The 72089-nt window shown below is 37.7% G+C and overlaps 1 protein-coding gene and 1 long non-coding RNA gene across 3 annotated transcripts; one reads left to right on the top strand and one right to left on the bottom strand.

Moving 5' to 3' along the window:
- Window positions 1-25207: 25207 nt before the first annotated feature.
- Window positions 25208-46515, bottom strand: LOC104214654 (alpha-mannosidase I MNS4). The gene is made up of 17 exons (XM_070147584.1): window positions 46313-46515; window positions 45447-45566; window positions 45266-45358; window positions 44156-44242; window positions 43909-43999; window positions 43121-43176; window positions 42365-42437; window positions 41436-41545; window positions 40375-40425; window positions 31891-31979; window positions 31383-31464; window positions 31172-31285; window positions 30480-30559; window positions 29040-29175; window positions 27870-27940; window positions 27410-27644; window positions 25208-26061 (listed from the first exon to the last, which is right to left on the bottom strand). Exons 1-17 carry the CDS (start codon window positions 46415-46417, stop codon window positions 25819-25821), a joined length of 1836 nt encoding a protein of 611 aa, XP_070003685.1. The 5' UTR covers window positions 46418-46515; the 3' UTR covers window positions 25208-25818.
- Window positions 46516-48798: 2283 nt separating this feature from the next.
- LOC104224674 (uncharacterized) lies at window positions 48799-58914 on the top strand. 2 transcript variants are annotated; one of them, XR_710408.2, is made up of 4 exons: window positions 48799-48947; window positions 54487-55092; window positions 55177-58460; window positions 58606-58914. It is a non-coding gene; the product is annotated as an uncharacterized lncRNA (long non-coding RNA). The 2 variants fall into 2 exon arrangements; XR_710407.2 differs by lacking the exon at window positions 48799-48947 and having other exon boundaries at window positions 54420-55092.
- Window positions 58915-72089: the final 13175 nt, after the last annotated feature.

The following is a 72089-nucleotide window of genomic DNA, read 5'->3' as shown; positions in this document are numbered from 1 at the left end:
TCCTTATCCGGATTTCTGGTACGCAGACTGTAATATAGAGTCATTCTTTTCCTTGATTCGGGATTAAAATTGGTGACTTGGGACACCCTAAATCTCCCAAGTGGCGACTCTGAAATAATTAAACCAATCCCGTTTCGATTGTCCTTTAATTGGAAAAAACTCCCATGCGCCCCCCGGGTGCGGAAAAAGGAGGTGTGACAGCTCTGGCGACTCTGCTGGGGATTAAAAACCCAGAACCACTGGTTCAGGGTTAAGAATTCGAGCTTAGAGTAATTATTATTATTTGGCTTTATTTATTATCTGATTATTACATGTTTTGAGCCTAATGTGCTAAATGCTGCTTTTACCGCTTTGATATTATTTGAACTGTATATAAACTGTGCCTAAACCTTTCTCTTCTTACCTCCGGGGATGTGCTTACTGGTTGAGACTCCCTATTCTGTTAGTGTCATACCCTAAATAAAAGAGGCTCGGAAAGTTTCTAAGCCGGCTGGCCTTTTGGTTCCCGGAAAGGAGCTCCTTCCTCAGCTCGAGTTGTCCGCTCGGGTACACTGTCTAGAACACTGACCCAGGTTTTTGAACCTAGTATAACAAAGCCTCATGCCGGATCCCTAGTAGGAACGTTTATTTGCATCATGTGCATTTGACTTAGGGGACTCAACATAGGGGTTGGGTCCGTCTAGGACAAGCAACCTGAAAATAATAGACAATCTTTCGGCATCCTATGTGCTACATGTTGTATTTAGTCAAGGGCGTATGGGTCATTTGGTCATTTCCAGCATGATGTTATTTTAATCAAAGCATGGGGAACATTTGTGGAATCCAAGAAGCCTTGGAATTCCCTATGTCCCCCACGCTTGCTTTTTGGGAAAGCACATGGGGAACATTTGTGGAATCCAAGAAGTCTTGGAATTCTCATATGTCCCCCACGCTTCATATGTTGGGAAAAGCGCATGGGGAGCATTTGCGGAGTCCAAGAAGTCTTGGAAATCATTATGTCTCCCATGCCACATTTTTGAAAGAAATAATAAATATAAAAAATAAAAATACAAATAAAAAACAAAGCATGAAAATTCAAAAAGATTTTGTATGTTGTCATCATTTTCCGCATATAAGAAAATCGTGAAAAAAGGAGAAAATAACAGCATAGAAGTCCGAGTAGAGTCGAAACTCTGCCGAAATTTTGAAAATGAAAAAATGTCTTGTTAGTTTGTTATATTTAAAGAAAAGGAAAAAAAATCATCATTGTTCTGTCTTGTTTTTAAAAAAAATATAGAAAAGAAAATATTTGTTTTGCCATAAAAATGAAAAAAAAGGTTTTGTTTTAAAATGGGTTTTTATTTGTTTATCTGTTTATGAAAATGTCAAAATAAAAATGAAAATAGTAAAATAAAAAAGAGTCCGGCGTTGAATGTGATTTTATTATTTGTTCCAAAAATAAGTATATATATAATCCAAAAAAAAAATTCAAAAGAAAGTTCAAAATTCAAAAAAATAAAATAGAAAAACAAATCCGAAAATATTTTGATTCTTTTTTCGAAATTGAAAAGAAAATTCAAAATTCAAAAAAAAACATTTTGAGAAGCATTTCTTTTATTAAAAGCAAAATTCCGAAAAATATTTTCCTCTTCTTCTCTAGAATAAAGAAAAAAGAGCAAATGAAAATTCAAAAATATTAGTCTTTCTTTTAAAAAGAAAATCAATCAAAAAATAATATTTCCTTGCTTCTTTTAAAGTAGTTCTTTTAAACGAAAATTCAAAAAAAAAGTTAGTTCATCTACTTATCCTTGATTGCCCGAACTACGCGGGTTTGATTCTCACCGGATGTGAGATACGTAGGCAACCCTCATCGGGTCCAACCCCCATTTTGCAAAAAATGTCCTAAATAAATCGGGTGATGTCCAACCCCACCTTTTTCTAAAATAACAAATAATAAAAACATGTCAAAATTTTAATTTTGTCATAAGTAAGTCGGGTGGTGCTATTTTGTCAAAAATAGCCGAATGTTCCCGAAAGGGACGCCGGAAGGCTGACTTTGCATAAAACGACCACTTTTGGGTCATGTTTAAGATTTGGTCCAGTTGACCCACACAGCCTTCAAAATCTTCGTCCCCGAGGCGCTGAAGGGCCGTGTTTACAACGCCAAGTCTTTTATTAATTTGAAAAGAAAAAAAATCAAAGAGTCAGCGGTCAGGGGAATGCCGTCTTTTGTCATAATAAGCCGAGCCAGCTTCGGCCGCGTCTTAAACCGTTCTTGCCGAGATAGCCTTAGAGTATCTTTCAGTTGTCGAAAGGTTATTTTCGTAAAAGAATGGACAAATTTGTAAAGTGTCATAAAATAATCCTCCCCGGCCTCAAAATTTATATGAAATTTGGAAGGGGCCACATTTGCAAAAAATAACCGTCTGGTTGCATTAGCAAATGGAAGAAGGAAGTTGGCCATTTGTTTTGAAGTTTATAAATCTTTTGATTAGAACATGCGGGTTGTTTGATTTTCAAGTTTGCGGGTCATCTTTAAATCCTTGAAACCCAGTTTGTTTCAATATGAAAATTGGAAAAAAAATGTTCATTATTGTTTATCTTTTATTGGTCCGAACTACGCAAGGTCTGATTCATGCGGGGTCATGATACGTATGCAATCTCCATAAGATTCGACCACAACAAAAAAAAGAATGAAAAAAAACGAAATGAAAAAATGGAAAAAATGAAAAGAAAAAAAGAATGAAAAAAAGAGAATGAAAAAAAAAGAATGAAAAAAACGAAATGAAAAAAATGAAAAAATGAAAAGAAAAAAGAATGAAAAAAAAGAAAGAAAAAAAAAGGAAAAGATGTTGTCAATAATAAGGACCGACTGAGTCCATTCTAACCTGTTTGTTTTGCAAATAAGTTAAGGTGGTTGGTTTGTGGTAAGCCGGACAATGACACCCAGAATCCTTTACTTGCACCTCCTGATGCACACTCTGCGGGGATCAGACCTGATAACGGAAGCATTCGAGTCCTATTGGGAACTTGTTGACTAAGGGTAATGATATGGAAGTTGGCAATGGTCATTGCAATACTAATGCAAAGCCCAGTGGCTACGATGCCAAGTTTGATAAAATGGGAGGACGCTCCGTTCCTTGGTTAACAAGAAAGAAGAAGTTGGTGGCTTATTTTGTTGTCATTCCTGTTTGTTCGGATTATTAGGATTGTAATTCGGATTTTGTTTTGTGTCAATATCTTTCCGCTTATCTTTCCATTTTGTCATAGCAGTTTGTTTAAATTTTGTCCAGTTTGTGTTAGGATTTTATTCTGGTTGTTTTGTTTGTTTTTTTTATTCAAACCATTTCGCCGGTAGTCTAATGCAAAATATTCAGGCTTTTTATTATTGCCATTCATCTTTTTGTTTAGTCCTTTTATCATTTTGTTCAGCGCCGATTCTAGTGACATGACATGCGCACACACTTTGGGCCTAGTCTTTAAAGTTAAACCTAAAACCCTGGAAAGGCGATCAGACCATTTAAAGAAAATAAGGACGGTTTGAGATTATTCAGAGCTCGAGTCATGTGGAACTGGGGCAAGTTAAGCACAAAGAAAATCGTTAAAAGCAAGATTCGCCAAATTGGCATGAGAGTCGGTCATGATAATGAGAGTGTCGCCCAACGGTGCTTAGAAATGACAAAGGAAAATAAAATGTTTAACATAATTGTCAAGTCTAGCACCATCAGAAGAGACTACAAATTTAAAGTGTGTTGTTTGCACTTGGCATGTTTTGAAGACCGAAATGACGAAGGCATTTTGTTCTGCTACCTAAACACTTTATCCTTCGTTAACCCCTTTTGAGCCTTATTTATTTTCCTTTCATACCCCTCGTTCGCAATTAGTAGCAACGAATAGAATACGCAAGCGCGACAGGTAAACAAAAGAAAAAAAGAGAATAGCAAAACAACAAAAAACAAGCAAGAAAAAAAAGCAAAAGAAAAAAGAAAAGAAAGATAAGAAATGAGTGAAAAGAAAGTCACAAGAAAAAAAGAGGAATTGGGAACTACGTTTGACCTGATTCCTCAAAGAGGATACGTAGGCGCTTCACGGCTCGGTCATAGTTTTGAAAAATGAAAAAAAATCAATTAAAATATCCCCAAGCAAGAAACTGGGGCAAAAGTTGCGTTTGTTGTAAATAAATCTAATTCCGAAGGTTGTAATTAATAACCCAAAATTAATGCATTTTTGAGCCTTTAATATCTTTTTTCTAGCCCTATCCAAAACCCACATTACGGTCCAAAGAAAGACCTTCTGACCAGTCTTCAAAAGATGCCAAGTCAGACAAATAAGATTCTTACCGGCGAACATAACATTCTGTTTCCACAACAGAAAGGACTCTAATCTCCAACAAAAAGAGTCATGCCGGCAACACTCCAAATTCCCAGCTGGAAAGTGATACAAATGAGAGAGTCTTATTGGTGAAAACCTTCACAGGCACCATAAGGCGATAAAAGCTGAGAGAAAACCAAAATGAGAGAGGCTTGATAGTGAAAACCCTTCGGGCACTACAAGTCGAATAAGAGTGAGAATCGGATGGGGAATCGCCAATTGAAGATCTTGAAAGAGGATTGACGGTAAAGGATAGGCCCCATATGCATGTCATGGCCATTAGAGTCGGCATATGCATTTGATAGGGTTTTTATTTATAGTTTCTTTTGTTAAAGAGTCATGTTTTTTTTCCCTTTGTCTTTTTATTCTGTTCCCTTTTATCTTTCTCCTTTCATAGAAAAATCCCCAATAGAGTCTGTCCGGTCAGAACAAGTATGAAATGACTTCAAATAGGCCATCAGCTTTCCAAAATGAGATCTGACTAGTACATCCAAGTGGTATAGTCAGCAGGGAACAAACGCGAGGCCAGTGTCAAAAAAGATATCCCCAGCAAAGGGAATTGACAAAAGGATTGACAAGCGTCAAGAGGGATATCCTTGCCAAAACCAAGGTTATAAACCTCAAAGACAAGGCCCGTGAACAAAGCAAGGAGAGCAGTGAGCACGATTCGGCGAAATCAATGCTAGACTAAAAGGGCGGGGAAATGCCAGTTTCCAAGCTATGCCACAAAAGAAGAGGGATATCCCCAGCAGGAAGGGATTATCCCCAGCACATAATATCATCCCCAACAAGTTGTGGAACACAAAGCAAGGAGGGAGAAAGGGAAAACCATCCCAGCAGGAGTATCACAACCAACCACCATGTTTTAAACTAACAATTTTGTTTGATTTGAAACAGGTAAGGGAAATGGCATTGAGGCAGAAACGCATGCCGCAAGGGATATTATCAAACTGGGGCAGAAAATTTTCCTTCCATTTAGAAAATTTTCTGGAAGTCAGGTACCCCCAGCTGATAACATTTTACCGCCAATAGGTAAGTAAATAATTCCTCAACAGTGTTATCCCTAGCAGTTGCGAGGGGTTCAACACAAGGTTGGAAAGTCGGTAGCCTCAGCTTAGACTTCAAAGGAGGAAGCTAATAATAATAATAATAATAAATAAATAAATAAACAAATAAATAAAAGAATAATAAAAATAAAATGGGGAAGGTAGAAAGGGAAATCCATCCCAATCCCCAGCAAGTATTCGGGTCTTAAGGATATTTTTGGGTTCATCCGCCCTCGAATAGGATATTTTGGGTTCATCCGCCCTCAAATAGGATATGTTGGGTTCATCCGCCCTCAAATAGGATCTGTTGGGTTCATCCGCCCTCAAATAGGATATGTTGGGTTCATCCGCCCTCAAATAGGATCTGTGGGGTTCATCCGCCCTCAAATAGGATATGTTGGGTTCATCCGCCCTCGAATAGGATATTTTGGGTTATCCGCCCTCGAATAGGATATTTTGGGTTCATCCGCCCTCAAATAGGATATGTTGGGTTCATCCGCCCTCAAATAGGATATGTTTGGGTTAATCCGCCCTCAAATAGGATCTGTTGGGTTCATCCGCCCTCGAATAGGATATTTTGGGTTCATCCGCCCTCGAATAGGATATTTTGGGTTCATCCGCCCTCAAATAGGATATGTTGGGTTCATCCGCCCTCAAATAGGATATGTTTGGGTTAATCCGCCCTCAAATAGGATCTGTCGGGTTCATCCGCCCTCAAATAGGATCTGTCGAGTTCATCCGCCCTCAAATAGGATCTGTTGGGTTCATCCACCCTCAAATAGGATCTTATTTTCAAAGTTATTGTTGAAACCAGGCGCCCACCTGAATAACGAGAGGAATACTTTTATGTTCTAGTTTGACAGGCGCCCACCTGAATAACGAGAGGAATACATTGTCTTTTCATTTCTGTTCTAGGTCACCCACCAGTATAATGCGGGAATACATTTTTTGTCTTTTCATTGTTGTTCTGGGTCACCCACCAGTATAATGCGGGAATACATTTCTGTCTTTTCATTTCTATTCTAGGTCACCCACCAGTATAATGCGGGCATATCATTTTTCATATCTTTACCACCAGGCGCCCACCTGTATAACGAGAGGAATACTTTTATGTCTTAGTTTAGACAGGCGCCCACCTGAATAACGAGAGGAATAGTTTTGTTTGTGTCTTTACCATTAGGCGCCCACCTGTATAACAAGGGAATACATTCCACGTCTTTACCCATAGGAGATGCATTTCCTCCTAAGTTTGTTTTAGTTTCATCCATAGGAGATGCATTTCCTCCTAAGTTGGTTTTAGTTTCACCCATAGGAGATGCATTTCCTCCTAAGTTGGTGTTAGTTTTACCCATAGGAGATGCATTTCCTCCTAGGTTTGTTTAGTTTCATCCATAGGAGACGCATTTCCTCCTAAGTTTGTTTCAGTTCTACCCATGGGAGACGCACTTCCTAAGTTTATTTTACCCATAGGAGATGCATTTCCTCCTAAGTTTATTTTACCCATAGGAGACGCATTTCCTCCTAAGTTTAAGTTTTACCCATAGGAGACGCAGTTCCTCCTAAGTTCACTTTTACCCATAGGAGACGCATTTCCTCCTAAGTTTAAGTTTTACCCATGGGAGACGCAGTTCCTCCTAAGTTTAAGTTTTACCCCTAGGAGACGCATTTCCTCCTAAGTTCATTTTAGTTTCACCCGTAGGAGATGCATTTCCTCCTAAGTGGTTGTTAAAAAAAAAAAAAACCTAGTCTGATGAACCTTCTCCTAGGATCAAAATCTTAGTCTGACGAATTTTTCTCCTAAGATAGAGACCTAGTCTGACGAACCTTCTCCTAGGATCAAAATCTCAGTCTGATGAATCTTTCTCCTGAGATACCAAAAACAAAAAATGACCTAGTCTGACGAACTTTCTCCTAGGATCAAAATCTTAGTTCTGACGAATTTTTCTCCTAAGATAGAGACCTAGTCTGACGAACCTTCTCCTAGGATCAAAATCTTAGTCTGATGAATCTTTCTCCTAAGATAACCAAAAAATAAAAGACCTAGTCTGATGAACCTTCTCCTAGGATCAAAATCTCAGTCTGATGAATCTTTCTCCTGAGATACCAAAAACAAAAAATGACCTAGTCTGACGAACTTTCTCCTAGGATCAAAATCTTAGTCTGACGAATTTTTCTCCTAAGATAGAGACCTAGTCTGACGAACCTTCTCCTAGGATCAAAATCTCAGTCTGATGAATCTTTCTCCTGAGATACCAAAAATAAAAGACCTAGTCTGACGAACCTTCTCCTAGGATCAAAATCTCAGTCTGATGAATCTTTCTCCTGAGATACCAAAAACAAAAAATGACCTAGTCTGACGAACTTTCTCCTAGGATCAAAATCTTAGTCTGACGAATTTTTCTCCTAAGATAGAGACCTAGTCTGACGAACCTTCTCCTAGGATCAAAATCTCAGTCTGATGAATCTTTCTCCTGAGATACCAAAAACAAAAAATGACCTAGTCTGACGAACCTTCTCCTAGGATCAAAATCTTAGTCTGACGAATTTTTCTCCTAAGATAGAGACCTAGTCTGACGAACCTTCTCCTAGGATCAAAATCTCAGTCTGATGAATCTTTCTCCTGAGATACCAAAAATTAAAAGACCTAGTCTGATGAACCTTCTCCTAGGATCAAAATCTTAGTCTGACGAATATTTCTCCTAAGATAGAGACCTAGTCTGACGAACCTTCTCCTAGGATCAAAATCTTAGTCCGATGAATCTTTCTCCTAAGATGCTAGGAGATTAAACATTTTTGAAAAAAAAAAAGAAAAAAAAAGAAAGAAAAAAAGAGTCATTTTCCTAAACCCAGGCGCCCACCTGTATAACGAGAGGAATACATTCCAGTTTTTATTTCAAGTGTTGAAATTGGGAGCCCGCCCAGATAACAGAGGAATACATTTCAGTCCTTACATTTCAAGCATTGAAATTAGGCGCCCACCTGTATAACAAGGGAATACATCCTAGTCTAGTGTTTAGTTCACTCTCAGCACTGCATCAGTAGTATCAATGAGTTACAATTTTGCTAATGACTCACAAACTTTCCCAGTGCAAACTGGGTTAGGAAATTTCATTTGTGTTGTTTGTTTTGGTTGTCAGGAGCCTGCCTATAGAGCGGAGGTTGTTGTACGCCGAAGATTGAAGAAGTTAGGGGTCCGCCTGTAGAACAGCGGAACATCGTTCAAAGTCAAGCCGCAACCCATTGGAAGGCAGAAGGCTACGATAGAAGTCCCCAGCACTCAATCCAAGATAGAAGCAACAAGAATCTCGCCCCAAGAATGCGAGTCAACAGTCTGAGAGGGTCAACAAAAGCTAGTCACAAAAACAAAACAAAAAAAGGAAGAAAAAGAAAAAGAGAAAAATGAATGAATCCGAAGCACGGATGTGGAGAACAAATGTGGTCTGCTCAAGAACTAGCGCCTACATCTAGCAAGTATCAAGGTTCAGATCCAAAGTCTGTATGAAGCACCATTCAAGACTCAAGACCAAGTTTCAGAAGACTTAAGAGATAGGAATCCTTGTAACTAGTAGCTGATAGGCTTAGCTAGTCTTTTTCAGTTTTCATTTTTTGTTGTAATGACAGGACCGCGGACCGGAACCTCAACGGAACGGCACCTCGATCGGCTCTTCACCTCGGTACACTTCACTATCTCTCTCATTCCCGAACTACACGTGGCCTGATTCCTGTATAACCAAGGATATGTAGGCAGCTCAGATACCAGGGCTCGGTCACATTCCCTCCCTTTCCTTAAGTGTAGTCCGTCCAAGTAATGGTCGGGTCAAAAACACGTCTAGTCGTTCTTTGTCGGAAAACTCTTCGTGTTTCCAGTCAAAGAGGGGCAGCTGTAAGCACGTGATTTTTGACCCTCCCCGAGAATTTTCACATTTTTAGCGTGAATATGTGAAATTGGGTCCAATATAGTCATTTTAACTATTTTTACTTTATTTCGGCGCAAAAAGAAAATTTCAAAAAAAATATACATAAGTTTTAGTTTATGTATCTCTCATAAACTTGAAAAATACAAAAATTATATTTTATTTTGGTACTTTATATAAATTCGAAAATAACAAAAAAATATATATATAATTCTATTAATGTTTTGAAGTCATTTTAATACAAAAAAATATTATTTCATATTTTTTGTCTTTATTAAAAACGAAAATTACAAAAAAATAGTTTTATTAATATTTTATAGTTATTTTAACTTTGAAAAAAATACAAAAATAGTACTTCATATTTTTATCTTAATATTTACGAAAATTACAAAAATAGTTTTATTAATATTTTGTAGCTATTTTAAAACCTTAAAAATGTTTTTTAAAAAATATAGTTTGTTAAATACTAGTCTTATTTTCGGTAGTTATTTTGCTTACATAGGACTAGTTAAGCAACGTGTTCTTATTTCTCGGGTCCGGGCAAAAGAATAATATTCGGGTTTAAACTACCCGGTTTTAGGCCTAATTTTCGGACCTAGCCCTTAATAAACAGTGTCCAGGACACATGGGGAACCCCACCACGCGTGTGGGACATATGCCTCGAACCCCACCACGCGTGGGGCTCATTTTCATGGGCATGTTACAAAACACGGGGGACCAACAAAAGGACTTTTGGAAAAAAAGTTGAAAAAGGGGGAGGTTTTGAAATTTTGAAAGGAACATACTACTGTTCCTCTTTCTTCTTAAAAGAAAGAAGTGAGAAAACCTAAAAAAAGAGAAAGGAACGACTGTTCCTCTTTCTTCTTAAAAAGAAAAAAGAAGAAGACAGAAGGGAAGACGGACAAAAAGAACCAGGGGGAAAAAATTGAAAAGAAAAAAAAAACGAACGGGAGGACGTTGAATTTTTTTTTGCAGGATACTGTTTATCTTTCTTCTTCTTTGAGAAGAAGAAGGAGAAAGCCCAAAAGCAGGTCTGAAAAAACTCACGACGACCGGACCCCCCCAGCACCGGCAACCTCCTCCTCCTGTCCAAACAACCACCCTCCGACACCGTCCAAACAGCCCCCTCCGTCACCTTCACCAACGCCGAGAATACCACCACTAACGAACCCTACTGAAAAACCCACGAAACCAAACCAAGCCCGACCCCAAAACCTGCAGGCACACCACCGCGACCGGCCTTCGACCACCGTGAAGCCACCCTTTAACCCAACTCCTCCAACGCCACCTCCATCAGCTTCGCAAACCCTACAAAAAAAAACCACCGGAAACCCTCACTGTCCAAACCAACCAGTCCTACACCCTAAAACCAGCGTCCTCGTCGACCACCTGCCCCGACGCCATAACCACCAACCTTCGACGTAAAACCAGTCGAAACCATCGTCGTCAACCTCCAGAGCCAGTCCGCCATTTTAGTCCAACGCCGTCAACCTCCAAGCAGTCATAGCTGCGTTTCCGAGCAACGGTGGGTTGCTTCGATCCTGTTTGGCCGAGTTTTCTGTTTTCCGTAGAGGTTGACTTTGGTTCGTCGAGGTCCGGTACGTCGAGGTACTGTCCGAGGTTCCGTCGTTGTTCTTCGGTCAGAGAGGTCCGCTTGAGTTCCGTCGGAATCGTGTTTGTCGTTCTGAGTTTGTCGAGGTGCAAAGGTTAGTAAACCTCGATGTATTAGATAAATAAACTTTACGTTGAATGTTTGAAGTTGCAATATATCAATTGATATGATAATTTTCTGCTTATGTTTCACCGTATGCATTTTAGTTCATTTTTGTGTTATGTTATTAGTGTTTACTTGATGTCATTTGATTTAGTTGTATTAGTAGTCCCAAGATTAGTATTGTTATTATTTACGTTCAATGTGTTATGTTATTATTGTCTTAGTTTATTTGGACAAAATTAGTATTAGTACCCGTTGTTGCTACGCCCGAAACACTCATTCGCTTAACTTCTTTTATCAAATCTTGACAAGTTATGAGATTGTAGTTGTGAAAAAGCCGTAAGGTTTAGCATTGTTAAAGGCGTAAAAAATGGCATCCTTTTAAAAATATATATAAAAAATAAAAATAATAATAAAAAATAAAAAGAAATAAAAAGAAAAAATGCACAAGCCGCGGGGCCCTCTAAACGTATATATTAAATACTTAGATTCCGGGACGGGCCGTTTAGCAAGTTTCACGGCCCTACCCCAAAAATAATAATGCGCTAGTTGCTTTAGGCGCGCCTTTAATAATGTTATCTCCCTAAACTCGGGTGCACATTTATGTGACCCAAATCCAAATCTCAACGGAGTCGAAATATGTCTTTAGTCACGGGCGCATTGATTGTGGCGTGGCCCGAGATGCATTTCCATGACGTTGTAAATTCCTTTTAATAATAAATGAGACGAGCCTCGACAAACAAAAATGTAGAAGCTGCGGGGCCCTCTAAATGCATATATATTAAAAATACTTAGAATTCGGGACATGCCGTTTAGCAAATTTTACGGCCTTCCCCAAAACAACCATACGTTAGTTGCTTTAGGCGCGTCTTAAATAATTTATTTTTCTTAATTCGGGTGCACATTTATGTGACCCAATCCAAATCTCAACCGAGTCGAGATATGTCAATAACCACGGGTGCATTGATGTAACGTGGTTCGAGACATGTTTTCACGACGTTGCAAGTCCTATAAAAATAACAGTGAATGATAAAAGCGGTTAAAAGATAAAATTGGCACATAAGTTCACGTTTGTATAAAATCAGATAATCAAGCCAAATATAACAGTTGAGCGACCGTGCTAGAACCACGGAACTCGGGAATGCCTAACACCTTCTCCCGGGTTAACAGAATTCCTTATCCGGATTTCTGGTACGCAGACTGTAATATAGAGTCATTCTTTTCCTTGATTCGGGATTAAAATTGGTGACTTGGGACACCCTAAATCTCCCAAGTGGCGACTCTGAAATAATTAAACCAATCCCGTTTCGATTGTCCTTTAATTGGAAAAAACTCCCCTGCGCCCCCCGGGTGCGGAAAAAGGAGGTGTGACAGTTATGAGTTTAATCTTGAGACAATTTCACTTTTAGCCGTTCAGTTTAAACTTTTGACAAACACTAGCCCAAAAATCTATTATGCCGTTTGAAGCCAAAAATTAATTATCATAGCTAGCCAAAAACTTAAAGATCGGCACACCCTTTCCCCTTTTCAACTTTTTTTCATGCAAGTGAGTACACTACTAAAATTTCGACGGAAGAATTTATTGAAAAGAGATTAAAAAAAATCGACAACAAACATTATATATCAGAGTTCAGCTCTTTTCATGAAGAAAAAGATCGCCACTAGAAAATTTTAACGACTTTTTCATTTACTTTTGGTTGATAAACTGGTTGGAGACTTTTGAATTTAATTCTGACAAGATGTTGTCAGGAATTTTTTTCTCAATTTGATAGTTACAATAGTAAGATTGATATTACATGCACTTAATAGAATTTTATTTTTATTCAAGATATGGTTATACAGGAAAAAAAATTCGCTATACATGTCGGGTCGTTTTACTATACATTACTCCATTGATAATGAAAATTTTTTAGTTGCCAAAAAAGAGTAATCAATTTTCAGTTTTTGCTTGTTTTGCATCTTTCCTTTTAAGAATTGTGGAGTATATTTTATTTTTTTTGAGAAACTGAAATTTTTATTTATATAATACTATGTAAGTTCAAACATAGCATCCGTAGAGTATACTCCATTTGTTACAATTCCTAGACTAACAAATAATAAATAATTAAAAATCACAGTAAGATGCATCTCATCAATTACAAACGTGTAGTCATTCAATATACAAAAATAACTGTCACTATATACAAGATATACAAATAGACTGTCACTATACAAAAAAATATACAAAATAGACTATCATTATACAATTTATATAATAAATACACTATCATTATACAAAATAGATGTCACTATACAAAATATATACAAAATAGATGTCACAATACAAAATATATACAAGAAAGACTATCACTACATAAAAAATGGTAGGGTACAACCGTACAAGGGAGAAAGGTAGTGGAAGGTACATAAAAAATAGGTTGTCACTATTCGTAAAATATACAAAATAGACTCTTATTGTACAATTTATATACAATAGATTGTCACTATACAAAAAATATACAAAATAGACTGTCACTATACAAAACATATACAAATAGATTGTCACTATACAAAAAATATATAAAATAAACTGTCACTATACAAAATAGATGAAACTATACAAAATATATACAAAAAACTGTCACTATACAAAAATACATGATACACTCCAAATACACAGTGTGCACACATTACACATACAAAATTGTATATAATTTATATACACTATGTTTACATATTAGAAAATACACATTATATACAATTTTGATACATTGTTCAGACAGATTATACATTCACGATACAAAATACATTTGGGGTACACAAATATATACACTTTAGATACACAAGCACACTCGAGATAGGCTCAATATACACCAAGGATACACTGTCGTACTTAGGATACAATATTTATACATTGCAAAATAAATATTTATATATTGCGCCAGGCAGGGGTCGAACCTACGACCTTCATCTTAGGAGACAGACGCTCTATCCACTAAGCTACAGGTGCTTATGTTGTCATACTCATTCCTTTCGGCTACTATATGCAATACTTTTGGGCCGAAGGGCCATTTTTTGTAAGTAGGACAAAACATGGGCTATTAAAATTTTGAGGGGATATAGAGGGTAGTTTTCCCTTTAATCTTGAAGGGAAAGAAATTTTGGGCCTATTGATTGCATCAAGAACAAGGATATAGTTAAGGACAATGATAGAGATGATAGAGTTTTGGAAGCTCCAAGGCCATTTACAAGATCTCAAGCTAAAGAGTTGCAAGCTAAGGTTGCTAGATTTCAATGGCAAATAAAGAAGCTTTTAATTGTAGAGGAAGAGCTCAAGCCCAAAGGAGATGAATTGTCCAAGTTTTACAATTATTTGGTAGTTCAAGAGGAGGAAAATTGGGTTACCAAATCAGCCCTTGAAGTCCACCAATAGGGCTCAAAATGACCTTAAAAGAGGTCCAAAGGGGTGTTTCAAAAGGAGCCCAATTGGAGTCCAAACCAATGGCCCAAACTAATAGTTTTAAGGCCCAAATCTGCCCCAAAAGGATTTGGCCGTCCCCCACTTAATTTTGATGGCTTTTGTTACCCCTTAGGAGCCACCTACCTAAGTTTGATGGCTATTGTGACCCCTAGCAGCCCCTACCTAATTTAGATGACTTTTTAGCAATCCCCAACATTATTTTAAGTGTTTTTTAACTCCTATAAATAAGGAGTTCTTCTCATTCATAAGACACAACATTTATTGATTAAGTATATCATACTTTGAGAGTTCTTTTGAACCTTTGTTACTTGTGCTTTGAGATTTATCTTTCAACCTTTACTAGTTCTTAGTTCAAGGTAGTAAGATTACTTCTCTTTTATGATATCTTTGATTCCTTTGTGGTATTCTTAGAAGGCGATTAATACTAGTTATTAATTGTTGTCTCAAGTTACTCGTAAAGTGGTCAAGATTCGAATCTATTGTTTTGATTTGCTTTTTTAAGTAAAGGCGTTTGATTTCTTCCATAAATCAAGACGTTGTTACTTTGATCTTGTCAAGGCTATAGAACTTGCGTTCTTGGAATTCTTTTCTTGAATTCTTCTCATATCCTTTATTTTCATCTCTATAATTCTAGTTGTTCAATTCCTTGTTGTTATTGCTTCCGCATTTACTTCTCAAATTCTTACTCTAATTTGGATTCCCGACCTAGTTGTTATCAAGTAGTATCAGAGCAGTTTTTATCAAGATTTCATTCTTGGTAAGTCTTGGGATTTCTTGAATACTAAGAGAAAAAAAAAATTTAAAAAAACGAAAATCAGTTTTTAGAACAAAAAATAGAATTACGTGCTCTCCGGGATATTTCTTTTGTATCTAATTTGTTACCAAAAATTAAAAAAGGAAACAAGAAGAGGGGATCCTAGATTTTCTTACTCTTTCTAATCTAAACATATAATCTTTTCTTTTTTGTTCGCGTCATGTTTCAACCGAGCCTAATAGTTCTAGGATTTGGTTTTTCTTTCATTAGTTCCCCAAAAATATGAATTTTACTACTAAGAATTTCATACGAGTTGGGTTTAATTATAAATCTACAAAGTATTTTGTTCAAAGGTTATTCCGAGAAAAAAAGAGCTAATTTTTGTGATACAGTTTACACTTTTTTTAAAGATGCCGCGTACAGGTAGTGATGATGAACGAAGGGTTCTCCAAGAAGCTGAAATCAAAGCAAGAAATGATTTTATCTTGCAAGTTATGCATCAACAATTTGAAAGGTTGAATTTGCAACTCCTAGAGATGAGGGATACCATTGCTGATCAAAATGATTCAATAGCTGAACTTAGGAGGGAAAATAATGTTAGACCTCAAGATAGGAGAAATGTACCACATGCTCCCATTGTAAATCAAGAAAACCCTATAAATGATTTTAATGATATTGATTTTGATAGGGTGGGAAGAGATAGGAGGGGACAAAGAGGTAGAGTAGAAGATGACAATATAAGTAGTATAAAGATGAAGATGTAATCATTCAAGGGAGCAAGGGACCCAGACTTGTACATTGATTGGGAGAGAAAGATTGAAGCTATCTTTGATTGTCACAACTACTCTGAGGGTAAGAAAGTTAAACTTGTTGTTATTGAGTTTTCTGACTATGCTGCTATTTGGTGGAAAAAGCTTGCTAGGGACAGATTGCAAGAAGGACAAGCACCAGTTGCTACTTGGGCTGAGATGAAGAGGGTGATGAGGAAGAGATTCGTGCCATCACACTTTCAAAGAGAGCTACAACAACGTCTTCAAACATTGAAGCAAGGGTCCATGTCTGTGGATGAGTACTTTAAGGCTATGGATATGGCTATGATCCAAGCTAATTGTACAGAGGAAGAAGAGGCTACAATGGCTAGGTTTTTAAATGGTTTAAATAAGGAAATAGCTGATGTAGTAGAATTACAACAATATGTAACAATAGATGAGTTAGTTGATTTGTCTGTAAAGATAGAAAATCAAAATAAAAGAAAGCAGACTAGCTCGTGGAAAGGTCGGACAAGCACCATCTCCAAGAAGCCATGGCCATATCATGAGATGAAGAGTTCTTCTAGACCTCAAGAAGACAAGGGTAAAGGTAAATTTGAGAACAAAGAGGGAGGTAAAACCTTTAACCCTAAACCTTTTACACCTTCTAGTTCTATTCAATGTCATAAATGTAAAGGAAGGGGACATATGATGCATGAATGTCCAAGTAGAAGAAACATCATTCTTAGAGAAGATGGAGGATATGAGAGTGAAAAAGGTGAGGGAGAAGAAGAGGGAGATGTGAGTGATGAAGATGATGTAGAACTACCTAATGAGGGCATGATTGGGGTAGTTAGAAGGATTATGACTATCAATTTGGCAAGCAATAGTGAAGAACAAAGGGAGAATATATTCCATACTAGGTGTGGGATAAAGGGAAAAACTTGCTCTATGATCATTGATAGTGGTAGTTGTGCTAATGTGGTGAGTTCATACTTTGTGGAAAAATTGGGACTTGCATGCATGAAACACCCTACTCCATATAGACTCCAATGGTTAAATGATAGTGGTGAACTAAAGGTAAACAAACAGTGCATGATTTCATTTAATGTTGGTAGATATGAGGATGATATTCTTTGTGACATAATACCTATGCAAGCTTGTCATATCTTACTGGGTCGTCCTTGGCAGTATGACAGGAATGTTTTTCATGATGGAAGAAAGAATAGATATTCTCTTGAACTAAATGGCAGGAAATTTACTCTTGCACCTTTATCTCCTTCTCAAGTGTTTGAAGATCAAAAGAGATTAAGAGAAACAATGGGAAAACCAAGGGGAGAGATAAAAAGTGAGCTTGAGGAAAAAGAAAAGAAAGAAGGCCAAGAATTAGAAAAAAAGAGAGATGGCCGAGAGAAAGAGAGAGAGGGCAGCAATTTGAGAGAAGAGATAAAAAAGGGTTTGAATGAAAAAATAGACAGTCTTGGTGAGAGGAAAGAGGTTAAGGAAAGAAAAAAAGAGAGTTTTTATATAAAAACCAAAGAGTGTTTAAATGCAAGAAAAGAGGGGCTGCCCATAATACTACTTACTTACAAAGAGACTTTGATTAATTCTGAGTTGCTAACTTCTTCTTTGCCAAGTAGTATTTCTTCTCTTTTGCAGGATTTTGAAGATGTCTTTCCAGAAGATATTCCTAATGGATTGCCACCTTTACGTGGCATTGAGCATCAAATTGATTTTGTACCTGGATCACAAATCCCAAATAGGCCAGCCTATAGGAGTAATCCAGAAGAGACAAAAGAACTTCAAAGGCAAGTTGAGGAGTTGCTTGAGAAAGGTTTTGTGAGAGAGAGCATGAGCCCTTGCTCGGTTCCCGTCCTATTGGTACCAAAAAAGGATGGAACTTGGAGGATGTGCGTGGATTGTAGAGCAATCAACAAGATTACGGTAAAGTATCGCCACCCTATTCCTCGTCTTGATGACATGTTGGATCAATTACATGGATCCAAAATCTTTTCTAAAATTGATCTAAAAAGTGGTTACCATCAGATTCGAATGAATCCTGGAGATGAATGGAAAACTGCTTTTAAGACCAAATATGGGCTTTATGAGTGGTTAGTTATGCCTTTCGGCTTGACTAATGCACCTAGCACTTTCATGAGATTAATGAATCATGTTTTTAAGGATTTTCATGGAAAATTTGTTGTGGTGTACTTCGATGATATCTTGGTCTTTTCTAACACTTTAGAAGAGCATGTAGAACACCTAAAACAAGTTTTTGAAGTTCTTAGAAAGCAATTTTTATTTGCTAATCTTAAAAAGTGTACTTTTTATGTGGATCGTGTGATTTTCTTGGGTTTTGTAGTTAGTTCTAAAGGAGTTGAGGTTGATGAAGAGAAAATCAAAGCAATAAAAGAATGGCCTAAACCTAAGAGTGTAACTGAAGTTAGGAGTTTTCATGGACTTGCTAGTTTTTATAGGAGGTTTGTGAGAGACTTTAGTACCATTGCTTCTCCTTTAACTGAAGTTATTAAAAAGGATAAGATTTTTAAATGGGGAAAAGAACAAGATGATGCTTTTAACTTGTTGAAAGAAAAGTTATGTTCTGCTCCATTGTTACAATTGCCTGATTTTTCTAAATCTTTTGAAATTGAATGTGATGCTTCGGGCAAAGGAATAGGTGCTGTTTTGATGCAAGATTCTAAACCTATTGCCTACTTTAGTGAAAAGTTAAGTGGAGCCACATTGAACTATTCCACTTATGACAAAGAGCTATATGCTTTGGTAAGGGCTTTAGCCACATGGCAACATTACTTGTGGCCAAGAGAGTTTGTCATTAAAACTGATCATGAATCCTTGAAATACTTGAAGAGTCAAGGTAAGCTTAGTAGAAGGCATGCTAAGTGGGTTGAATTCATTGAAACGTTTCCTTATGTAATTTCTTACAAACAAGGGAAAGAAAATGTTGTTGCTGATGCACTTTCAAGGAGGTATGTCTTAGTTTCTACCCTGACTTCTAAATTAATGGGTTTTGATCAAATCAAGGGACTTTATGCTAATGATGTTGATTTTGGCAAAAATTTTGCAGATTGTAAGTTGAGTCCTTTTGAGAGGTTTAACCTCCAAGATGGCTTTCTCTTTAAGGAAAATAAGTTGTGTATTCCTAATTGCTCTTTACGTGAAGTATTTGTAAGGGAAGCACATTGTGGAGGGCTTATGGGACACTTTGGAGTCCCAAAGACACTAGACATACTGGCCGAAAATTTCTTTTGGCCTGGAATGAGAAAAGATGTTGAAAGAATGTGCGCACAGTGTTTGGAATGTAAACAAGCTAAATCTAAAGTGTTACCACATGGTCTTTACACGCCATTACCTGTTCCTACTTCGCCTTGGATTGATATTTCCATGGATTTTGTGTTAGGTTTGCCTAGAACAAGATATGGTAAGGATAGTATATTTGTTGTGGTAGATAGGTTCTCCAAAATGGCTCATTTTATTCCTTGTTTAAAGACTAATGATGCCTCACATGTTGCTGATCTTTTTGTAAAAGAGGTTGTCAAATTTCATGGTATACCTAGAACTATTGTTAGTGATAGGGATGCTAAGTTTTTGAGCCACTTTTGGCGTGTGTTTTGGGGGAAGTTAGGTACTAAATTGTTGTTTTCTACTTCTTGTCACCCACAAACTGATGGACAAACTGAAGTAGTTAATAGAACCTTAGGAAACATGTTGAGGGCTGTTTTGAAAGGTAAATTAACTTCATGGGAAGATCACTTACCTATGATTGAATTTGCTTACAATAGAACAATCCATTCTTCTACAGGTATGTCTCCTTTTGAGGTTGTTTATGGTTTTAATCCCTTCACTCCCCTTGATTTATTACCATTACAAACTAATGATATTGCTAATCTTGATGGTAGGACAAAGGCTGAGATGATGAAAAAAATTCATGAACAAACAAGGCTTGCAATTGAGAAGAAAAATGAGCAAACTGCCTTGAGAAAGAATAAGGGACGAAAGCAAGTTATTTTTAAACCTGGAGATTTAGTTTGGGTTCACTTTAGAAAGGAGAGATTTCCTTCCAAAAGGAAGTCAAAGTTGCATCCTAGAGGAGATGGCCCATTTCAAGTCCTTGAAAGGATTGGAGACAATGCTTACAAGTTGGACCTTCCTGGTGAGTTCCAAGTAAGTGCCACATTTAATGTTGCTGACTTATCTTTGTTTGATGTAGGATCGAATTCGAGGACGAATTCTTTTCAAGAAGGGGGGAATGATAGCATCAAGAACAAGGATATAGTTAAGGACAATGATAGAGATGATAGAGTTTTGGAAGCTCCAAGGCCATTTACAAGATCTCAAGCTAAAGAGTTGCAAGCTAAGGTTGCTAGACTTCAATGGCAAATAAAGAAGCTTTTAATTGTAGAGGAAGAGCTCAAGCCCAAAGGAGATGAATTGTCCAAGTTTTACAACTATTTGGTAGTCCAAATTGAAGTCCAAGAGGAGGAAAATTGGGTTACCAAATCAGCCCTTGAAGTCCACCAATAGGGCTCAAAATGACCTTAAAAGAGGTCCAAAAGGGGGTGTTTCAAAAGGAGCCCAATTGGAGTCCAAACCAATGGCCCAAACTAATAGTTTTAAGGCCCAAATCTGCCCCAAAAGGATTTGGCCGCCCCCACTTAATTTTGATGGCTTTTGTTACCCCTTAGGAGCCACCTACCTAAGTTTGATGGCTATTGTGACCCCTAGCAGCCCCCTACCTAATTTAGATGACTTTTTAGCAACCCCCTACATTATTTTAAGTGCTTTTAACTCCTATAAATAAGGAGTTCTTCTCATTCATAAGACACAACATTTATTGATTAAGTATATCATACTTTGAGAGTTCTTTTGAACCTTTGTTACTTGTGCTTTGAGATTTATCTTTCAACCTTTACTAGTTCTTAGTTCAAGGTAGTAAGATTACTTCTCTTTTATGATATCTTTGATTCCTTTGTGGTATTCTTAGAAGGCGATTAATACTAGTTATTAATTATTGTCTCAAGTTACTCGTAAAGTTGTCATCCGAATCTATTGTTTTGATTTGCTTTTTTAAGTAAAGGCGTTTGATTTCTTCCATAAATCAAGACGTTGTTACTTTGATCTTGTCAAGGCTATAGAACTTGCGTTCTTGGAAGTTCTTGGAATTCTTTCCTTGAATTATTCCCATATCCTTTCTTTTCATCTATTTAATTCTAGTTGTTCAATTCCTTGTTGTTATTGCTTCCGCATTTACTTCTCAAATTCTTACTCTAATTTGGATTCCCGACCTAGTTGTTATCACCTATAAACTGAAATCATGCCATGCCCAGTTCCATATGACATATTGTTGATCCATTTTGAGAGAATCATATATAGCCACCCGCTGAAAACTTCTAACAGTCGGTAGCCATAAAATTATACCATACATATTATAGCCCTAAACTAATTATAACGACTATCAATTGAAATTATAAAACACAGCACTTCAAACAGAAACCATCGGCCATATCATTGGCCCAACACCTGAAAAGAAACCCACCAGCGATGTTATTCCCAACGAATATCCTATGTATTTTTAATTCGTTTGTCCTTTAGTTTCTATTTCCTATGGTCTCACAAGCATTTTTGGTTCGGCGTGTGTTAATTTGTTTCTTCTAATAAGTTGATAAAAAAATCGAAGAAGAATTGGCGAAAAATTTTATTTGGTAACTACCAAATTAAAGCACCATCTATTTGTTGATCAGAAATAACTCCAGCAAAAATTAAATTATTTAATTTCATGGAACAATAGGAATATGTGCTATTAGAAAATAATTATAACAGGTCGACAAAATAGATTATTGCAAATGACTAAGTATTAGAAACTACTTAGTCAGTGTATAGTGTATACTGACTAAGTATATTCTATTACAATAATTTTACATGATACACTTATTGAATTGTAGAAGTTTTATGATTGTTCTTTCTCAGGTAAATGCATAACGTTGAAATATATACAAAATAGACTTTTACTATATAATTTAAATATAATGGACGTCACTATACAAAAAATATACAAAATAGTCTGTCACTATACAAAATATATTAAATAAACTATCATTATACAAAATAGACTGTCACTATACAAAAAATATATAAAATAGACTATCATTATACAATTTATATACAATAGACCGTCACTATACAAAATAGACTGTCATTATACAAAACATATACTAAATAAACTGTCATTATACAAAATATGTACAAAATAGACTATCACTATATAAAAATATACTAAATAAACTGCCACTATACAATTTATATACAATAAACTGTCACTATACAAAATAGACTGTTACTATACAAAAAATATACAAAATAGACTGTCACTATGCAAAAAATATACAAAAATAGACTGTTATTATACAAAAAATATACAAAATAGACATTTCGTATATGACCTGCATTACATATTTCATTCAATTCTTAGCTAATACTTATTATATCCAGAAGTACAAAATACAATTTAAAACGACAAAAAAGGGCTACTCTATCGCGTAAGGGTGGGTCGAACCTATGACCTTCAGCTTGGAAACAGACGCTCTATCCACTAAGCTACAGTCGCTTGTGTTGTTATGTACATTCCTTTCGGCTACTATATGCAATATGTTTGGGCCGAAGGGCCATTTTCTATAAGTGGGCCAAACTATGGGCTATTAAAATTTTGAGGGGCCATAGAGGATAGTTTTCTCATCCATTTTTAGAGTTAACCCATTTCCATAACAATCTATAAGCTGACCTACATTTTTTTTTCTCATAATTAATCTACTTGATGCTCCCAAATTAGTTTAGGAAAATGACTCTTGAATATCGTAGTTTGCTTTAGGCGCGATTAATAATAAATCATCGTAACTATGGGTACGGTTCCCGTGACATTGTCATGATATGTAAATCGCAACTCAAGTGCGCATTCATGTGACTTGACCACAACTTCAAATAATTAAAATAAACATGTTGTGAATCACGGGTACATTTCACGTGGCGTGATTTGCGATGTGTAGAAAAACAACAAGGGCACGACATCGTAACTTGTTTAAATAAATTTCATAATTGTTTAAAATAATTAAAAGCGCTATAGAAGAGGTAACGCATAAAAGGTTTTAAACATGTAATAATTCAAATAATTAAGCCAAATATTATTTGTTAAGCGACCGTGCTAAAACCACGAAACTCGGAAGTGCCTCACACCTTCTCCCGGGTTAACAGAATTCCTTACCCGGTCTTCTGTGTTCGCGGACCATAAATAGAGTCAATCCTCGATTTGAAATTTTAAAATAAACCGGTAACTTGGGACACCATAATAATTATCCCAAGTGACGACTCTAAATTAAATAAATAATCCCATTTTAAATAATGTCATTTTAATTGAAAAAACTCCTTATCTTCGGAAAAGGGTGTGTGACAGGACTTATATAATTAATTCAATTATATTAGCCCAATAAATTTATTTGGACTAATATATCTTGAGTTTAAAATATAATCCAAATTAATTTATGAATTTAATTACAAATTTTATATGCCTACAATAATCACACCCAATTCTAATTAGGGACTAAACTAAGTCTACCTAGTCTACAGACATTGAAAGAAGTAGATTCCATTCTTAGCAGTTGCGTGGCAATGCTTTTGCTGGTTTCTCAATTGCTGAATATCTGAGATGTATTATGGTACAAAACCAATTTGCATTCTTTTAATTTTAAGAAGGGGGGAAAACCATAAGCATTGTGTCACAGGGGTGTTTTATGCTCCACAAAAACAGCCTGCGCGGCAGCCAAGTCTCGACTTGACTTCAGCCTGTTCCAACACTCGGCCAAAATTCTGCAACTTTGGACTTAGATTTATTTAGGCAGCTTTCAACGTAGTAAGTAGATACTGATTTTAGGCAACGGAAAATTGAATGAAGGGACAGAAAATTAAAGTGAACAAAAGGCACAATATACAGGAAACTCTTTCCCAACTTTGTATTTAACTCGAGAATACAAAGAAAACTCAAACTCCGTAGTACATCCGTGTACAAAATAAGGATCACTCTTGACCCTCACAAGACTACTCTTAGCCTTAGGTTGTTTTCACTCTTGAAAACATGTTTAGGACTCCTTCCTAACTCAATTGTGTGCTCTCACACGTTTTTCTCTCTCTCCAAAAAGGGAAGGGTGCTGTCCATTTATAACATATGAACCAGCCCCATTTACACAATAGTTGCCTATATTTAGGCTTAGGCACTTGCTTAGTCAGCCCACTACTTTAGCTTAGTGTAGTTGACACCCCCAACTACTAGGATCATGTAAATCATGCTAAAGATAATGAGATCATGGCCCTCAAAAACGTGCTAACTCCTGCCAGCTTTTTGGACAATGCTCAACTGCTGCCCATGTGCACAGCATGTGCCGATAACCGCCTTTGACTTTGTCAATCCAAGACTTGCTGCCCAATTTCGTGCCATGGCCTGGACCAGGCGCCAATGCCATTGTATCCAGCTGCATTGTGCCGCAATTAGCCTTGCCATCCGCCCACGAACTTGGCCCGTTTGCCGCAACTCAATGGCATGACAAGTCTGCCCGCGCACTGCCTTTCCGTTGCACATTTGCTTGCCTTTGCCCATCCGTTTTTGCCTTGCCTTGGCATCACTGCCTCATGCCTTGATGCCTTTGCCATGATTAAGTGCCATCCTTAGCCCGCAACTCATTGTCAAGCTCCTTGCCAAGCTGCCTCGCCTCCGTCAAAGCCTTGGCCATCACTTGCCCGTTTCCCATTTTTGACATTGGTGCTGCTCATGCACCAAACTTTGCAACACTCTTGCTGCCTCATGACAACACTCTTGTTGTCCCGTCGAGTTCCATTTTTGGGGGTCTAACAAACCACCCACACTCTTTGAAACTCGACGTCCTCGTCGAGGTCAACTCAATGTAAGAGTCCCAAGGGGTTGACAATCAACGCACCTTGACCTCGTTTCTCTTCAGCTACAATTGCATTGACACCAACAGCTTGTTTGTCACTGTCTAGCGCCTCCAATGCAGCTCTCTTCTCCGCGGCAGTCATGGCATTTTGATGTAAAATTCATAAGCTGGAACTGACTTGTTTTATAATTAAACCAATTTTGAGCTAACACACGGCTTTAAGTATAACAATTCTAAATTAAGTCCATTATAGAATCAGAAACATGTGGTCCAAAACACTCCAAAAATGCAGTCCATCTGGCACTGACTGATATTATTAGAGTACATGATTTACAAACTTGAATTTGGGCAAACTAATACCACATTGCCTGTAGAAAATAACTGACCAAGGAACAGAATCAATAACTTGTGGTAGCAATCTCAAGTGTACAAAATTGATTAGTCACTCTGCCTGTCTCTGATCTGGAATCACCAGAAAAATCCGTCTTGCCCAACTCCGTCGCAACAGTTAAATGTTAGCAAACTTAGTATACAGTAAGAAGTCCTGGATGACACCTTGTTAGACATGTTTTGTCACCTCCTGGTTCCTATATTTTTGCAGGATACTTCTATGTGTATTATGTATATGACTGTGATTCCTAATAAACCATTCTAAGAATCATGGCACTCTGAAAAAAGCAATTCGAGCTCTTGCCACTAGTGCCCATCTTCTGGTACCGACAGGTATCAGCCAAATCACCATATACAAGCAGAACCCTGACATCACCTTCCAGGACGTTGAAGCTTGAACCCCTTCCAAATCATGACCAACGCTAGGAAGTCCTTTGATGGAAAGCAAATTGAACGAGGCTAAATTCCATTACACACTGTGTCCGGTTTATCTGCTTTCTTTAGAAGAGGGGCTCTTTTCTTGTGGCGCATGAACTGGATCATTGTCATGATCATTATGGGGACTTGATAAAGAAATTTCAGAATTGGGGTCTGAAATCAGCACAACTGAATGACTCTGAACTTCACTTGTCTCCCTTTGACTTGAATTTACGTCCTCACTACTTGGATCCACCGGAGCCACGAATGACAAGCCAAATCTTTGTCCATGGGTTAGCCCTGGACAAAGTCCCTATCATAAAAAACAAATTTCTCTCAGCATTCAAGTGAAAATGAATCTTCCAGTAACATGGGAAATCTCTCTCTATATATATATATATATCATTTTCTTTTTCTTTCTTTCCTTTTTTTTCCCGCTAAAGCAGTTTGGAGGGTCACTGGCCATGGTATCCATATGAAATAGAACAATATATTAAATCAAGGTTCAGAAATGAAGTGTCTCCTCATTTTATGTGACATCTTCCATTTTAGGACATCCAAAGAATTTCACACATTTCGACCAATAAAATTACTTTCCCTTATATAACTTTCAAAATTCCAGCAAAAAAGTAACTATGAGAATTTGAGCGGAAGATTAAAATGAAATACAGTCACTACATTAAAGCTCCCTAATACTTAAAAAATTTGGAGTTAAGTCCAAATTGGAATCTACCACAAGAAACCTCCCATCCTCCCCTCTCTGCCATGAGCTTGTTTCATTTAGTGCATAATGTAGGAATATACCAATGTATTTTTTTCCTGCATGTCTGAAGATAGTGATAACTATGAAAAGGAAAAACAAGATCTCCGTAATACTAGAGCAGTTAGCAGTTTAGCCCATACAGGAATTTGTATCTTCTCCAGGGAGAGTAATCCAAGAATATGGATGTGCACCTATTTTGAAAAAAACGATACTAATTTTTGTTTGATAAGTTGATGTACCTATTTATGAGACACCCAAGTTAGTGTAATATTTCACCAGTATTGCACGATTAAGCACCTTAACCCTTGACCATAAACATCTACCTTTTGCCCATGAGACAAATATACAGTATGCTGCCCCTTTGTCTGTAGAATCTCCACATCATAAGAAAAATAGTACTAATCACCTACAGAAAAAGGCTGCAAGCCTTCAAACTTAGCTAAACAATTCAACCTTAAACGATCATGTGATTTTTTTCAAGTCAAATAAAATTTCACACCCACACTACAAGAATTACTTTTAACATTTCTTCTACCAAACAAATATCCAAGTCAAACTACAAAATTTTTATGATCTATTGATCTTCATCAAAAGAAAATATTATATCTTTTTGAACTGCAGATATTTGAAGCAGTATTAGGAAACTTTAGTTTGTAAAATTTCAACTTGAAGATCAAGCTGTACAAAGCCTGGAGTCCAATCAAAGAAGCGCATCTTGCAAATTGGTTCTAAAATAAAGAAAAAGAACTAAGACTTATGTCCAACTTTTTCTCGGACCGTCATGCTTACTTAGCTAAACTAAAACCAAAATACGGGGAATTTCATGTTAGCAAATTCCCAATGATTGAACTAAACATTTAATAGGAATTAGTCAATAAGAACCTTTTAAATTTCTGACCTTAATCAAACCAGTTATAGGTGGGGAACTTTGATAACTGGAGTGCGATAGGAAACTTGAATCTGCAGGTTGTGTTTGAGAGTGACTGGAATTAGTTTCTGCACTCTCAGGTGTATGAGTTTTCAGTATCAAATTGCTGTTCCTACAATATGCTCCGAAGTAGGAACAATGCTCACGTACTAAGGATATTTGAGGAGTTGCAGGCAATAAATGACCTTCTGTACTGAAAATATACCTTCAAAATTAAAAGAAATGCCAAAAATATTGAGTGAGTAGAAGGAAGATGGAGAAAATTTAAAGACATAAGGAAAAGAAACGGAAAGTGGTGAATTTTCTTTTTTTCGTTTTTCTTGAACACATTTCTTTTTTCTTTCTTCGCATGGGGAAGGAGGAAGGGCAGGGCAGAAACTTTAAAGAATAAAGTAAATAATGAATACAAGCAATGGTATAGGCGATTTACTTGTATGGGCCATTCTCAACCAGGTTATCTGGACCAGCAGCTAAATCAAAAAGAAGCCACAAATACTTAACCTGAAAAAATAGTAGAATATCAATTAGAGAAGTATCCAAATACATGGAACAGGGGAAAAAACAATTATAATTAAGACAACGATGTGGGGTGTGTGCGTGTGTGTGTGTGTATATATATATATATATATAGAGAGAGAGAGAGAGAGAGAATTTTGTTCAGATGATTGTCAAGTGTAATCATGCATAGGTTCAAGCCAATGAAGCAAAATACCAGTACATGAGAGTAGTCCTCAAATCATGGTTAAATCAATACGACATAAATCAATTTATTAGTGCAAAGATGTTTTACCTTATTTCATAGATAAAAGAGAAGTAATATGACATAAAACACGATAAGGTTACTCCGCTTACGCTCAGCTAAGATCAGTACAAGATCACCTTCACTATTCACACAGCCACTAGTCATAAAACTGCGATTAGTTCACAATAGAAAAGCGGTGTGTGCACACACAACTGAGACATATCATTCATCCACCAATCTGATCTGTTTTTATGCCAGCCCTTAATGACTTTTGAATTAGCTCACCATAGAAGTTACAAGAGAAGTCGTATTTGCCTTAATCTCGTCACTAAATTAGATTTGTATTTGCCTTAATCTCGTCACTAAGTTAGACTTCTATAAGATGTCCAACCACAAATCCATTAATACATCAATGCTTCCTTAAGTGCTTCACAATGTGTTAGGAATAATTTTTTGGAGATTCAGAGTTAAGGTTGCAGAGCATAAGCGAAAGTTTGTAGGGTCAGGAGGTAGAAGGCCTGGAGATTCAGCGAAGCTGGATGGGCTATTAATTTCCATCAGTTGGCTGAATCCTGCAGCAAAAGGACTTAATGTGCTTGACCCACTCATTATGTCAAGGTAAAAAGTGTGTTTACTAATTAAAGGACTAAAATTGAAGTTAAGAAATAATTCAAGGGCAAATGAAAATTATTCTCTTGTGCTTTTACTTTTTCCAGTGTCCTCGATCCTCATAATACCCCATATATATTCATGTAGGTAGTCCCTCATAATCACTCAATATCGTCTAAACAAGACACAGGAATAAACTGATATACCACAGACAGAACACGGTAAAATAAAATTGAGCCTTATTCTTACAGTTTCTGCCAAGAAAAAGCTCTCCATGTGATCTTCTTGTTTGTGAAATTCAACATCGGATATATGACAATATCCACAAGTGCATCGGGCACCATATTGCAAGCTAGCTAGCATATCCCTTCCGGCATCCAGATACCTACATCAAAATGATTTAATAGATGTAATTAAAAGAAACATAAGGCTCCAACCCTTAAAGTCTGAGTGTATTGATTAAATTGCTATCCAGGAAGCGAAAGCACTCAATGAAGAAAGAAAGAGAATTTTAAATAATTGAAATCAAATTTTCAGAGTGTAGCAATGACCGTGCAGCTTTACTCAAACTGTGCATAGTCATTAACCATTCTTTCACCCTTTCTGGAATCTCTTTGGATCATGCAAGGAAGGAAATTTCTAGCACAAAACGAAGGTGTTTTTACTGTTAAATCTTGTTACTACATTAACAGAAGGGACAGTTCAGATCTCCTTTTGGCCTTGGAAATAGATTTGGAGAAAAGATGCTCCTCAAAAAGTGATATGCTTCTCTTGGCTAGTGGCTCATGAATCCTGTTTGACTTAAGAGAGCTTGCAGAAAAAGGGGCTACAGTTAAGCAACAGATGCTATCTGTGTGAAGTTGAAACAGAAAGTATTATCCACCTAAAAAAGGGTTTGGATGAAAACTGCTTTTTGGTCCTTCGGACAGAAAATGAAACCAAGGATGCTCTGAAGATAAAGCAGAACCATATACTCAAACTGAGTTTTCTTTTGGCTTTTTTGGTGTAACATGTTAGATGTATACGATATAGACACTTTACTTGATTTCCTCAACTCCCATCGTCTGTAGGAGTTTGAGTTTTCGCTATGTGTCTATTTGACCCTCCTGGGTGCCTCAGACAAGTAATAATAAATCCTAATTATGAGGTTACCTTCACACACATCCAGATTCAACATCCAGGCTATAACAAATGTCACAATGATCATAGATAGGAAACTTGGTAAGGACTGCCAATAGGAAATCTAAAAAGGATTTCTTCAGACTTCAGAGGGAATCTTTGTCTGGGTCATTCTGGGGGGAAAGACTAGTAAATTCATATGTATCTGATAAGCTTACATGTATGGGCTAAAAGATGTCAATGTCAAGCAAGAAAGACGTGATCTTCCGTTCCAAGAATGAATGACTCTGCTAACTTGGATATACAGCACATTCATACTGTAAGATCTTTCCTGGTTGTGATTTCCATAATTCCATTTAATTTCAGCTTTGTTAAAAGATTGAATAGACTGCAAAACAAATAAGTAAAAACCTAACCCTCTGAAGATTGCATGTGCCTAAAGATATTAGTCTTCACACGATACAATCATGAAAAAGGCAGTGACCAATCATCCAATAATGTTCCGGGTTAAATTTACTAGTGAAAAATGTAGGCGAAAGAAAAACACAATTCAAGAGCAAACACGCCAACCTGGGATCTCTGGTAGCTTTGTACAGCCAATATGTGCTCTCAATCAATTCCGGACGCAGAGGATAGCTTTTCTGGCCTTGCTATATTGTAAGCAAAATACAATAAAACATAAGATAAGTAAGTGATAATACAGTAAACAAACCACTCCTAACCACACCAGCAATAGCAATCAGGTGCCCAGTCAGCACAAGAAGAGGCAATAGAAGGAACAAGATCAATGCACAAAGAATTCGAGGAGATGGAAGAAGACTTCACGTGGTGGCCTGACTGCTTATATTTCACAGCAATGAGAAATGATTTATCACTAAAACGTTCTATCCACTTACATGGACGACTTTATCTGAAAAGTGACTTGCTAAAAGAATGATAAAGTGGTACACAGAATGACCCGATGGAGAAATAGTTGTACGAGTCAAAGGCATGTCTATGAAGATGGCTAAATGAAACCTTTTAACCTTATATGTTCGCTCGTGATGTGGGCTAAGTTGAGCAACCGAACAATACAATGGAGGTTTTCATTTTAAGCACATAAAAGGTCCACCCAGAGCAATTTCATGCTAACAGGCACTGCCTATATCTAGGTCACTTTACATGCACAAGTACAATAACAACACCAACAACCCAGTAAAATAACTAGCACATAAACAAACTCAAAATATCAAAAAGAACTAGACAAGAGTAAGATGGTGTACTTGAACAGTGAGCGTAGCTAGATTGAAACCCTCTGGGGTAAACCCATATCTTCTCCAGACGCTGAAGAAAGCAGCATGTGTTCTAATGGCAGGCTCAATATCCCCAGCTAGAACCTTCAACAAATACACAAAAGTTAGTTCCGTCTACGAATAACATTTTAAGGAAACAATTGGTTTGCTTGGGTATGAGAGATCTCCATAACCAAATCACCTGAAGACCTGGCCAGAATGCCTGCAGGCTGTTAAATAAAGGCCAGACAAGGGCAGCAGAATTCATATTTACTTCTACGTACCTACACATATTGAAAAAGGCAAATTTGCATAGAACTTTTAGATCTAGAGAACAAGAGAAAATTAGGGGTGGGCAAGACTTTAAATTGTGGAGTACCAACTCATAATACAGGAGAGAATAAGGAAAATATCTTCTGGATTTGTTTATTGACTACAGAATTGGGCTTCCTATTTAGGAGCCTTAGCCTACGTACTGCAAAATAATGGAAGTTATTATTCTCTAACAATTAAGTGGATAATGTTCTAAAATGTCCTTAGAAATAATCTATGAGATGTAGTCATACTCAAACTAAATGAACCTAAACATGTTGTGACGCACTTCCAAAAGAATAACTATATTAGTTCTCTTGATTTAACAACATCAATGGAATACAGCCATGGGGATTTCTCCGTATAGAATACAAGCCTTAGCAAGCAGCATTACTTACCAAGGATCATTAAAGAGATAGTGCATAGCAGCCTTATAAGCTTCCTGGAAGATGAAAAGATATTCTTCATCCCCAAATAGCAAATAAGCCTGAAATAAATATGTGAATGAGTAGGTCAGGATTAAGGAAAATTTACATACAAATCAACCTATAGGAATTCATGAGTTTGTGAAATGAAGCAATTAAACTACTAACTCATTTAGTTCAAAAAGAAAAACTACTCCTAACTCCTTAAAGTCAAATGTGAACTTCCAGTTGTCAATTACAAGATCCTGAAAATGCCAACAGAAAAGCTTGTGACTAAAAGTAGTCCATAAAGAACAGGAATCTAATGTTAGCAATAAGTATTTTCTGATCTCAGCAACCCGCCATAGCAAAATCTCCTAGAGGTAAATGTCAGAATATAACCATCCTTTCAACACCATGTCTTTTCCTCTTCCCCCTCCCCCTCCACTCCCAGGAAAGTGCAAGGAGGTACTTTTTTAATACATCTTTCCATCTGTCCAATAGTGAAACACATGCAACTCTACTTCCTCCCTCCCCCCCCCAGCATAATTGGAAATTATTCAGTGTTTACGAGCTTCGAAATTATTTAAATATAGATAAGAGATGATATTATAATTGAACTAGGTCCCCAAAGCAAGAGTAACCCCCCCCCCCGAGTTTAATGTAAATACAGATAAGACAGGGACCAGTAACTATGGCAATATCCAATATTCCAGGAAGCTTTATGATTTCCTCGTATTCAAAATTATTTTCACATGGATGGTTATAATCACCAAAAAGTCAATAAAAAAGAAAGAGTCCTTTACCTGAATATAAACACCGTTCAAAATTTGAATATTTGAATCTTGAATTGTAAGAATTACACAAGATACTGTTAAAACTAAAGCTTCCTTGAGACTGAGAAATTCTCTCTCTATTTTCTTGAGCTCTCAGACACACTCCCCGAGGAGTCTGAGAACAAGGAATCTTGAGGATCCATAAACACCATGAGCATGCTTATTCAATTCCGACCAACCCTCTGAAAACAGCTCCGACAAACAGTCTCTCACGCGCCTCCACGCGCGGCACTTTCCGGCGAGCCAAACACCACGCGCCGGCGCGTGAGCTCAATCCCGGCCACTTTTCAAAATTTTTGTTTTGGACAGCTTGCTCGCTGGGAAATTCCGAGCACATCCATACAACTTTTTCTGAATTCCGACAACTTTTATTTTTTCCGGTGGCGGGGAATCTCTCTCTGTCCAGAATTCTGGTTTTTCTGTTCTTTTTTTCAAGCTTTATAGCTCACGGTGATAACTTCCAAACAACCCCTAAAATTCCATAACCTGAGCAGCTGATTAGTACAATATGGGAGACAACAGGATATACTTCAACGCAGGATTCAAATCTTTTGACATCACCAGATGGAACTCCAACAAAGACACTTGGTTTGAATGGGTGGAGAGAAGCCGCAACATGATGAGAAGATCATCCATGGGTAGAAAGGCAATGGAATGGATATGCTTTGCACTTAAAGAAGCGTCGACAGATCAAAACAATCTAGTGAAGAGATGGAAGTACAAGGAGCAAATGACAGAACATTTCTGTACTAGGAAATTTAACGTCCATGGAAGATATATGAGTATTCTGTCACTGAAGAGAGAAGGGAGGTCAGTGATTATAATCCCAGAGTTAACTTTGAATTCTGGCTGGAAAGACATAGCAGCTAAGATAGAGAGATTCATATCCACCAAGTTGAATCCCATAGTACCACCCAGAAATACTGTGGAAAATTTCCCTTATGCCCAAGCAGTTAAGGAGAGTAAATGGCAATCCAATACTCTTCGAGAGGCAAGGGTCAGCACGAACAATGGCGATATCACTGTTTTGGAACCTACTGGAGGAGAGGACACAGGCCTACTAAAAAGATGCATTATCGGGTCTTTAGGGAAAGAAATCAATGAGAGACCCACTTTAGCAGATATAAGGCGATGGGCTAGTGCTTCATGGAACAAAGCATACGGAGTAAACATATATGAAATGACAGGAAACATGTTTCTTTTTGAATTTCCAAACAGATTCATGGCAGAGCAGATTGTGCAAGGAGAATGGAGATGGAAAAAATTCAAGCTTCATCTGGATTGGTGGAATCATACAGCCGGTTGCATTCCAAACTCACAAATTGAGGAAACATGCTGGATTAGAGCCATGGGGATTCCTTTACATCTATGGTCACAAAAGATCTTCAAAGAAATAGGAGATCTATGTGGGGGTTGGTTAGCTACAGAAGAAGAAACTGATCTCAAAAATCATCTTAAGTGGGCGAGAATCAAAATTGCTGGTGATGGCAGAAAGACTCCCAATGAGGTGGGGATTGAAAGAGACGGTATCAAATTCTTCATCCCAATCTGGGCTGAAAGAAAGACACGGTATGAGCTAAACACTGGTAAAGGAAAAGCAAGTGGACAATTTACACAAGGTTCAACTTCGATGAATCAAAGCAGTAAAGTGTCAAAAGTCAAGCTGAAATCCTATGGCCCCGATATGGCTGCACAAGTCATTTTTAATGACCTCTCGTGTGAGATCTCTGATGATACTGGGCTGAAGCCTTATATCGAGGAAATGAGAGGACCTTCTCAATCGGGGGCAAAAGAGTCACCTCCAGGGATCAAACCCTTAATGTGAATCGTGAAAGTATGCAAAAGGAAACAATTACCAGTTGCAGTCAGCCAGAAGGTGGAGCAGATTTAGCAAGATTGGAACAGAAGGAAGGGGAGCAAAGCATAAACTCAAAGATGGGGAATGATCACATGGGAAGTACTTTGGAACATCTAAAGCAATTTAGCCCTATTCAAGAGTGGGAAATTGAGGAGGTGAATCCTTTAGCAGTTCAGCAACACAATCCATTATTGGATAAAGACATGGATGCAACAATATGGGTCCATCAAAATATGATCAAATTGGGGAAAATGTTTGGAGTAGATTTCCAAGGACATGAAGAAGAAGCACTGGAATTGTTAATGCAAATTGACAGCTGCAGACAGGTTAGAAGGGTGGAGACAGAGTTGGAGGTGAAGAAACAAAGATTCAAAGGATCACTGGAATTAAAAGGTTTGACTTCTTTCGATGTCAAATTCAAGAGTGACGGGAAAAGGAGTAGGGGAAGAGATCTATCAATTATTTCTATATGAGGATCAAAGTAATTTCCTGGAATGTAAGGGGTCTAAATGATAAGAAGAAAAGGGAGATAATAAAAAGTCAAGTGCAGAATTGGAGGGCAGACATTATTTGCATGCAAGAAACAAAAGTCGAGGGGGATATCGAGGAAATAGTCAGGCAAATATGGGGTGGTAGATGGGTTAGGTATGCAAGTTTAGAAGCTAGCGGCACGAGAGGGGGGATTTTGTTGTTATGGGATTGCAGAGTATGGAAAGGGGAGGTGTTACAGACTGGTGCATACACTTTGACGTGCAAGTTTGACGCTCTTCTACAGAATTTTCAATGTCACATAACAGGAGTGTATGCTCCAAATTGTAGAATAGAAAGGAAAAAAGTATGGAGTGAAATTGGTGCAGTGAGGGGATTGATGGAAGGTCCTTGGGCGGTTTGTGGCGATTTTAACGTTACAAGGTACCCTTCTGAAAAACGGGAATGCTCAAGGAGGTCCAGAGCGATGGTGGAGTTTTCGAATTTTATAGAAGATATGGAGCTGATAGATCTTCGACTTGAAGGAGGAAACTATACTTGGTTCAAAGGGGGCAATCATACAGCGGCTTCAAGAATTGATAGATTTCTCATTTCAGAAGAATGGGATGTAAGGCTCAGAAACATCAAGCAAACTATCCAACAAAGGCTGATTTCGGACCATTCACCTGTGGCTCTAGACTGTGGTGCGTGGGAACAAGCTAAATCATTCTTTAAGTTTGAAAATTGGTGGCTGAATGTGGAAGGTTTTGAGGACAGAATTAGAGAGTGGTGGGGATCTTTTGAATTCTCAGGAAGACCTGATTACATTTTAGCTTGCAAGTTAAAAGCTCTCAAGGGCAAGCTAAAAGGATGGAGCAGAAGTTACGAAGGCAATTTGGGACTGCAGAAATCAAAATTGCTAAGTCAACTAGCAGATTTTGAGACAACGCAACAACTAAGAGCGTTGACAGAGGAGGAATCAGTCAGGAAAGCAGCCACTCTAATGGAGATTGAGGTGCAACTCAAGAATGAAGAATTTGCATGGAGACAAAAATCAAGAGCTTTGTGGCTCAAAGAAGGGGATAGGAATACAAAAAGTTTCCATCGGACTGCAAATGCACGCAAGAGAAACAACATTGACCAAATAATGATTCGACATGAAGTAATCGAGGATCCAGAAAGAATAGAGAACGAGATTATTGAATTTTACAAGGAGCTATACACAGAACCTGAACAGTGGAGACCAACAGTCAATTTCGAAAATAGTTCAAGCATTTCTGAATCGGAAAGGGAGTCTTTACAGAGTAACTTTGAGGAACAAGAAGTGCTGAGCAGTCTGAAGATGTGTGCAAGTGACAAGGCTCCAGGTCCAGATGGATACACAATGGGTTTTTTCAGAAAGTGTTGGGACATTTTGAAGGAAGATATCATGGCGGCTTTTAACAACTTCCATTCACATGAGATGTTTGAGAAAAGCTTCAATGCAACATATATAGCATTGATTCCAAAGAAGACAGGTGCGAAAGAATTGAGAGATTTCAGACCGATCAGTCTAATAGGGAGCTTCTACAAACTGCTCTCAAAAGTCTTAACTGAAAGACTTAAGAGGGTGGTTGGGAAACTTGTTGATGCTCAACAAATGGCGTTCATCAAAGGAAGACAAATAATTGATGCAGTGACGATTGCCAATGAAGCTGTGGATTCAAGAATAAAAAAGAAAAAACCTGGAATCTTATGCAAATTGGATATCGAGAAGGCCTATGATCATGTGAACTGGAGCTTCCTACTAAGAATGTTAGAACAAATGGGTTTTGGGCAAAAATGGATTAGATGGATGAAATTTTGCATATCTACTGTGAAATTCTCCATTCTTATAAATGGAAGTCCTAAAGGTTATTTTCACTCACACAGAGGTCTCGGACAAGGTGATCCTTTATCTCCCTTTCTATTCATCATAGCCATGGAAGGATTGAACAACATGATCAAAACGGCTAAAATCAGTGGATGGGTTAAAGGCTTTGAGGTAAACAGGAGTGGGGCTAACAATCTAGAGATCACACATCTCCAATATGCTGATGATACTCTAGTCTTCTGTGATGCTGAAAAAGACCAACTTAGATTCTTAAGGATCATTTTGGTTTTATTTGAAGGAGTATCAGGATTACACATTAACGGGAGAAAGAGCAATATTTTTCCCATTAATGAAGTTAACAACATGGGGCAACTGACTCAGATATTAGGAGGAGAAGTTGGGTCCCTACCAACTGTTTACCTTGGGATGCCTCTTGGTGCAAGATCCAAATCAAAAGAAATCTGGAATTCAGTCATAGAAAAGTGTGAGAAGAAGTTGTCAAGATGGAAATCGCAGTACCTATCATTGGGGGTAGGCTAGTTCTAATCAACTCAGCATTAGACTCTCTACCTACTTACATGATGTCTTTGTTCCCAATTCCAGCAGGCATTTTACAGAGATTGGACAAACTCCGAAGAACATTCCTCTGGCAAGGCAATAAGGAGAAAAAGGTCTTCCATTTAGTCAATTGGAAGACACTAACAATGGATAAAAAACAAGGTGGATTAGGGATAAGGAATTTGAAGAACCAAAGCAAGGCTCTTAGAATTAAATGGTTATGGAAGTACTCTAAAGAACCCCAATCTTTATGGGCCAAAGTGATCAAAGCAAAGTATGGTGAAGAAAACAACTGGGTGTCAAAAAAAGTCAGTACATCATATGGAGTAAGTGTGTGGAAATCCATCAGAGAACTTTGGCCAATAATGAAGAATCACTCCTCCATAAGAGTGAACAACGGAAGGAACACATCATTTTGGAATGATAACTGGCTAGGAATGGGAAGCTTAAAGGAAAGATACCCAGATATGTTCGGTTTAGCACAAAACCAGCATAAGACAGTCGCTGATATGAGGAGTTGTCAAGGATGGGAAATAGCTCTAAGAAGACAGCTGAATGACTGGGAGATAACAAGATTAACTGACCTCTACAAAGAGCTGGAAGCATTTACAGGACTACAGGAAGGTTTGGATTCAATATGGTGGAAGAGGCACAACAAAGGGATTTACCGAGTGAAGGATGCATATAAGATTTTGAATCATGATAATCAACAGGTAGACACATGGCCTTGGAAACATATATGGAAAACAAAGATTCCATACAAGGTAGCCTGCTTCACTTGGCTACTAGCAAAGGAGGCGGTTTTAACCCAGGATAATCTCATAAAAAGGGGAATTTCTCTGTGTTCAAGATGTTTTCTGTGTGGGGAAAATGCAGAAACTGTCAACCATTTGTTTCTACATTGCAAGATTACAGACCAACTATGGAAAATCTTTATTAGTCTTAGGGGTATTTCATGGTCAATGCCATACAGGATTAAAGATGTCATTTATAGCTGGGAAGAAGCTGGAGCTGAAGCAACTAGCAGAGATAGATGGAGGACTGTTCCGGCATGTATTTGGTGGACAGTCTGGAGGGAAAGGAATACTAGATGTTTTGAAGACAGAAGCAATTCACTGCAGAAGATCAAACTCAATTGTATTCTTCTATTTTGTTTTTGGTGCAAACAGATGTACACAGAAGATACATTGACAATCATAGACATACTAGGATCCTGCTAGGTCTCAAATTAGAATATCTATAAATTCTCTCTATGTAAATTTGGTTTTCAGTGCAACCTATGTACTGATTTTTATAATATATACAATAGTTACCAATTCAAAAAAGAATTACACAAGATACTCTTTTAAAAAAGGACATACAAAAGATTAAAAAATTGATGGTTAAAACAAAACGAATACAACTACACCTCCACACGGAACTAGTAGAGTCGGTCGTCTGAATCCTCTCTATCCATTTTGCTCTATTTGGTCCTATGTCATTCCACTACTCAAGAACTTGTCTTTTACGGCATGTTAGGGGTTGCCAATAGAAGTTCTCTAAATCCAAGCTTATTCCTACATCGACATATGAATATAAACAAACCAAAAAGAACTTCTAGCAAATACTGGAACTAATGTAAGTGTACCACACAAGTAAGTCTTGACTCCACCTAGTTGTTACCATCTATATGGATCTTCTTTCCCATTGTGTTTTATTCTTCGCTAAACCCGCAAGAATCTCGAGATATTATAGATCTTTTGCAACGATATCCACCTAATAAATTTCAGGTTTACTGGTCCCTATTTAACTCCTTCAATTGTCATAGTATCTCACCTACAGATCAGTGCTTTTAAAGGTCTGCATAGAACATGGTCAGACCATCTCAATTGATATTCTCTCATTTTATTCTCTTATCTCTATATGTGCTACTTTTACTTATTTCAGATGTGATCGTTTTCTAATCTAGTGTAATATTTCTTTTATAATAAATCTAGTCTGATATTATATGACTGCACATCCATCTTAACATCTGCATTTCTAGGAAAGCAAAACATTCACTCCTGTAACATTGTTGGTCTCATAAACACATCCTAAAGCTGAATCTCTGTAATGCTTCTCCACAATTTAAGCTCTTAGTCGACCCTTCACGAGTTTCACCAATTAACACAAAACCATCTGCAGAATAGTGCACCATAGAACCTCATACCCTACACTAGTGGTTAGCTCATCCATAAGAAGGTAAACAACGACAGAATCAAGGATTTAAACTAACGTGTATAAGATTTTTAGCAATACGGAAAAAAAGAGAGCTACTTTTGGAAATAAATAAGACTATAGTACATAAACATTAATTCCATGTTATTGTTTGCAATTAAACTGTTCCAATTCTCTCTTTTTGACATAAAGCTAGAACAGAACCATTTCCCGAATAATTCTCACTTACGTTTTAAACAGACACTATCCCTAAGATAGATTCATAGGTGCAGAATTAAGTGGAGAATTCGTCAGGAAGAGTGAAGCTTCAAACCAGAAAACAGAAGAAGTAACTTTTGGAGCAATGGCACCAGTAGAGTAACAAAGCATACAACCAGTCAGTGTTTTACATGATACAAGGCTTTTTTTGAGGCAATCCAACAATTAACAAAGTCCAAAATTATCAATCAACTACGTCTCCGCCCAAACTAATTAAGTCCGGCTATACAAATAATCAGTATCCTGCTCTATATTAACAAAGTCCAGAATCATGATGGAAAAAACATGTTTAGGAGCATAGGAACAGTAGAATAGACATAAAGATCATTATTCTACGCTTTTACTACCAATAAGAAATGAGTTCTAATGATTACAAGCAAACAAACTATCAAAAGGAGTATTATTTATTTATTTTGTACAAAAGCAATTATTCTGGACAGTTGAGAATTTACCTTTAGGAGATATTCATAGAAAGAATCTATACTTGTCCCTATCCCAGCATCCTGCAAAGAACGAACATTTTATATTACTTGACTACAAAGGGAAAAGTGAAAGAAATGCAGAAAACCGATAATGCTAGGTTGCAGTGCTAAAAAAATGACAGTTCCTGAATCCTAAGTGGAGATGGAATTACTAACGAAGTCAAAGTGGCCATGCGTAGTTGAAACCATTCCTTTAATGTATCCAGCTTTTTGAGTCAATCATACCCCTTAAATATCTAGGTTCTAATCCTTCTACAAGAGGTACAAACAGCAGGGCTGGTTGTTAGATCCAATGATGCACACAGAGGACGTTCACTCTTCTGTTTAGGGATTAAAAAATGATCAACTAAGGATTACACATTATACATTATCAAAGGGAAGTACTACAGATATGCATAAGAAATACATATTTTAGTTACAGGAGTCAAAGATGAAGGTAGATATCCTTAACGTAGTTGTAGTTCAAACCCCTCTATATTTCAGACACTATATCATGAAATTCAAAAGATTTCAGTTTTTTTTTTCCGGATTTTCTCTCCTTTTTTTAAATTTTGGAGAAAGGAGATAAAACTGAAAGACAACTCACTTTCCAGATATTTTAGAAGCAAGGGGCCAATTTCGAGCAGGAAAAGGTGTTTTGTCCAGCCCACCTCTCTTTTATCATGTTGCCTCTTCAACCCAAGAAGAAATCAGCATAGCTGGAAACTGCAGTCTATACCCTTCAGTCAATTCCCCCACCCCCCCCACCCCCACCCCCACTCCCACCCCCCAGTTTTTACCTCTCTCTCCCGCACTTAGCATCAAATTATCGCAGCTGGACAGCTGAACTGACTTTTCCTCCATATATTTCCTCCCCCAGGCATATTCCCTTCACTCTTTCCATTAGTCTACCTATTATTCCATGCACAACAGCACGGACAAACAATAAGGATTTCAAGTTGTGTGACATCATGAATCAAGCCAAATCAAAAATTTCCTATCATGCCTATCACAATGACAAAATGCACGTCCTAGATTTGAAAGAATGTGACCTTTTGTGTCCAGTCACCAGAAAAAACATCTATATGAGCACCAACTAAATTAATCTTTGACCGGCGAGCCCATAATCCTCGAACTGCGTTCTTTGCAACTTGCTCAAAAACTGCATTTCCATCATAACAAGAATAAGCATAAGTTCCCAAAGCAAAACTGCATGAATTTACATGCTCAATTTACCAAACACACGATGAAGGGGGAAACAAACTACTGTTCAGAACATTTTAGAAGGACTGCTACTTGAAAGGGCCTGAGACATGGGAATTGTGTCCAAACATTAACAGTCACAACACACTAGATATCTAATGGATGACATATCTCCATAAACGGTCAGAATATAAAGGGTTGACTGTTCTTAAAAGCTCAGATGAGTGTACCACCTCTAATGTTAACAGTTAAGTAGACTACACTTCAGAAATCAAATTGGGAACCTCCGCAGCCTGACTCACCTCAAATCCCCCCCCCCTCCCCACCCCCCACCCCCACTCCCACCCACCCCACCCCCGAAAAGGGGGAAAAAAGAAAGTATTTCTCCTTAACAGGTCCAGATTTTTCTCTTCATACTTCTTTCAGTTGAGTACAAAGTAGAAAGAACTTAAATAATCTCAATCTTTTGAAGAACCCAAATGATATCTAAGGTCTGTTACTAAACCAAGTTAAAGAGTAAAACTTAATGACCCAAGCTCCTAAGCGAGGGTATTGGATTCCTAAAGATATACTCATTTTACCTACATTACAGCTCTTTCGAGTTCTTTCCACCAAGGATCTAAGAGTGTACCTTATGTTATGTCAGCTGAAACAAACAACTATTCATGTCAGGGTAATTAGAATGAGTAAAACTGAACAAAATACTGAAGATCCTCTTGAATAAGATCAGAAGATGAAAGGAAAATTGAGTAAATCAGATCAAGAGTGTTTTACTTACTGGGATCATTAGTTAAGCGGCTGAGTATCCCAAATTCTAACGTCAGTGTCCCTCCACCAGCAGTTGATGTTATCTAGGCACCCAAAAATATAGCTTTAATATAGGATAATAATGTGTGAGCACGTCTCAGGCAAGGAAAGCTGATTAAGAATTAAAAGCAAGTAGAGTTTCAGATAGCTTTAATAGCTCAGACATCTAATAAATGCCTATGGCATGCATAGCACATGTAGTTGCACATACATGGTCCTCCAAACAAGCAAGAGAGAATATTTTCATACTGGTTCTTGACTCTCATGCAGACCACCAACCAGGTCAATCTTCAAAAATTATTTACTAGTAACCCTTAACAGACTTCAAAAGATAGAAATATGTCCGTCTTTTCTAACTCTATTCATGTCTGTCAGATGGATACAAAAATGATCAGATCAAGAGGATTTCTGGTTTTCTCTTCTTTACTTGTGGGAATAGGGCAACAATGCTGTATAAGAACATTCCTGTCTTCAAAATAATTGTGAATTACAACTAGGCTTAGAACAAAATATTCCAAATCATATTAGAAAGAAAAGGCACAAGATCACATGTTCATTAAGAACCAGGACAGTCATAAATATTTTTTAACTGATAAGTTAATCTGAAGCGAGCTTGAATATAGAATGTCTTTGCTCCCAACCACTGCCTACTAGGCATGATACCACTATAGGCGGAATCCAATACAGCACTTCCAAAGAAGAAAAGGAGAATACAAAGAGGAAATACCTTGCTTTCATTTTCGTCGACTCCATGCAACAGATTTACTGATCCAAATGGAATTCCTGCAGCAAAAGTAATTCAGAATGTAAGATAGGCAGGGTGTTTTTACTAGGACAGGCAAGTGTTGTTCAAACTCACACTTCATTAACCTAAACTTTTTATCAGATGTAGATATAATAAACTCAACATTGGATCTCGCAACTAGATTTTTTTATATATCTTCCAAGATACTAAATTACCTCCAACTAGAAAGCAATATTTGGAAGTAAGTTGTTTGTCAGAGGGTGACCCAACCCAATAACAATGTTAAAAAATGGTTCTTGGGCCTAACTCAATCCCAAAAGCTATATCATGAGGTGAGAATAGTCCAAAATCATACAAGGACTGACAACAACCCATTCAACCAATATGGGACACTCTTAACACTCTATTGCATGCCCAGAACAGGACATCTGGACCGTGGATACCATACTAAGGAGGTCCAACATATGGAGACACAACAATAGGAATGAGACTGGCTCTGATAGCATCTGAGAATAAAGAACATGGAAGAATATTGAGAGAAAGTTTAGCTTGATTATTCCCTCATGTTGTCGGGGTGTTTAAATAGTAACATACACCTATTCAACTATTCGAAGGTATGAGGGAAATCAAGGTTACTCAATTACAAGAAAAATGACCTCCCTAATTGGTTCTAATAGACATCCAACATACCTTCAATAATTACACAATATTCATAACAAGATTGATTCTACCCAATCGATATGGCCAAAACCAAATTCCACGAGGGATACCTGTAGGAGTATCAAATGCCGGCAACATTCTCCGTGCCAAGTCCTCAGCCAAGTGAAGCAATTCATTATCATAAGTGGGAATCCTCATGCCCTGCAGTTCTAAAGGACCTGGTTAAAGTATTTGGAGAAAGTAGCTTAGAGTCTCTCAATTTTCTAAAGTTAACAAACATAGAAGGCATACTCGGCTGTTTCAGAAAAGTAATTCTTTTTAAAAGACACAAAGGTAACACACATATGAATATAATACCGTGTTATAGTCGCTTGCAATGAGATGGGCAGAAATTAAACCTCCAAGGACACGTATTGTAGTCTCAAATATAGATACTGTCTTGTTCTGCAAATACATAGTAAATTTTCAGAACTCAGAAAAGTAGCAAATGAAATCGAACTCCCAGACTCATTCCCGGCTAACCATTAGCAGAGTGAAGGATGGGCCAAGAGTTTTTATAAGGGGTCTTTTTTTCAACAATATTCCCCGGGTATATGAACAAAGTCTCAATTATCTTAAAAAACTTAGGTTCTTCTTAGAAGTATTGATACTCTGAGGGTCACTTCCGGAGGATACAAAAAGGCAAAAGATATCAAATATTGAGGCCAGTTTCTAAAGGGTGTCTTGCTTATAAATTTCACAATGAGGGAGGCCACTTCTATGTGAATGAGCTATAAATAGCAAGCAAACTCTAAGCTTATAATTTTTTTTGAAAACCGAGAAATCACAGAGTGTTAGTGGCGCACAGTTTGAAACTCGGTGGATAATAGATCCGCCCCACTACCCTTTTCCACTTAAATACCAGGCTTTTTGCTTGTGGCAGGATTCGAACCCGTGACATCCGCCTAACCCACATATCACATGCTACATAAAGCTAGCACATAATAAAAATGACTCTCTTTACAAGTAAAAATGACTTGTTTAATATTCTTATTTATAAATAACTAACACAAGGTAGTCATTTGCTGAATTGACAAAAGCATCTTGTCTAGGGAGAGATTGAGATTTGCAACAAAAGTTTAACCTTGTCAAACTACTCGATGGTCCTTAAATTTGACTGTGTCATACAAGTCGAACACCAAACCCCATGCATGAAAGCTTATATTCTCAACATTAGAAGCATTACGGCCACTAAAGGCATCTGATTTCCCAGCAATACAAAGGAATTATTACAGTCATATTCAAGATCACCTTTCTATGGCACTCAAAAAAAATTAATGGGGAAAAAGAACTTTCACGAAGCCAGAGGAGAGCTTTTAAATCCAACTCCAACAAGTTAATTATCCGAAGTTCATAAGGCAATGTCTTTTAAAGAGTAAAATCATTCACTCCAATATTCATTCAGTTTCATACAAATGCCATACTCACAATATCAAACCGAAGATTTTTACCAATCCATTCAACAGAAGAAGTAAACCGCTCTCTGTCACCAAGCAAAGCCAAGGTGTCCAATGAGTCAATCTGTGAAAATGCACATGATAGGAACATTAAGTATATGTTTACCAAGAAAAATTAGTCTGTCCAGTCCAGCAAGAAAGTGTCTTCTTACCAATGTTAAGGCATAGCCACCAAGTGTGTCTTCTCCTCCACAAGATAAAGGCCTTAACTCATCACGTGGAAAAGCATGATCCATATATCCGTTAAATGCATGGTAGAACATCTCACGCACCTAAAAAGGAATGAAAATATCACTATTTCTCAATCACCTTATAAAGTTTGACATTTGAAGGGAAGGCAAAGCAGAAAAAAATGAACAAGATATTATATGCTCAACTTTCGGTCACTTTTTTTCTTAACCACCTAGTACCAGTGTTGGATATCAAGGGGGGGATCAATACGGAAAAGGGGATACAAAAATGTGAGGTGGGCACTAATGAGAAATATCCTTCCCCTTTTACAAAAGTGTACTTATTGCTTTAATTTCCAACCTAGAAAATAGATTAGTAGATTGGATGTTAAATCATTACTCCACTGTCTATTCCTAGCTCTGTGCTTATTCATTTCAGTTTCAAATGTTTCGATCTCCTCTGCAACCCTTCTCATTATAATGAATACATTTTTCTTTTTGATAAAGTAAAGAACACATTTTTCTTTTTAGTTTACGTCTGCTTTTCCCGTTGCAATTTCGACAAACATGAAATCATCTCCATTATTTCAGCTTTAGAGTGATTGAAGAGCTGACAACTGATTCTCAAAATAATAATTTTATGCAGAGATCAAGAAAGTAACCACTTTTTATATCAAATCATTGACGTAACGGACATCGTATCAATCCGTTAAAACTTGACATAACTACATTCATTAAGAGAAAAAAAAAGTAATGATAATTGAAGTTCAAGCTTAAATTTTTTAAAAGTTCAAAAATGTGTCGATCTGTGAGTGAACAATTGATAAGGAGAAGATAAATAAGGTGACCTCGTCTCTGAGCTCTTTGGCTTCTTGAGGAGTGACGCCATCTCCGAGGGATTTGCCTACAAAGAAGGCGCATAGAATCAGCAGCAGCAACTTCGGAGCTTCCATGGCCTCGCTCTCCTTTTCTCTCTCTCCCTCTCTGTGAGTATATGTTCCATGTGAATCCAAAAATTAGTACCTCTTTCGAGGTACATGGTAAAACAGCCCAAAACGGCCCTCAAACTTGACGAAATTTGCATTCTCGTGCTCTACTTAACCTGCTTACACCGTGTGCCACATTAAATATTAAAAATAATACTATTATCACAATAGTGGTAAATATCCTAAGATTGCTTATATTAGAATCTAAATTAATAAAAATGTGATATAATCTATTATATTTATCATGAGATTATTATTCGTTCAAGTCTAAAATTTAGAATTAAATTTGTTTAATATTTGATTGTGAAAATTAACTAAAAAATCAAATGGTTCGGGCATGTAGAAAGGAGAAGCTCAGATGCTCCGGTAAGGATGTGTGAGCATCTGGTTGTGGAGGGCACGAGAAGGGGTAGAGGGCGGCCTAAGAAGTATTGGGGAGAGGTGATCATGCAGGACATGGCTAGGCTTCAGATTTCCGAGGACATGACCCTTGAGAGGAAGCTGTGGAGATCGAGTATTAGGGTTTTAGGTTATGAGGTAGCTGAGTCTTGCCTTACCTAGTACCTTTGTGAAACTAGTATGGTAGGGTCTTTGTCTAAGATAGCTAGTGGCAATATTGTGTCTGACTACTCTTTCGTTTCTCCTAGTGCCGGATCTATTTACTGGCTATCGCTTTTGCTTTACATCTATCTTTTTGTTTTCATGTTGTTGCTATTTTTCCTTTTATTTCTATGATGGTACTAATATTGTCTCCTTTTAACTTCTTGAGCCGAGAGTCTTTCGAAAACGGTCTCTCTATTCCTTCGGGTAGGGGTATCTGTGTACACATTACCCTCCCAGACCCCACTAGCGGGATTTTACGTAAGAGATTATCTATTGTGATCAATACTTTTCGCATATGTTTTGAACCAAACAACCTAACTTTCATTTTTATGTTCTTATTTTTTCTTTTATTTTACTTTTTAGCTTTTTTCCACTTTTTATTTTATTTTATGCCTCTCTCTATTTCCCTCCTTCCAACATTGTTGAAAAGACGACAAAAGAAAATATCTTACGTTATGACGAGTCGAGTGCACTGCAGACTGCACCACTTAACAGCAAAAGGAACCGAATCTTAGAGGTGGCAGTGTTCCTTGCGCTCTCATTCATCCCCTCTTTTTCGCCAAATTCGTTATTTCAGGCACTTCAAGCCTCTCTACATTACCAGACCTTTTTGGCTCTCCAGGTTCACTTTCTTTCCCTGTGTGTCTTCACATAGTAATACTTGGACAAAGATGCTAATTAAGTTTCTTAGTTAAATTTCTGCTAAGCTTATCTGAGTTTTTTTTTTTAAATCTTATTGTTTGTTCTCTTCCTATTGTCTCTTAATCATGCAATTCTGAATACTTTGTTTTCAATTCTTAATTTAATCTGATTGAATCATAATGTACTTTGCTTTGTTCGGTGCCGTCATAGTACACATAGTGATACTATCAAGAAGTGTATATTAATGAGTTGCATGATATTTGTCTTCAGATGGTGCACTAATGTGGAAAAGCAGTAATTTGCATACTTTATATGAGCGTTTGCGAGAAAAAAACATCCTGTTTTATATCGTGAGTATTTTTGAATTATTTGTTTAATGATCATCTATTAGTTAATAGCTACATTTCCTCAACCAAAAATTCAAGAAGGGAGTTTACTCAGAGGAATGTTTTTTCTTTATCTGATAACCGTGGTGTCCGGGCCAGTTTGCGCGTACTTCGACTAATTCCACAGGATACTTGTCACCTCCCACCAGCAACATATACCAGGTAACTCTATCCACCAATATTTAGATAGATGGGAAGAAATCACCTAATGTTTTTTGTCCCTGCTAGGAGAGGAAAGTTTTGCTTTTCGTGAATGATTGAATGAGATCCTTTTTTATGGAAGCAAGCCATTCCTACCAGATAAAGGAGGGGGAAAAAATAGATCATCTATCCAGTGTTTTATTAATTATGTGGTAATTAATAACGTAATTAATAATCATTTGTCTGCGATTTCAGAAAAATAGTGTTAAAACTTGCATAGATTTAGTCATTTAAACTCCCATTTATCAACAATTGATACTAGGTCTTCCTTTTCTTACCCCCTTCTCTTATGATACTTACCAAACTTTCCAGGAAGAAAAAATATGTTGATATCTATTTGTCTCCCTATTTGTGTGTTTATTGTAGGTGGAGTTCCTCCAATATATTCTAAATGCTTATTCATAATTTTAAACTAAAAGTGCCTTTTACTCCATTGACCAGTATAAAATTTTCTATTTTAAGTGTTCCTTCTCTGTGTTTAATTTGTAGAAGAACATTGTCAGTTTGCTCAGCAATGGAAAAGTCTGGAGCTAGCCCCTCCAAGGAATTACCTCTGTGTTTTGTATCAGCTTTTGAGGGAGAATACTCCTCTCAGTCTAATTTGCTCTAAGATTTTACCAGTATCCCTACCATTGACAAAGCCTGGACTTTCACTTCTACCAGCGGTATGATTGTTTTCGTCATTGTTCTCTTTTTTATGTATGAATAGCATTTGAGATTGAAAATAAAGAATGGTGCGATGATGTCCATCTCATTGAAGAAGTATTAGGCATGTGCCTAATAAGAGTTTTCTTTGGTTTGGTAGCCAACCTTATTGACTTGGTTTGGTTGGTAGTCAACCTTGTTGAATTTCTTTGGTTTGGTAGCCAACTTTGTTGAATTGTGAAAAATGTGTGTAAATTGTCAAATATTGTAGGCTTTAGAGGGTGAAGCTTTGGCTATAAAAGGAGAGCTTCAACTCTCATTTCTTCACACCAACAAAGAGAGAAAGAAAGAGTGAGGTTTCACAGACAAGGTATAAGAAAATAGTCTGTGAGGAAAATAGAGAGTGAGCGATATTGTAGTGAGGTGGGAATATCAAAAGAGGGTTATTTCTTTTGAGTGTTGTAGTGGTCTTTGGAGTATTTACCTCCGACCTACAAAGTGTAAAATTCCTTACTATAGTGATATCAGTTGCTCCTCTCGGGGTCGTGGTTTTTTTCCCTTATTCAGAAGGGTTTTCCACGTAAAAATCTTGGTGTCATTGTTACTCTTTTATTCTTGTTAATTACCGTATCTCGGTGCTACATTATTATTCCGCTTTATTACCGTGAATATTATTTTGGTAAGGGGTTTATTCCCAACAACTGGTATCAGAGCACAGGTTCTGCTCGTTCACTGAAATACTATTCACTGTCGGTAGTACTATACTTGGTGAAAAATAAAAATGTCCGGAGTAAAGTACGAGGTAGCAAAATTCAATGGAGATAACGGTTTCTCAACATGGCAAAGAAGGATGAGAGATCTGCTCATCCAACAAGGATTACACAAGGTTCTAGATGTTGATTCCAAAAAGCCTGATACCATGAAAGCTGAGGATTGGGCTGACTTGGATGAAAGAGCTGCTAGTGCAATCAGGTTGCACTTATCAGATGATGTGGTAAATAACATCATTGATGAAGACACTGCACGTGGAATTTGGACAAGGTTGGAAAGCCTATACATGTCCAAAACGCTGACAAATAAATTGTACCTGAAGAAGCAGTTATACGCCCTACACATGAGTGAAGGTACGAATTTTTTGTCACATTTAAATGTGTTTAACGGACTAATCACACAGCTTGCCAACCTCGGAGTGAAAATCGAGGAAGAAGATAAAGCCATCTTGCTATTGAACTCGTTGCCATCTTCGTACGATAATTTGGCAACAACCATCCTGCACGGTAAGACTACTATTGAGTTGAAAGATGTCACATCGGCTCTTCTACTCAATGAGAAGATGAGAAAGAAGCCTGAAAATCAAGGACAGGCTCTCATCACAGAAGGTAGAGGCAGGAGTTATCAAAGGAGTTCGAACAACTATGGTAGATCCGGAGCTCGTGGGAAGTCAAAGAACCGATCCAAATCAAGAGTCAGAAATTGCTACAACTGTAATCAACCAGGTCACTTCAAAAGAGATTGCCCAAATCCAAGGAAGGGCAAAGGTGAAACCAGTGGCCAGAAGAATGACGACAACACAGCCGCCATGGTGCAAAATAATGATAATGTTGTCCTCTTTATAAATGAGGAAGAGGAATGCATGCACCTGTCAGGTCCAGAGTCGGAATGGGTGGTTGACACAGCGGCATCTCACCATGCCACACCGGTAAGAGATCTTTTTTGCAGATATGTAGCAGGTGATTTCGGCACAGTGAAAATGGGTAACACAAGTTACTCAAAGATTGCGGGGATTGGTGACATTTGTATCAAGACAAATGTCGGATGCACATTGGTTCTAAAGGATGTGCGGCATGTACCTGATTTGCGGATGAACTTGATCTCGGGAATTGCTTTAGACCGAGATGGATACGAGAGTTATTTTGCAAATCAAAAGTGGAGACTCACTAAGGGATCATTGGTGATTGCAAAGGGAGTTGCTCGTGGCACGTTGTACAGGACAAATGCAGAAATATGCCAAGGTGAATTGAACGCGGCACAAGATGAGATTTCTGTAGATTTATGGCACAAAAGAATGGGTCATATGAGCGAGAAGGGATTGCAGATTCTTGCCAAGAAATCACTCATTTCTTATGCCAAAGGTACAACTGTAAAACCTTGTGACTACTGTTTATTTGGTAAGCAGCATAGAGTCTCATTTCAGACATCGTCTGAAAGAAAATTGAATATACTTGATTTAGTATATTCTGATGTTTGCGGCCCAATGGAAATTGAATCAATGGGCGGTAACAAATATTTTGTTACTTTTATTGATGATGCTTCACGAAAATTATGGGTTTATATTTTGAAAACCAAAGATCAGGTGTTTCAAGTTTTCCAGAAGTTTCATGCTCTAGTAGAAAGGGAGACGGGTCGAAAGCTAAAGCGTCTCCGAAGTGACAATGGAGGTGAGTACACTTCAAGGGAATTTGAAGAGTATTGTTCAAGTCATGGGATCAGACATGAAAAGACAGTTCCTGGAACCCCACAGCACAATGGCGTAGCCGAGAGGATGAACCGCACCATTGTGGAGAAGGTGAGAAGCATGCTCAGAATGGCTAAACTGCCTAAGTCATTCTGGGGTGAAGCAGTTCAGACAGCCTGTTACCTGATCAATAGGAGTCCATCAGTTCCGTTGGCGTTTGAAATCCCAGAGAGAGTCTGGACCAACAAGGAGGTGTCCTACTCGCATCTGAAGGTGTTCGGTTGCAGAGCTTTTGCACATGTACCAAAAGAGCAGAGAACAAAGCTGGATGATAAATCTATTCCCTGCATATTTATCGGATATGGAGATGAAGAGTTCGGGTACAGACTGTGGGATCCTGTAAAGAAGAAGGTCATCAGAAGTAGAGATGTAGTCTTCCGAGAAAGTGAAGTTAGAACTGCTGCTGATATGTCAGAAAAGGCGAAGAATGGTATAATTCCTAACTTTGTTACTATTCCTTCTACTTCTAACAATCCCACAAGTGCAGAAAGTACGACCGACGAGGTTGCCGAGCAGGGGGAGCAACCTGGTGAGGTTATTGAGCAGGGGGAGCAACTTGATGAAGGTGTCGAGGAAGTGGAGCACCCCACTCAGGGAGAAGAACAACATCAACCTCTGAGGAGATCAGAGAGGCCAAGGGTAGAGTCACGCAGGTACCCTTCCACAGAGTATGTCCTCATCAGTGATGAGGGGGAGCCAGAAAGTCTTAAGGAGGTGTTGTCCCATCCAGAAAAGAACCAGTGGATGAAAGCTATGCAAGAAGAGATGGAATCTCTCCAGAAAAATGGCACATACAAGCTGGTTGAACTTCCAAAGGGTAAAAGACCACTCAAATGCAAATGGGTCTTTAAACTCAAGAAAGATGGAGATGGCAAGCTGGTCAGATACAAAGCTCGATTGGTGGTTAAAGGCTTCGAACAGAAGAAAGGTATTGATTTTGACGAAATTTTCTCCCCCGTTGTTAAAATGACTTCTATTCGAACAATTTTGAGCTTAGCAGCTAGCCTAGATCTTGAAGTGGAGCAGTTGGATGTGAAAACTGCATTTCTTCATGGAGATTTGGAAGAGGAGATTTATATGGAGCAACCAGAAGGATTTGAAGTAGCTGGAAAGAAACACATGGTGTGCAAATTGAATAAGAGTCTTTATGGATTGAAGCAGGCACCAAGGCAGTGGTACATGAAGTTTGATTCATTCATGAAAAGTCAAACATACCTAAAGACCTATTCTGATCCATGTGTATACTTCAAAAGATTTTCTGAGAATAACTTTATTATATTGTTGTTGTATGTGGATGACATGCTAATTGTAGGAAAAGACAAGGGGTTGATAGCAAAGTTGAAAGGAGATCTGTCCAAGTCATTTGATATGAAGGACTTGGGCCCAGCACAACAAATTCTAGGGATGAAGATAGTTCGAGAGAGAACAAGTAGAAAGTTGTGGCTATCTCAGGAGAAGTACATTGAACGTGTACTAGAACGCTTCAACATGAAGAATGCTAAGCCAGTCAGCACACCTCTTGCTGGTCATCTAAAGTTGAGTAAAAAGATGTGTCCTACAACAGTGGAAGAGAAAGGGAACATGGCTAAAGTTCCTTATTCTTCAGCAGTCGGAAGCTTGATGTATGCAATGGTATGTACTAGACCTGATATTGCTCACGCAGTTGGTGTTGTCAGCAGGTTTCTTGAAAATCCTGGAAAGGAACATTGGGAAGCAGTCAAGTGGATACTCAGGTACCTGAGAGGTACCACGGGAGATTGTTTGTGCTTTGGAGGATCTGATCCAATCTTGAAGGGCTATACAGATGCTGATATGGCAGGTGACATTGACAACAGAAAATCCAGTACTGGATATTTGTTTACATTTTCAGGGGGAGCTATATCATGGCAGTCTAAGTTGCAAAAGTGCGTTGCACTTTCAACAACTGAAGCAGAGTACATTGCTGCTACAGAAACTGGCAAGGAGATGATATGGCTCAAGCGATTCCTTCAAGAGCTTGGATTGCATCAGAAGGAGTATGTCGTCTATTGTGACAGTCAAAGTGCAATAGACCTTAGCAAGAACTCTATGTACCATGCAAGGACCAAACACATTGATGTGAGATATCATTGGATTCGAGAAATGGTAGATGATGAATCTCTAAAAGTCTTGAAGATTTCTACAAATGAGAATCCCGCAGATATGCTGACCAAGGTGGTACCAAGGAACAAGTTCGAGCTATGCAAAGAACTTGTCGGCATGCATTCAAACTAGAAGACAGTGCTACCTCCTCTGGATGAATGAGACTGGAGGGGGAGATTGATGATGTCCATCTCATTGAAGAAGTATTAGGCATGTGCCTAATAAGAGTTTTCTTTGGTTTGGTAGCCAACCTTGTTGACTTGGTTTGGTTGGTAGCCAACCTTGTTGAATTTCTTTGGTTTGGTAGCCAACTTTGTTGAATTGTGAAAAATGTGTGTAAATTGTCAAATATTGTAGGCTTTAGAGGGTGAAGCTTTGGCTATAAAAGGAGAGCTTCAACTCTCATTTCTTCACACCAACAAAGAGAGAAAGAAAGAGTGAGGTTTCACAGACAAGGTATAAGAAAATAGTCTGTGAGGAAAATAGAGAGTGAGCGATATTGTAGTGAGGTGGGAATATCAAAAGAGGGTTATTTCTTTTGAGTGTTGTAGTGGTCTTTGGAGTATTTACCTCCGACCTACAAAGTGTAAAATTCCTTACTATAGTGATATCAGTTGCTCCTCTCGGGGTCGTGGTTTTTTTCCCTTATTCAGAAGGGTTTTCCACGTAAAAATCTTGGTGTCATTGTTACTCTTTTATTCTTGTTAATTACCGTATCTCGGTGCTACATTATTATTCCGCTTTATTACCGTGAATATTATTTTGGTAAGGGGTTTATTCCCATCATGGTGGTACATAACATTAAGGATTAAGAATGAAATGTTCTATTTATGCACTCTTGTCTTTCCAAATTAACTTCAAAAGCTATCTTTTGTTCTCTCAACACTGACGATTTACTTCATCTTTTACTTTTACTACTGTAGGAGGCTCCCAGTGCATGTTCTCAGTTAGCCAACCGAACCTTCTTGCCAACAGGAAAAGATGATACATATTGTCTAGTCATATTTCAAAAGAAAGTTCAAATTCTGTGAGCTTTGAATGGGTCACGTTCCTATTGAGATGTCCGGTTTGTCTACAATTGTGCCGTCACCTTCAGGTTCAAAGCCTCTTGTTATTCGAAATCCTGAAAATGATTCTCCAACCAAATTTGAGATTTGGGGTCGATCTCTAGTCGAAAGGAGTTCACTGTCCATCTCTCTGTCCATGGCTCTGTATATGTCGACGGAGGATAACTTATGTTAGCAAAATCAACATCACCGATTCTTCAGTTCACAATTACATGGTGTTAGCTAGCATTTGATACTGCAGGTTTGGGGGAATTTCGTGGAATAATGATGAATTTCTTTTTTCTTATGCCACTGAGGAGCCGGTTCTCTCAAAGCCTACATTTACTAATTACGGTTACAAGAAAGGGAATTCTATGGATAAGGAGTGTGGCAGCTGCAGAGGTCAAGGGAATTGGGAAGAGGACTTGGGAGAAACCAATCCTGGAAAAAGAATCCAGATCTTTTTGTAATCAGTGTTAACAGGTAATGTAATATAATATTTGCTAAACTTTGTTTTATCAAAGGGTGTTAATTTGATTCCGTGGATGGGTCTGCAAATTTGTGCAGTGGAGAAGTATGTCCTGTTGGAGGAATGACAAAGATGCTTAGTGTTGGACAAGTTGTGTGAGCTCCATCCACTGAACGCTTGCAGCAATATCTAGTTTTTGTTGGATGGCCATAACATACTAGAAAGTTGGGCATCAAATTTTGCTATAACAGGCCTCGTGCCTTATATGCTGTTAGGGCTCCTTTTCCAAAATCAGAATTTCATCAACCTGAGTTTGTATCTACTAGCTGCTACAGATGATATTGTTGTGGACTAACACATCCATTTCTATATGAATATAGTAGAGGGGCTCGAGTAATAGTGATTTCCCATATATCTGAGTCCTTTTTTTCTTTTCCTTTTTTGTGTAGTTTCACTATTAATCGACTTACTATCACTTTCAAAAATAATGTAACCGAAGATGCACTTCCAGTTAAGCTGACACAAAGCATAAGTAGGGCATTCTTTCCGCGTTTCAGGTGTGTTGTTTACTCAAACAGTTATTTATAAGTCATTCTGAAAATGGTGGAAACACTTCCCTATGAATTCCATGATATGTTTCCTTTTTTCATAAACTATAGAAAAGCATCTCTAGGAGCAATATAAAGTTTTTTCTATTTCTGACTCTGTCTAATTTCTGCAGCTTAGTTACCTGATATAATAGAACAGATGATCTTTTAACTAAATTTTGCAGTCCAGATGGCAAGTATCTTGTATTCTGGTCAAAAGTTGTAATGCAAAAAATTCACTTCATAGAATTGACTGGTGCATTGATGCAAAGCTTAGTTCAGATGCTAAAATTGTTGATGTGGTATGTCTCATTTTTGTAATTCTGCTAATTTATAGGAAGGTGTGGAGGTCGAGGATTAGGGTAGTAGGTTAGGTAGTCTAGATTGTTCATACCGGTAGTATTAGTACGTACTCTCGCATTCGGTTGGTATGAGGTTTCTATGACTACCTGTCATTTCTTGCATTTCGGTCATCTTACTATCTTGTTATTTATGCTGCTTTACATGTCTTCTTAGTGTTGTCCCTTCTTATTTTTCTTTTCATTAATGTGGTGCTTATACTTTCCGTGTGCCGAGGGTCTATTGGAAGCAGTCTCGCTATCTCCAGTCTCCACAAGGTAGGAGTAAGGTCTCTCCCTAGATTTCACTATGTGGGATTATACTGGGTATGTTGTTGTTTATGTTGCTAATTTACATAAGCACTTTGAGGCTAGTCACTAATTAGTGATTTTTCATACCCTATTTTTTATGTATTACATGTCCATACAACAGTCAGCAAATATTAACATGACGATTGCAGGTTCCCATTGTGATGTGCCCTGAAGATGGATGCTTCCCTAGCCTTTACTGTTTCAGTGTTGTTAGTAAACATTGGCTTTCTGATGGATATACAATGATTTTATCTTCTGCCTGGGGTAGCACTCTAGTAATATTTTCAGTGGATGTGTTAAGGCAGTATGTATTTTTCTTCTCAATCTGAACTGAAGTCTTCGATTGTGCGTTGTACCAAAGATTTCTTGTTTTCTTAATAGCGGCAAAATGGCACGAATCAGTCCTCGAAACTCTTGCTTTTCTTGGAACTTGCTTACACTAGAATCTAGATGGTGACAACATAGTTGGTGTTTAGAGTCAACACGTACTTTAATTTGAACCGGTTCCATATTGCAATAAGATTTTGTTTCCTGATTATCCAATCTAGATAAATCTGGTGTTTTCCCCTCTAAAGTCTCTAGCAGTCCCGTTGATGGTCCTGAAATCAAGTACGGTTTCCTTGTTGGAAAGGCATCTGCTGAGGTATCCTGGAGTTGGCTTGATATTTCAAGCTCCACATCTAGATGCTCTGAAAAGGTTCATCTACTTGTTAGTTCAATTACTGATTGTATCATCTGTTCTGCTCGGTTTTATATCTGTTAAAATTACATTTCTGAAATTTTAACTGTCCATCTTTGCTACTTACAAGTTGTATCTTTGCTGTCATCCCGCCAATTTATTATCATGAAGATACCTATCAGGGATCTCTCTGAGAACCTCAGTAAAGGTTGGTGTTTTAAGTATGAGGTGTATTTTGCTAAAAAGGCCAAACTTCTTACCATAACCTTATGCACTCATGTTTACTGTTCTCTGATCTATATCTGGAACTAATAGTGAGATTTGAATACTAAAGCCAAACACATGAGGAAAATCTAAATCTCCTAGTGGAGAGGAAGACCAGTTCTAGTATATGACTTGGAAAACTAAAAATATTTAATTTTTCAAGTGTACATCTATTCTTAGTATTTATAGAGTAACCCAATCTCTAACTCATAAAGTTTGAGGAGCTACCAGACTCAATCCTCTGTTCAAAGATATTTTGTCCTATGTTGATAATGTAAACATGATAATGTTATAAAGAAAGGTATTGGTTTGAGTCTTAAGCAAGATTTTTCTGAATTTTCCTAGTCTGGTAGCTTAATATGCTGTAGATACATCAGTAGATCTGCTGTTCAAAGATATGTTGTCCTATGTTGATAATGTCATCCTGATCACCACAAATTTTTACGAACAGCGCTGACTTTGTTAGGAAAATCACAGTGCCTTAGTTTAGTATGGTCATCTATCCTGTTTATATACTTGCAGTGAAACATAATCTTGTTTGCTGCTTGAATCTCCTGTAGAGCAGCATTAATAAGGATTCTGGCTTTAAATATGGTTTGAGAAGATCCAGGAGAGAAGAGACATTAAACAAATCATTCCTTGTGCAAACTCCAGTTGGGGAACATATGGGGTTCTCTCTGATCATGCCCTGGAAATACACACGATAGTTCTTTTTTTTTTTGTGTGTGTGTGCAGAATAGCACTATAATGTAAATTCCTATAAGCTACTTATATTTAAAAAAAAAGAGGTAAATTATAATAAGCTAACCTTAGATTTGCATGTAGTATTAACTAATGAAAGAGGAAGCAAGCTTAGAGATGTGACCTTGATAACCATGGCACATTGACTGCCAAGCTTTTCCTGGCAGTGACTCCCTGTTTTATCTACAAAATGCCTGGGATACGATCATATCATTCTGACATATGGAACTTAGTTACTTTCAGTGTTCAGACTCGGACAAAGAGTTCCACAATGAAAACAAGAGTGATTCTGATGAAAGTTAGAACTACACAGCTACAGAGAAATGATGTTTCAACAAAAATTATCGACGATGCTGAACGGCTGAACGATTCCTCATGGTCTCTGGTTGACTTTTTTAACTCGCTGAAACTTTCACATGAATGAAGAGGGGCGTGAGTATGCCCTTCAAGCTTGAGGAAAGGTAATGATTTATCAATTCATAAAAGGAGGCATCTGCCGACCTCTTTTTCTATTTGGTTGTTACTAGATGCATGTATCATTCCAGATTATAGATCTCTCTTTCCTTGCTATGAAGTTAAGCTATCAGTGAATCTTCTTCGTGCTAGGTGCTAGCAAACCATACGAGGCTATATTTGTATCCTCCAAGAATAAGAGCCATAATACGCGTGATCCACTGATCGTAGTCCTTCATGGTGGTCCTCACTCTGTTTCTTGTCAAGCTTCTCAAAGTCCTTAGCCTTCCTTGCCTCGCTTGGTAATAGCTTGTGCTTTGTTGATTGTAAATTATAGGTAACTGCCATTTTTCACCTTTTTCTGATGTTCTGTTGTTCAATGGATGATTTATGAACTCCACCGTGAGATACCAGTAATGCATGTGGGCTGCTGCTATGGGTTGCAAGAGCTCTTCAAAGATATAGTATTAAGGGTATTTTCTTAGTTATTTTATGTGCTTCCATAACAACAACAACAACAAAAAACCCAGCTTAATCCCATACATGTGGTTTGGGGAGGGTATACGCAGCCTTACCCCTACCCTACAAAGACAGACGCTTCCATACACATTACTAATACGGAAAAGAGTCAAATATGCCCCTATACTATTGAAAAAGGTCTAATATTGCCCTTTGTTATACTATCAGTCCAAATATATTCCTAACGTCATACTATCGGTCCAAATATATCCTTAACATCATAAAAGTGGTACAAACCTGCCCTTCCTCCGTTAGCTGCGTCCCTATGACAACATTTCATTGCCACCTCACTATTATACTCCCATTTTCATCCTTTTCCCACAACCTTTCTTTCCCGTTCATTTGAAGAAAAATCACACATCATAGATATATAAATAAACTATATCAAAAGAAATGCTAACAACTAAAGATAATATGAAACAATGTGAACCGAGAAAATTCTAATTTTGCTATTCAAAATTCATGCTTATACGAATGAAAATATATTTTGTTTTATATAAAAAAAACTAAGCAAAGATACAGGCAAACTAGTTTAAGGTTTCAAAATTGACCATGGTGAGAAAGAAAAACAACCTAGACACGAGAGTTAATTTTTTTTGTTTCTTTCTCTTCAACCACATTTCTGGAAGGCTACCATTTTTTCTTTCTTTACGTTTTATGTTAAAATAAAAGTGCTACTAAATTTTTCCTAAATAGGTCTTACAAATTCAGCGGCAACACAAGGAAATGCAAAATAAAATACAAAATTGTAAAGTCAAGTGAAAGGTACATACAATTTCAGGATCGGCCGGAGAAGCAACAAGTATTTTGAAAAGCAAGAGGAAGTAGAGGCAGTGAATTCTTCAAAATAATGATAGAACTTCAAAGTAATTGAATTTGGTAGTTGCAAGCAGGGTGAAATGGTGAGATATCAATAAAATATGTTCATAGGGGAGGCAGTTAACGGAGGAAGGGTAGGTTTGTACTACTTTCATAATGTCAGAGATATATTTAGACCAATAGTATGACGTTAGGGGTATATTTGGAGTGATAGTATAACAGAGGATAATATTAAACCTTTTACAATAATATAAGGGCATATTTGTCACGACCCAAAAATCCCTCCAAAGAAGTCGTGATGACACGTAGTTTCTAAACTAGGTAAGCCTAACATTTACTGTAATAATATGGGTATTCACTAACTTTAAATTAAATTACTCTGAACAAAATACAATTCCCAAAACCGGTAGTACAAGTCATAAGTTTTTTTTTCTAAGAGTTATACACAATAAGTACATCACTGTTCCGAACAAAAGGAACATATGGAAATAAGTACAATTGAAGGTGACTCCGAGGAACGCGAAGGCTGCAGTGGGTTTATCTCGAGTCTCCACTGCAACGAACAACTACTATTGATCAAATACCTGGCTCTGTACACAAAAATGTACAGAAGTGTAGTATCAGCACAACCGACCCCATGTGCTGGTAAGTGCCTAGCCTAACCTCAGCGAAGTAGTGACGAGGCTAGGACCAGACTACCGAATAAACCTGTGCCATATAGCGTACAAAAATAATAGGAAGCAAGTAACAACGATGGCAACAATGATCAACCAATGAGATAAATAGCAGGCAACAAGAACACCATAAATGTTTCTCAACCAATAATAAATACAAGTGCAATCAATTAATCAAGTCCTTCAAATATAAATCTTTCGCCTATAAATCCTTCAAGTAATAATCTCTAAGATAATATATTTTTCAATAAATATATTTTGAATATATTTCCTTCAAATAGATATCTTTCATATAAGCATCTTTCGAATATAATTCTTTCGAGTAAAGGTCACCTTGTAACACCTCATATCATAATCATAAATAATATAGGTCTCATCCCACTTTCAAAATTTCACAGCACCTCGTGCCCACATTTATGTCACAACCGCACGGACAGCTCACGTGCCATTAAATAAAACCATAATATTTTCCCCGGCACCTTGTGCCCACATATTTCTGTCTCACATTGCACAACAATATTCTCATGTTACTCAGCTCATAGGTTCCATAACCCAGTACAATTAAGAATGTTCAAGGAGCCTCATTCACTTAACATAAAGTAGAGTACAACTTCCAACCCAATTAGGAAATCAACAAGAAAAGATGAAGTTATTTTTAGAAATCATTTGATAAAGAAAATACCATTTTCAATTAAAGTACAATATCGAAGGATTCATTACCTTTAATACGAAAAATTAATAAATCAAAACATAGTAGAAATTCCTTTTTAAGTAAAGTACAACCTCAAACGGTTTAAAGAAACTTTAGTCGAGAAATCAATTGAGCTAAGAATGTAACAATTCTTGAAATTTGAAATATTGAACATATTAAAATAATAAGGCAAAGTATTGTAAACACTACGGCGTGCCACACGATCCCATAATATCATATATAAGTGGACGGCGTGCCACACGATCCCATAATATCATATATAAGTGGACGGCGTGCCACACGATCCCATAATATCATATATAAGTGGACGGCGTGCCACACGATCCCATAATATCATATATAAGTGGACGGCGTGCCACACGATCCCATAATATCATATATAAGTGGACGGCGTGCCACACGATCCCATAATATCATATATAAGTGGACGGCGTGCCACACGATCCCATAATATCATATATAAGTGGACGGCGTGCCACACGATCCCATAATATCATATATAAGTGGACGGCGTGCCACACGATCCCATAATATCATATATAAGTGGACGGCGTGCCACACGATCCCATAATATCATATATAAGTGGACGACGTGCCACACGATCCCATAATATCATATATAAGTGGACGGCGTGCCACACGATCCCATAATATCATATATAATATCTGACTTTATATAGTAGGCCCCTTCAGGGGAGGATAACAACTCAATACCTTTAACCCGACAAGGGTACAACTAACATCCCAAAATATCCCGACAAGGGAGAGTACATATATCAGTCTACACATCCCGGCAAGGGAGTACTCACAACACATTCTCTTTTTAAATCACTTCTTCCTCAACTAACACATTCATGTTCGAGCTAATGCTCCAAAAGTACACCAATCACAATTCTACCTCAATCGTTCACATTATATGAAACTCATCAAGTAAACAAGGAGATTGTGTCACATTATTCGAATTAAAAGCAATTAAGACCCACAGTCATGCTAGACTCCGGTGCATAGATAACTGTCACCATGCCTATACACCGTACTCCACATTAGCAAGTAGCAAATAACATCCTAATCCTATTCCCTCAAGCCAAAGTTAGAACAAACACTTACCTCGAACTTCCACGGCCAACTCAAGCCTTTGTCTCGCGAATTCGTGTCCGAAATTCTCAAATCTAGTCATAAACAATTCAATCCAGTCAATAAAAATTGTAAGAATTAATTACATATGAATTTCTACATTTTCCATTAAAATCCGAAATTTAACTCAAAATTGCCCGTGGGGCCCACGTCTCAGAATCCGACGAAAGTAGCAAAATATGAACACCCATTCAATTACGAGTCCAACCATACCAAAATTATCCAATTCCGATACCATTTGGTCCTTCATATCATCATTTTACATTTTTGAAAGGTTCCAAAATTTTCTTCCCAAATTCCATCTCAAATCACGAATTAAATGATGAATTCAATGGTATATTCATGTATTCTAACCAAATCTGAGTTAGAATCACTTACCCCGACCAATTTCTTGAAAAACCTTCGAAAAATCGCCAAAATCCGAGCTCTATAGGTCAAAATATCAAATAAAACCCAAAATCTCGTATTTATAGAGTACCCCTCGGATTCCGACAGTGCTGACCGCACAAAAATGACCGCGGTCCGCGCCCAGGGAGTGCTGACCGCACAAAAATGGTCGCGGCCGCGCAACAATTTGACTGCAGTGACAGGCTTCACTATTTAGGCCGTAACATTCTCTACCAATGTCCAAATGCCTATTATAATATGTTTCTGAAAACTAGATTCAAAGCTCTACAACTTTCGTTTTTGAATCACTTCAAAATTCCTTGTAGATCAAAAGATATGAGCTTCCGAAGTAGGACCAGTGACCTGCAGATTCTTCCCCTGCGCGGCCGCGCGCTCAGCGCGAGATGGAGCGCGGTCCGCGCTGCCACTGCTGCCCTCTCCATTTTTCTAAGTTCCAGGGTGTCCGTACTCGCTCAAAACTCATCCGAGGCCCCCGGGACCTCAACCAAAAGCACCAACAAGTCTGAAAACACATCACGGACTTAGTCGAGGCCTCAAATCACATCACATATCATCAAAATCACCAATTATGCATGGATTCAAGCCTAAGAACTTATTTAATTTTCAAATTTCACAACCGATGCCGAAACACATGAAAACTAGTCCGAATGACCTCAAGTTTTGCAGACGAGTCCAAAATGACATAACGAAGCTACAGAAACTCTCGGAATTCCATTCCGACCCTCGGATCAAAATCTCACCTATCAACCGGAATTCGCCAAAATACTAACTTCGCCAATTCAAGCCTAATTCTATACCGTACCTCCAAAACCACTTCCGATCACTCTCCTAAGTCATAAATCACCTTCCGAAGCTAACCGAACCATCAGAACTCACATCCGAACCCTCTAACACATAAGTCAACATCCGGTTGACTTTTTCCAACTTAAGCCTCAAAATATTCTTTATATTTAACTCCGAATTTTCCGAAAACCAAACTCGACCTCACATGCGAGTCATAATACATATTACGAAGCTGGTCGAGATCTTAAGTCGTTGAACGAGGCGTTAATTCTTAAAACGACAAGTCGTGTCGTTACATTCTCCCCTCTTAAAACATACGTTCGTCCTCGAACGTGCCAAGAATTATTCTGAGGACATTAAATTGATGTTTCTACTTTTACACATATGCTCGTTGTTGATACCACATTACCACATTCAAATAAGTTTGACAATACCATTTCAATTGAGGCTATTTCTCTTACTCGTATTTGTAAACTTTAAGAGCAAATTTCTTACACTCCGAACATTTTCAAAAAGGTCCGATTTTTTTTCACATCATCACACGATCTTAGTCTTACCTGGCTATAACAACTCATGCCTACGCACGCATCAACCTTTTAATAGCGCTTAATGGTTGTTCCACACTCCCCCACTTCGGGTCATTCACCCTCAAATAAGAAGTAGAGTCCGCTCTCAAACACATAATATAACTTATCCCTTTCTTCGCATATCTTAATGTCCCAAATGTTTCTAACTCCCAAATTTTCAGAAATTTCGGCAGAGCCTCCCCTGTAATTGGGCTTATCCACCTATCAGAGTAACACCAAAACAACTCCTAACAACACATCTACAACCCAACAAAGCACCACATTGTATATATCAATAACACTAATCTCAGCATTACAAGCATGACATTATCACAATGATATCTTGACATAAAACGCATCATATGTATGACCTTAACCACATCTCTGATCTCATTAGTTTTTCACAATCAATTACAAAATCGTCAATTAACCTCATGTTAACTAAAATCTCATTTCAATTCCCTTTTTTTTCCACAACACTGACAACCAATCGCGCGACATGAAAACCTCATCATTATTTACCCAAATCAACGAATCACATTTAACGCCACCTGGGCACTCACCTCGTAGGTCAAAACTCAATAGTTACAACACAAATATGGCTAAATGTGCACAGAATCACATAAATTTTTTTTATCAAATAAGCCTAACAGGCATGACTACCTGTTAATACTATAGTACAAATTTAAATTTCACAAAGGGAGAATTTAAACATATAAATTTTTCACCACAAGGACCTCGTCCTTATATAACTTCCACCGTGGCTTGTAGCCCGTTTTAAATATTTCACATCATATAAAAAAAATTGTGAGGATCTCGTCCTCAACTCTGCATCACAAGTAATTGCACACTGTGCCAACTGAATTCTTTCCATTTCTTTTCTTTCTTCTCATAAATTCCGATAAACATCACAACCCAGAATGAACCCCCATACCAATAGGGTGTACAATTCATAAAAATTGAAATCAATTATTCCGAAATCACATCAAATCCACCGTAGTGAGTAATAGAAAGTAATTAATTTTTTTTTTTGGACTTATAGCCCTTAATAGTGTACAAAATAAAATGATATACACGGGCCAACATCATCAAATCTCCCAACAGGGATAAACTTAAAAGTGGGTCACAAAATTACGAAGTTCACCCATAAGCGGAGCATAATAGGAGGACTCGCCTTAATTTTTAGAACCAAATCAAATTAAGGAAAAATATCCTTTTTATAACAATCGGAATCGTACCTGTAACGACACCATCTGGTGTAGTGGCCTCAGCCATACCATAACAATTATATCAATGGGTCGGGCCTCCACCTCTTAGGCGCCATCTACCCGCTCGTCCTCTATCTCTAACTTGTAGTGTATGTAGATTAGTAACTATAATGGAGTGTGTGGATTGATTGTTCTACTAAAGTAGGTTTCTCCCAAGTCTGGGACAATTTCTCATGATGTTCCTAGTATCACCACATTCATAACAACTCATCTACAGTTCGGCTTCTCATTCTGAGTCTGTGTCGGATAACTAGGATAACCATTGAAGGAATCATATGCCAGTGGTGCATTAAAAGATGACTGTCCCATGAGAGTGCCCTGATTAATTGGAGCACTACGAGTATTCTGAAACTGTTTCCATGTCCCTGCTAATACCGAAATGTAGAATTATTATGGACACAGGAATATCGAAAGTCCCAACATCTTCCTATACAAATCTCAGCTCTTACTCATATACAAGTTTCAGAGAACCTTTGAATACCACATAAATACATCTCAGGCCAAAACTGATATGACACATGACCCCACAATTTGATCGTTGATAGTGGACTCCCTTCACTTAGCACGAAGCCATATGAAACATTCTGATGATTCACAATACTAACCATTATCGCTCGTACAATTAAGACACCTCAAGCTATTTATTTGTCACATGTCATCCTCGTGACAATTAAACTCGCTTCCTCCAGTGTCTTGGCTTGCTAATATGTACCCTCCGCCAAATAGAAATCCCATACAAACCACATTATCTCTAATACCACCAACTATCTTCGGATCTACATCCACCTCGTGACCATGCCACGATTGTGACGATTAGGCAACTAATTAAGCCCTCTTAAGATATTACTTATCAAATAAATGTCAGAATCTGATGCACCCCCATGCGCACAACTGAAAGATCTTTTTGCGCGTCCATATCTTCAATTCTGAACGACATGTGGTAACAATGGTTGAGTAGCCCTGGCTCTCTTATAACCTTTTACGGTATCACAAACCATTGGCGTAGTATGCAATTCCATACATGAGTGGATGCAAAAGAACATAAAATATATGCTTCAAGCTGAATAAATGTTGCACGATAAGGAATGAATGAAGTGGAAATTTTTCCTACTAGTTTTGTAGCCTCTCGAAGATAAGTACAGACGTCTCCGTACCGATCTGCAAGACTCTAATAAACTCGCTTATGACTTGTAGCACATATGAACCTAGAGCTCTGATACCAACTTGTCACGACCCAAAAATCCCTCCAAAGAAGTTGTGATGGCACCTAGTTTCTAAACTAGGTAAGCCTAACATTTACTGTAATAATATGAGTATTCACTAACTTTAAATTAAATTACTCTGAACAAAATACAATTCCCAAAACCGGTAATACAAGTCATAAGTTTTTTTTTCTAAGAGTTATACACAATAAGTACATCACTGTTCCGAACAAAAGGAACATATGGAAATAAGTACAATTGAAGGTGACTCCGAGGACCGCGAAGGCTGCAGTGGGTTTATCTCGAGTCTCCACTGCAACGAACAACTACTATTGATCAAATACCTGGATCTGTACACAAAAATGTACAGAAGTGTAGTATCAGCACAACCGTCCCCATGTGCTGGTAAGTGCCTAGCCTAACCTCAGCGAAGTAGTGACGAGGCTAGGACCAGACTACCGAATAAACCTGTGCCATATAGCGTACAAAAATAATAGGAAGCAAGTAACAACGATGGCAACAATGATCAACCAATGAGATAAATAGCAGGCAACAAGAACACCATAAATGTTTCTCAACTAATAATAAATAAAAGTACAATCAATTAATCAAGTCCTTCAAATATAAATCTTTCGCCTATAAATCCTGCAAGTAATAATCTCTAAGATAATATGTTTTTCAATAAATATATTTTGAATATATTATCTCCAAATAGATATCTTTCATATAAGCATCTTTCGAATATAATTCTTTCGAGTAAAGGTCACCTTGTGACACCTCATATCATAATCATAAATAATATAGGTCTCAGCCCACTTTCGAAATTTCACAGCACCTCGTGCCCACATTTATGTCACAACCGCACGGACAGCTCACGTGCCATTAAATAAAACCATAATATTTTCCCCGGCACCTTGTGCCCACATATTTCTGTCTCACATTGCACAACAATATTCTCATGTTACTCAGCTCATAGGTTCCATAACCCAGTACAATTAAGAATGTTCAAGGAGCCTCATTCACTTAACATAAAGTAGAGTACAACTTCCAACCCAATTAGGAAATCAACAAGAAAAGATGAAGTTATTTTTAGAAATCATTTGATAAAGAAAATACCATTTTCAATTAAAGTACAATATCGAAGGAATCATTACCTTTAATACGAAAAATTAATAAATCAAAACATAGTAGAAATTCCTTTTAAAGTAAAGTACAACCTCAAACGGTTTAAGGAAACTTTAGTACGTCGAGAAATCAATTGAGCTAAGAATGTAACAATTCTTGAAATTTGAAATATTGAACATATTAAAATAATAAGGCAAAGTATTGTAAACACTATGGATTCCAAAACAACGGATTACAACAGTAAAGTGATCTAAACAGTTAATACACTTGAATTGTCAATAACAAGTAAACACAGCAAACAGAAAGTACACGTCATCACCCTTCGTGCACGATCCCATAATATCATATATAAGTGGACGGCGTGCCACACGATCCCATAATATCATATATAAGTGGACGGCGTGCCACACGATCCCATAATATCATATATAAGTGGACGGCGTGCCACGCGATCCCATAATATCATATATAAGTGGACGGCATGCCACACGATCCCATAATATCATATATAAGTGGACGGCGTGCTACACGATCCCATAATATCATATATAAGTGGACGGCGTGCCACACGATCCCATAATATCATATATAAGTGGACGGCGTGCCACACGATCCCATAATATCATATATAAGTGGACGACGTGCCACACGATCCCATAATATCATATATAAGTGGACGGCGTGCCACACGATCCCATAATATCATATATAAGTGGACGGCGTGCCACACGATCCCATAATATCATATATAAGTGGACGGCGTGCCACACGATCCCATAATATCATATATAAGTGGACGGCGTGCCACACGATCCCATAATATCATATATAAGTGGACGGCGTGCCACACGATCCCATAATATCATATATAAGTGGACGGCGTGCCACACGATCCCATAATATCATATATAAGTGGACGGCGTGCCACACGATCCCATAATATCATATATAAGTGGACGGCGTGCCACACGATCCCATAATATCATATATAAGTGGACGGCGTGCCACACGATCCCATAATATCATATATAAGTGGACGGCGTGCCACACGATCCCATAATATCATATATAAGTGGACGGCGTGCCACACGATCCCATAATATCATATATAAGTGGACGGCGTGCCACACGATCCCATAATATCATATATAAGTGGACGGCGTGCCACACGATCCCATAATATCATATATAAGTGGACGGCGTGCCACACGATCCCATAATATCATATATAAGTGGACGGCGTGCCACACGATCCCATAATATCATATATAAGTGGACGGCGTGCCACACGATCCCATAATATCATATATAAGTGGACGGCGTGCCACACGATCCCATAATATCATATATAAGTGGACGGCGTGCCACACGATCCCATAATATCATATATAAGTGGACGGCGTGCCACACGATCCCATAATATCATATATAAGTGGACGGCGTGCCACACGATCCCATAATATCATATATAAGTGGACGGCGTGCCACACGATCCCATAATATCATATATAAGTGGACGGCGTGCCACACGATCCCATAATATCATAAGAATTAATTACATATGAATTTCTACATTTTCCATTAAAATCCAAAATTTAACTCAAAATTGCCCGTGGGCCCCCCGTCTCAGAATCCGACGAAAGTAGCAAAATATGAACACCCATTCAACCACGAGTCCAACCATACCAAAATTATCCAATTCCGATACCATTTGGTCCTTCATATCATCATTTTACATTTTTGAAAGGTTCCAAAATTTTCTTCCCAAATTCAATCTCAAATCACGAATTAAATGATGAATTCAGTGATAGATTCATGTACTCTAACCAAATCTGTGTTAGAATCACTTACCCCGACCAATTTCTTGAAAAACCTTCGAAAAATCGCCAAAATCCGAGCTCTATAGGTCAAAATATCAAATAAAACCCAAAATCTCGTATTTATAGAGTACCCCTCGGATTCCGACAGTGCTGACCGCACAAAAATGACCGTGGTCCGCGCCCAGGGAGTGCTGACCGCACAAAAATGGTCGCGGCCGCGCAGCAATTTGACTGCAGTGACAGGCTTCACTATTTAGGCCGTACCTTTCTCTACAAATGTCCTAATGCCTATTATAATATGTTTCTGAAAACTAGATTCAAAGCTCTACAACTTTCGTTTTTGAATCACCTCAAAATTCCTTGTAGATCAAAAGATATGTGCTTCCGAAGTAGGACCAGTGACCTGTAGATTCTTCCCCTGCGCGGCCGCGCGCCCAGCGCGAGAAGGAGCGCGGTCCGCGCCGCCACTGCTGCCCTCTCCATTTTTCTAAGTTCCAGGGTGTCCGTACTCGCTCAAAACTCACCCGAGGCCCCCAGGACCTCAACCAAAAGCACCAACAAGTCTGAAAACATATCACGGACTTAGTCGAGGCCTCAAATCACATCACATATCATCAAAATCACCAATTATGCATGGATTCAAGCCTAAGAACTTATTTAATTTTCAAATTTCACAACCGATGCCGAAACACATGAAAACTAGTCCGAATGACCTCAAGTATTGCAGATGAGTCCAAAATGACATAACGAAGCTACAGAAACTCTCGGAATTCCATTCCGACCCTCGGATCAAAATCTCACCTATCAACCGGAATTCGCCAAAATACTAACTTCGCCAATTCAAGCCTAATTCTATACCGTACCTCCAAAACCACTTCCGATCACTCTCCTAAGTCACAAATCACCTTCCGAAGCTAACCGAACCATGAGAACTCACATCCGAACCCTCTAACACATAAGTCAACATCCGGTTGACTTTTTCCAACTTAAGTCTCAAAATATTCTTTATATTTAACTCCGAATCTTCCGAAAACCAAACTCGACCTCACATGCGAGTCATAATACATATTACGAAGCTGGTCGAGATCTTAAGTCGTTGAACAAGGCGTTAATTCTTAAAACGACAAGTCGGGTCGTTACATTCTCCCCCTCTTAAAACATATGTTCGTCCTCGAATGTGCCAAGAATTATTCTGAGGACATTAAATTGATGTTTCTACTTTTACACATATGCTCGTTGTTGATACCACATTACCACATTCAAATAAGTTTGACAATACCATTTCAATTGAGGCTATTTCTCTTACTCGTATTTGTAAACTTTAAGGGCAAATTTCTTACACTCCGAACATTTTCAAAAAGGTCCGATTTTATTTTCACATCATCACACGATCTTATTCTTACCTGGCTATAGCAACTCATGCCTACGCACGCATCAACTTTTTAATAGCGCTTAACGGTTGTTCCACACTCCCCCACTTCGGGTCATTCACCCTCAAATAAGAAGTAGAGTCCGCTCTCAAACACATAATATAACTTATCCCTTTCTTCGCATATCTTAATGTCCCAAATGTTTCTAACTCCCAAAATTTTCAAAAATTTCGGCAGAGCCTCCCCTGTAATTGGGCTTATCCACCTGTCAGAGTAACACCAAAACAACTCTTAACAACACATCTACAACCCAACAAAGCACCACATTGTATATATCAATAACACTAATCTCAGCATTACAAGCATGACATTATCACAATGATATCTTGACATAAAACGCATCATATGTATGACCTTAACCACATCTCTGATCTCATTAGTTTTTCACAATCAATTACAAAATTGTCAATTAACCTCATGTTAATTAAAATCTCATTTCAATTCCCATTTTTTTCCACAACACTGACAACCAATCGCGAGGCATGAAAACCTCATCATTATTTACCCAAATCAACGAATCACATTTAACGCCACCTGGGCACTCACCTCGTAGGTCAAAACTCAATAGTTACAACACAAATATGGCTAAATGTGCACAGAATCACATAAATTTTTTTTATCAAATAAGCCTAACAGGCATGACTACCTGTTAATACTATAGTACAAATTTAAATTTCACAAAGGGAGAATTTAAACATATAAATTTTTCACCACAAGGACCTCGTCCTTATATAACTTCCACCGTGGCTTGTAGCCCGTTTTAAATATTTCACATCATATAAAAAAAATTGTGAGGATCTCGTCCTCAACTCTGCATCACAAGTAATTGCACATTGTGCCAACTGAATTCTTTCCATTTCTTTTCTTTCTTCTCATAAATTCCGATAAACATCACAACCCAGAATGAACCCCCATACCAATAGGGCGTACAATTCATAAAAATTGAAATCAATTATTCCGAAATCACATCAAATCCACTGTAGTGAGTAATAGAAAGTAATTAATTTTTTTTCTTGGACTTATAGCCCTTAATAGTGTACAAAATAAAATGATATACACGGGCCAACATCATCAAATCTCCCAACAGGGATAAACTTAAAAGTGGGTCACAAAATTACGAAGTTCACCCATAAGCAGAGCATAATAGGAGGACTCGCCTTAATTTTTAGAACCAAAT

Source organism: Nicotiana sylvestris, chromosome 6, assembly GCF_000393655.2.
Source record: "Nicotiana sylvestris chromosome 6, ASM39365v2, whole genome shotgun sequence".
In the NCBI taxonomy this organism is placed as follows: domain Eukaryota; kingdom Viridiplantae; phylum Streptophyta; class Magnoliopsida; order Solanales; family Solanaceae; genus Nicotiana; species Nicotiana sylvestris.
The sequence above is the reverse complement of the archived record's forward strand: the minus strand, read 5'-3'. Positions and strand labels throughout refer to the sequence as shown.

Bases quoted from the DNA above. Each gene is read 5' to 3' on its own strand.
- LOC104214654 (XM_070147584.1), bottom strand. From the start codon at position 46,417: ATGGAAGCTCCGAAGTTGCTGCTGCTGATTCTATGCGCCTTCTTTGTA. The intron at 31,465-31,890 runs GTAAGTAATGCT...CAATATGTGTAG, and splicing joins TATCTCTTTAATGATCCTTG to GTACGTAGAAGTAAATATGA. The intron at 27,645-27,869 runs GTAAATCGCCTA...TTAATTTTGAAG, and splicing joins GTTGAGAATGGCCCATACAA to GTATATTTTCAGTACAGAAG.